Source organism: Carettochelys insculpta, chromosome 6, assembly GCF_033958435.1.
Source record: "Carettochelys insculpta isolate YL-2023 chromosome 6, ASM3395843v1, whole genome shotgun sequence".
Taxonomy (NCBI): Eukaryota; Metazoa; Chordata; order Testudines; family Carettochelyidae; genus Carettochelys; species Carettochelys insculpta.
The window spans coordinates 78951438-79012385 of record NC_134142.1 but is presented as its reverse complement, the minus strand read 5'-3'; the positions used below and the strand labels follow the sequence as shown (position 1 = coordinate 79012385).

Here is a 60948-nt window from a genome sequence, read left to right as displayed (position 1 = left end):
ACTGGAAAACTGACCAGCCCACAGAATGTTGCCTGTGCCTAGGGGCTGTCTCCCGGGCTGGGTCGCTCACACAATCATGTGCTGTGACTGCAGCTTGAAGTCCTGCCCAAGCTGTCTGAGCAATGCTTGAAGCATACCCCCATCTGCACCTGTTTCCCATGCCTGGGGGTGAGTGACACGAGGGGTACTTACCAGCGGGACCCTCGCCCAGCTGCTAGGGACCGGTTCCAGCACTGGGGTGAGGCTGCTAGCCTCAGAGTCTGGCTCCTGCAGGGGTTGGGCCTCAACTACCTCCTGCTCCTTCTTCTCTGGGGGCTCCTGCTGCACTGGGGAAACTCAAACCCCATGTCGAGGCTCAGGTGAGGTATCCCCCCCACCACAATATGTGGTGCAGCTCCCTGTAGTAGGGGCACTAGGGTGGTCTTGTCTCGGAGTGGTGCGCAGCATCCCAGGCCCACACATACCCTTGCCACAACTTCTTGACCATGGCCCTGACCTGCTCAAGGCTGCAGCAGGGATATCCCCATTTAGCCAGGGCAGTGGCCATAGATTTCGGAATTTTGCCACCTGGCCCAGGGGTCTTGGACAGTTTCCTCCTCAGCCCAGAGAGCCAGGAGGACCTGACTCTTTGGGCCAGACCAAGATGAGGCCTGCCTCTTGGAGCCCCAGAGAGGGTCCTGGGAGCCCCGAAGCTGCTCCCTCCTGCTCAGCCACGGGGACAACACTGTCAGAAAAGTGCCACTGGGAGGTCATTGGACACAGCAGATGGTAGCTTTGCTGCTCGCACATGCTCAGGTTCCTGCCACAGATTTCCTTGGCCCCCTGTAGTTTTAAGAAGGGCTAGAGGCAGGAACCATAGAGTGCTAATTGCTGTGGACAAGGTGTTCACCAGGGCATCTGCACAGCATTCCAGAGCCCTTTTCTGTTGACGGACGCCCCCCCCCCCCCCCCGCCCCCGAACATCCAGACCCACATTTTTTCAACATCTGTCAACAGCAGCATTCTTTCTTGTGCAAAGCAGGGTACAGCTGTCAACAAAAGTCCATTGACTTACTGTCAACAGAACACACTTTGCAATCTGGACTCTCTGTCAATTTGGTCAGCAAAACTCACCAATCTAGACATAGCTTCACGTTAGGAATTCCTTTCTATCATTCACTTAGGCCTTCAGGTATAACCTTTTCTTAGTGTCACATCACTTCTTTCTTCCCTTCTTTCTTTCTTTCTTCTAAGTGCTATTTGCAAATGTTCTTTTAGGGTCTAAACCTGCATCACTAGAGCATTGCAATTGATTTCACGGGGGGCGGGGAGGGAGGATCAAACCTTTAGTTTATATGTGTATATTCTAGATTAGCTTGTCCCAAGATATCATTAGACAGACAAGATATCCAATTCTTTCTGTTGCTTACCACTAGCTTTGCCTTGTCTTGATTGAGCCTACATCAACTAGAGTTTATCCAAATCCAGACATCTTGTAGATCCTGGGTCATTCCTTCTACTACACCAGCAACACCAGACCTACAACCAGGTATCCAGGTGCTGTATGCATCATGGCCCATATCTCCTTATCATTCCTACTAGCACAGACACATTGACTAAAACGGATTACAGGTCTGTGCTTGTGCCACTAGACCATTGTGTCTCATCTTATTTCTCACTCATTCTGACAGGACACCCTCCCATTCTGGCCCTAATAAACTTGAATTACTTTGTCCTTGAACTTGAACTACTGCTTTTCTTCTTGAGCCCTTATAGCCTGTGGGGTAGGAAAGGTGATTTGGGGCCCTAGTACAGTAAACACTCAAAATACGTGGCTTCAAGTTGCACGTAAGTGGCTTTAACGTGAATTAAGCACAACTTGAAACTGTTCTGTTCCCCCCGCCTCCCTCTGCCCTCCTCCAGCAGGGTGGCTGTCAGGTGGTGGCTGGGCCTGTCAGATGGTGGCTGTGCCCAGTTGCTCGTAGGCATGCCTCTCATGGCTGGCTGCCACTCCCTACCCTGGAAGGAAGGCCTCACCCTTTCCCTCCACAACATTGTACAGGGCACAACAAGCCTACACAACCTGGTGGATATTGTGTTCCCCCACATCGAGGCGGATGAGCAGGCACCTGAACAGTGCCCTTAGGTGGCCAAAGGTATACTTGGCCTGCATCCTGGTGTGGTTCAGGCAGACATTGAATAGTTCCTGGCTGGGGTCCAGCTGGCCGGTATAGGGCTTCATCAGCCACAGCATGAGTGGGGTAGGATGCATCCCCCACAATGCAGAATGGCAGCTGCATGTCCCCAACCTCCAACTCATGGTGGGGCAAAGAATGTGCCCATGTCCAGCCTTCAGCATAGGCTGGAGTTGTGGAATTGGGTATTGTGTGCCTGGCCTGCCCACCCAACATAAATGGCCGTGAACTGTCCACAGTGGTCAATCAAGGCCTGCAGCACCATGGAGTCCTTCTGGTTGATGTATTTGGCCACACAATGCTCCAGGGCACAGATAGGGATGTGGATCCCATTGGTGGCCCCAGTGCAGTGGTGGAACCCCAAGGTGGCAAATCCAGCCACAACCTCATCAAGGACTCCCAGATGGATGACCCTCCATAGCGGGATCATGTTGATGGCCCTCACAATCTGCAGAGAGAGGCAACTGAACACACATGACAGGGACTGAGGGAGAAAGTACCTGGGCCCTTTGGGGGTGGGGGTCTCCAGTCCCCTCCCATCTGCCTCCCCTAGCTCTCCAGCAGCCCTCCATGAGGCCACCCCCCAACAGCAGTCGAGCTCTGTGAAGGTGGGACAGAATGGTCCCCCAGTTGTGGGGCTTCTCCCCCACCCCAACTCCACTCCTCATGCTCCTGATCCCACTTCCTGATGGTCCCCCTTTAGCGGGCCACCAATCCCCCTCCAGGCAGAGACCACTGCCTGGGAGTGTATTACCTCCATGAGCAGAGCCCTGGTGGTGCACTTCCCCTAACCAAATTAGTTGCCCACCAACCAGTAGCTGTCAGGGGTAGTGAGCTTCCAGAGGGCAACTGCAACCCACTTCTCCACAGGGATGGCAGGCCACAGATGGATGGCATCTCCGGAAGGCGGTTGCAAGTGAGGCATAGAGATCCAAGAAGATGGCCTTCTGCATACAGAAGTTTTGGAGCCACTGCTGGTTGTCCCGCTGCTCCATGCCCAGCTGGTCTCACCAGTCCAAACTGGTGTGGTGCCTCCGGAGCTGCCTGTGCACTGGAGGGGAGCGGAATGGTGAAAATGTGCAAGTCCTGCAACCAGGGCACCATCCCCAAAGGTGCTCTCAGCCCCAGCCTTGGTGAGGAACAGGAAGTCAGCTACCAGAAAGTTCAGCACCAGCCACAACATGACTATGTGGGGCCATCACAAGCCCAGGGGCAGCTCCAGTGCCCATGCACCGGCTGTGTCACCCCCTAACACAGGGCAAGCACAGCAGGCACAGTGAGAGCGCTGCTGTCCCTCACACGGGTAGCTGAACCCGCAGCAGGCTCAGAGAACAGCTGTCCAGAAACAACAAGTCCTGTGGCACCTTATAGGCTGACAGATGTTTTGGAGCATAAGCTTTCGTGGTGTTTTTCTCTGTCTGAGAGATTGGAGCAAATGCGGTTGTAACTTAGTGCTTGGCTGTATACAGTGGATCATGTAGTGTGCCCTGGATGGAAGCTGGAGGCGTGTAGGTAAGCATAGCAGTCAATGGGTTTCCGGTATAGGGTGGTGTTTATGTGACTATCACTTATTTGCACAGTAGTGACCGGGAAGTGGATCTCTTGTGTGGACTGGTTCAGGCTGAGGTTGATGGTGGGGTGGAAACTTTTGAAATCACGGTGGAACTCTTCAAGAGCCTCCTTCCCACCGGTCCAGATGAAGATGTCATCAATGTAGTGCAAGTAGAGGAGGGGCGCTAGGGGACGAGAACTGAGGAAGCGTTGTTCCAGGTCAGCCATTAAAATATTGGCATGCTGTGGGGCCATGCGGGCGGCATATAGCAGTGCCACTGATTTGAAGGTACAAATTGTCCTCAAGTCCACACTGACTGCTGATAATGGGCCACATCCTCCATGACTGAACTGACCTTGTCAACTCTGGCACTCCTCTTGATTAGAAAACCCTCCTTTACATAAGCCCATATATTTAAACCCTCCCCTGGAACCCACCACTCATGCATCTGATGAAGTGGGTCTTTGCCCACAAAAGCTTATGCTGCAAAATATCTGTTAGTCTATAAAGTGCCACAGGACTGCTTATTTTTGAAGATACAGACTAACTCAGCTGCCCCTTTGATAGCTGTCCAGAAGGGTCCCTTTAAGTGACCATCTCCACAGAGCTCTGGCCCCAGCTCCTGAAGGAATGGGTGACTGGCAACCCTGGCTGATGGGTGGCAGTTTTGATGAGAGAGTGGCCAGGCTGTCTGTCCACTCTCTGTTGACAAAGCAGATTGTTCTTTCGATATTCCTTGATGTCTGGACACGCACTGCCAACAGAGGTTTTGTTGCAAGAGATCTTCCTACATGCACTTCTGCCAGTAAAACCTGCCAATCTAGACATGGCCCAAGCGAGGAACCTCAGCTCAGCTAAGCATTAGATTAGAGAAGCATAACAGTATGAAGGGAGGAGAGTGTGCTAGTAAACCCTATAAATATAAAGACAGCAACATCTCCTACTAACCATCTTCTGACACATCATGTTTGTCATGTTACTCTTACTCCTCAATGCAACAAACTGTTCAAATAAAAATTACAAGCTTGGGAAAAGCTTAGCTTCTGAGCTTTCTGCGATTTAATTGTTGATATGTTGCAGGCGATGTACCCACTAAACATGACCTTTCTATTTTATTCATGTAATTATTTTGCTTTCCAGGTTTCTAGGAGTATGATTATTGGAGTTGCTGAAAGTCACCAAGTCTCCTTGATATTATCTTAAACCTACCTATATTTGCCTCAGTGAGGTGGGGAAGCTTAAGAGAGCAGACAGCTCTTTTTTAAAAAAAATTAAAAATTGAAACAAAATTAATTTCAAACATCTGATTGCAGTCCAATATACAGTGAAATAAGATGACATATTCCAGCATTATTACTTTAGAACAAAGTGCTACATTCTATTCAGCATGAGTGGAAGCAAGTGATCAGAAAGGGACTTATTTGCTGATAATACGGTAAATGACTCATGTCACTACTGCAGAGAATAAATTCTAGGTAGAATTGCAAAACTACTTTATTGATTATTCAAGCTAAAGACCTAGATCATGTATTTTCAATGGCTACAAGGTTAAAGCTTGTACCAACGTATCACTGAAGTACTCAGGGCACAAACAAAATGTTATAGGAGCTTTAACTTTATTTAGACTTCAGTTTGACATTTGGCACAGTAACAAACACAGAATAAAATACGAAAATACAAAATTCATGACATATATGTTTCATCAAATATATTCTCTATTTAGTGAAAGATATTTGTACAACACATTGGCAGGAATATATTCTGCAGTCCAACCCCCTCATACATAGAGCTGTATTATATGAAATACTGTATGTAGAGGAGAGTACTGCACCATATCACTGAAATAGAAAATAGCCCAAAACACTAATAATACATATTGGACAGCAATATAAATACCCAAGACTACATACAACTGGATAGTTTTCAAATCCACTGCAAGAGACCAAGCTCTAAGTGGGTGAAATACAGGCATCCATTTGGAAAGGCTAGACCTGCAATGGTAATGCAGGGCAGCAATATATAGCTATCTGTTTTATTCTGAATAAATCAGCTAACCACAGAACAAACCTATACCCCAGGTCAACCTGTGCTGGCCATGCCTTCGTCCTGATCTAATTCCCGATGAAGTCAATGAGCGGCCTTAAGTCCTTATTCAGGCAAAATTCCCAATAGGCCAATTCTTAACAGGTGCTGAGTCCCACTGAGTTCAGTGGGTACTGCAGGAACTTGGTCTAGCAGGATTTTACCAGCTGAAGCCCTGAGCTAGCAAGAACTTAATAACACATTTATCTTTCAGTACATCAATAGGCTGACTGATTTCAGTAGAACTACACACATGCTTAAGTATAGTATATGCTTAGGTACCAATTCGGTAAGGTACTTAAGTGCTTTTGCTGGATTGGGGCCTGAGTGTAGGCTTAGTAATGGCTGCAGGGTTCAACCTCATGGTTACACAGCATAAGAAGGAATTTAAAGAAACTTTTGGAAAATATAGCTGCATTGACATCTGTTACGCCAAACACTCAGGCTCATTAAAATAAGAAGTATATTAGCTGACTTGATTGTCTAGCAAAGTTCCAAGAGGTGCAGTGAGTTTCTTTTGTTACACAGGTAAGCATCGTCATTAAAACAAGATAGCATAAGGGCCAAATTCTTTCAGGGGGACCAGGTTTGGTCTTCCACTTTAAGGCTGTGTCTATATTGCATGTTTTTGGTTGTTTTTTTTTTTTGACATCCCAAAGTTAATATAAGTAAAGTCGAAAAATTGTGCTCACACAGCCACAGCATTGTGAAATGGAGCGTTCACAATTACAGCCATAGTTCACAGCCACAGAATTGCAAAAGGAGCATTCACATAAGCCAACAGCTGTGCTTTGTTACACATATTCATTTTCAACCTTGAAAGGGGGGTGGAATTGATGAAAGTAGCTCACACAGCTTAAGTTATTATTTTGAGGAACAAACCCTCTTATCTTGACTTTTCGTGCTTGGCAGTGTGAACGCTCCTTGGTTGTTGTTGGGTTTTGTTGTTTTGTTTTGTTTTGTTGGGGAAAACTGCAAGTCTAGACAAGCTCTTAGACTTCCTGGGGAAGCTGTCTAGCTGTTGGTACTCCAAGAGCTGTTTTGGGCTCAGTCTGGAGCTGTGGTGCTGGTATGGGCTCAGAAAGCAGCATGGGGATAGAGAGAAGAGTAAAGGTGCTCAAAATGAATTTAGATCCCAATAACCTGCACAGCTAAGGCTTGATTCACAGGTGAATCAGTAGGCCAAAATATCGATCAGCAGCACTGCTGATTTTTTGGACAGTAAAACTTTGTACTTGTTTCTTTCTTTATGGCTTACCATGCAAATCTAGCAAGGTAAAGAATTTTCCAGAGTTGCTGTTTTTGAACTATGGCAGAGTTCTTCTGGTAACAGAGCTCCTGAAGACAAATTCAATCTGTGAATAATCATAGGGTTCTTCTTCTCACTGACTTCACAGTCACAGCCTTAAGAACATGGCAATAACATTGTGTCTGTTAGTATGATTTTTTACCCACTTGTGTGCAATATTTCTGTTGACATTTAATCTGAGTGGCTTCCTTTTATGGCTATTTGACCTGGTGTTGTCAATTTAGTATATGTAAATATTAGCTATTGAAAAAAATCATTACTAAAAGTCTAATTCCAGTAGCTTTTAATCAAAGAAAAATAGAATTGTGTCAACTGAGGCTACTATAAAAAGTTCCTTCATCATCACTAGTCTAAATTCATCAGGTTTGTCTAAACGTTCATAATTGGTGGGGCTACAGCAGAGTCTACAAAATAAGCATACATTTCTATCTCAAAACCATAGATAAACAAAACATCATGGCAAAGTTAAAGGCTACTGAATATGATTTAATTTTGTTTTACAGCTGTAGCCTAACAGGTGTTATCAATGTTATATGTTGCTATGTTTTCCTGGAACAGCTGCAGTGCTTTTCCTTTGATGACAGGGTCTCTCATTTGTGTGTGTTTCAATCTTTATTCCTCAGAAGAGCTGCAATGGGAAGAAAGAGACTGTAATACAATAGTTTTTGTAAAGTCTGGCTCCGTTTTCTGAAGCCACATTAGGAGAGCAGCTGCCATGAGCCAAGAAGCAGGAAATCAGTTCCTCACTTTCCTTCCAATTTATATCAAAACAAGGTCATATGGGCTGTTAAGGAGATGGCCTGTCTAACAGTACTCACCATCACTAGATAAGTGACAAATCTCGTAAGCTGTTTGAAGAATACTTTGATAGCATTGTGCCTGTCACTTATCAACAGTTATGATCATAAAATCTGTAGTATTTTTTTATGATCCCAGCTTCTCTGTTGTTCATCTGTATGGTCTCTGGGTTTTTTTGTTTGTTTTTTTTTACTGTTTCTGTCTGTTGCATAACTAATTTTGCAAGATTTAAATCAACTCAGGTGGTAAGTCTGATTGGTTAAAGAACTTATTTGCAATATTAGGATTGGTCACAGAATTATTTTGTGATATTATAGTAAAATGATTGTTTATGGTATAACTAAGCAGGACTCAAATTTCACTCTATAAACTGGGGTCCAAGAAGGAGACCAGTGGGGGAAAAAAAGGATAATAAGACGACGATGAGAAGGAAAAACCCACACACCCTCACTGCCTCCAAGACACACTCTACAATCAGACCTGCCAAGACTAGTCCACACAAGTCTAACGCGCAGCAACCAGAACGCAGACAAGACCAGCTTTGTGTGGCCAGCAGGGTAAGTCTGCCGGCATGATCAGGACTGTTGATCATAGCACTGTATGCTTAGCACGTGCATTTTGCTTGGTAATTGTTAACAAACAGAGGATATGGCTATTTCTGGGAAAGTTCATTCACTGGTAAGAAGACCCTGCAAACCTATGAGACAAGGGTGTCTTGAGCCTGTGGAAGGGTGAGGGTGGGTACTTAAATGAACCAGATTGTACCCTGAGCCTTTGGAAGTGGATTTGAGTGGCCCTAAACTCTGAGAACTGGGTAAGGATAGTGCATTTTACCCAGAGTCTAAGGAACTGGTGAAAAGGTGAGGGGGACCCCCTAAATCAACCAGGTTACACATTAGCCTTGAAATCTACACGTTACATTTTGGCTGGGTACAAATGGCATGAGTGGACTCTAGTCAATACTAAGGGATAACTATTTAACAATATTAGCACTTATTGTTACTAGTTCTAGCAAAATATAAAACTTTAGCTTCTGCTATATTCAAGTATGGCTTGAAGGTAAAGGGAAAAGCATGCTGGTTTTACCTTGTTGATTCATAATATCAGCTGAATGGTATTCCTAACCCCATAGGCAATGCATGACCAGTGCACAGGGGGCCCCATGCACCCTTTCCCCACATCCCCCATCAGTGCCACGCCGCTTCTGATGAGTGCACGGGCAGTCCCACTTCTCCCCTGAGTGGCACAGCCTGAAAGCAGCGGAAACTTCCTAGCTCTTACTACTCTCAGGTTGTGTGACTTCAGGGAGTGAGGGGTGGGGACTGACCTATACTTATTGGAAGTAGTGTGGCTGGTCCTTCCTCAGGAAGAGGTGGGCCATGGGTAGAGGACCGGGGGGAGGAAAGGGGCAGGGCAGGGGTGCATGGCCAGTACCCCTCCTGCAATCTCTGCACTGGTTGCCTCTACCTAACCCCAGATTTCCCAGGACACAGCTTGCCCAAATTTACATCTTAACCCAGGTAGCCAGTTGGCAGCATTCTTCACACTCGGCCAAGCTATGGGTGGTAAATTTGTTGGGAATCAACAGGAGTTTTGCATCTGCAAGGAGTACATCAGTGTCTGGGATCATCATGATAACGTGTATGTTATACCAAGGAAAGTAGTGGAAGGAGTATCAAAAACGCCAAAGACTTGCAAAGAAATGCCATCAAAAAAATAGGCATTGGACCATAATCACCATACAGTCAGATCTGAGATCCCTTGGTATTACCCTCTGCTTAGAATGGGAAATAGCAGTGGTATTTCAAATACAATTGTGTGTCAACTATTGGTAAACGCTGACTTTTAAATGGTGACCACTGTATATGTGTGTCCAGTCACTAATCTAGTTGTTAGTACATGTTGCCATATGAAAGCAAGCAGAAATAGCTGAAGTATTATTTATTTCCAAGGTTTCAGACAGTAAACCATTGCCACTAGGCTGTACTTACTGGGGTCATCTTTAGCACAACAGCACATTGAACTAGTGATGTCTGTAGGTATTACTGTAATACAAATAATTACTGATAATAATGGGCTGCAAAAAGACAGCTGAACAACACTATGAAAATTGACAATACTGTTATATCACAGGCCACAGGTGGTGTCCTTACACATCATCTTCCCAGTTCTTGTCCTTAGCAATGAGCAAATGTTCAGTTTTGGGAAGACATACTGTGTTGCTGTTAGTTTTTGTTGTAAAAAGTAGTGGTCCTGGGAGAAGAAGCTATGTGAGCTGCAGGAGAGTTTGGCCTTTGATCAGAGTCCTTATTTGAGGTAGGGTACCTTTTTCACAATCAGACATTGATGTAATACTCAGAGGCTGTGTCTACACTAGCCCAGAACTTCGAAATGGCCATGCAAATGGCCATTTCAAAGTTTACTAATGAAGTGCTGAAATATATATTCAGCGCCTCATTAGAATGCCGGCAGCCACGGCACTTGGAAATTGATGCGGCTAGCTGCCGCGCAGCTCGTCCAGATGGGGCTCCTTTTTGAAAAGTCCCTGTCAACTTCGAAATCCCTTTATTCCCATCTGCTGTTGCATGGCCATTTCAAAGTTTTGGGCTAGTATAGACTTAGCCAGAATGAGATACAGTTTGGTCTAACAGGCAGGGCACCAGCCTAGGATCCAGTAAAACAGGGTTCTAGGCCTAGCTCAGGTTATCTTAGGAAAGTTGATCTTTCTGTGTCTTGCTTCCCATCTGAAGAGAGAGAAGATGAGAGTGCTACTGATGGGAAGAACTGTGTATCAGCTAGGTTGTAGTATTATTATTCCTGGGAGACAGGATCACCCTATGTGCTCCTTGATTGCCTCAATTCAGGACTGGTATGTGTAAATAAAGCAAGTGATACTTAAAATATATCCAGGCTCCAAGTCACTGATTTCTCCTCCATTGAGAAGACGTCCTGCAAGGCCTTTGACCATCAGCATACTCATCCTGGTATCAAGATGTTATGGGGTTGAGGAGGAAGGAAGGGATAACACCTTTACCTTGAAGCGCTTCACAACATTTCTGCAGTGTGGGCATTGTGCATATTCATTTCCCTCATATTTAAAGTCCTTTCCAGAAAAATATTTCACAGGGAATGTTCTCAAAGCAGAGTGTTAAGAGTCAACCAGATGACCCTCATTAGTCAAGAGCCTAAGTCTATCCCCTCGAGGCATCTATTTGAAAATGACCCCTTTGTTGTTTAAGTGTAGTTTATATAAACATGACAGGAATTGACTGGAAAAAATCCAGTGGCTCAATGCAAAGGTCTCTGATATTGTTAAAGAAAGACTTCCTTTAATATCAGTGGTCTTTGGATCAGGTTCAGTTTGATGACTACCATGGCCAGACCTCCTCTATACCTGGCAAAAACACAAATACGTACATGAGATTCCACTATAACTTTAAAATTACACACTTACTTCTCTTCTTTTGTGGAGATGTTATTATCAACAAATGGGATTTCTTCTCTCTCTGTCTTCCCCAGTACAAGGTGATGCTTTTCCATATTTATGACACACTGAAGTAATAATAATAATAATAATCAGAGAGGTAGCCGTGTTAGTCTGTATCTTCAAAAACAACAAGTCATCCTGTAGCACCTTATAGACTAACAGATATTTTGGAGCATAAGCTTTTGTGGGCAAAGACCCACTTCATCATATTAATGTAAGAGATTAAATTAAAACAACATAATGCTCCCCTCAGGAATAGTAAAAGCACAAGAAGGTACACAGAGGGAAATCCTACCTTCAGAGATTTCAAGGTCTGGAGCCCAAGGGAGAAGTTTTTCTCTTTGTCTTCTGTTTAAAAACAAAAATTTTAATTAACAATTGCCTACTGTAATCTTTGCAAATATCTCCACTTTTTTTGGAGAGACATTCCCCAAAACACAGACTTGAGGGACTCACTGAGTCTAGAAAGAAGTAGATGCCAGAGTTTTCACCTCAAAGTCACTGACAGTAACCCAAACTGTAGTGACTTAACGGCTAAATGTAGTGGCTATGGTCTGAAGAAGTGGGTCTGTCCCACGAAAGCTCACCTAATAAACCATTTTGCTAGTCTTTAAAGTGCGACTTGACTGCTTTTTGTAGTGACTTAAATTTGCTATGGCCTGATCAGGCCCTAGTGTTTAATGAATTTGGTGGCTTCCCTCTAATTCCTAGTGATTGGATTTTCACAATACAGAAGAATCATTTTTTTGGTAGTCACAACACTGGCACCAGGTCAGTGACAAGGGATGCTATTGGCAAGGAAGTACAGGGAATCCTACATATTGCTGCTTTTGTTTTACACGTTCTGTGGATAGACAGATGTGAACAGTTGCTCCAGCAGTAAGTTCACTTTAAACATAAGAATGAGAGTTTGTTTTTTTCCCTTACTATTTTTAAAATGGTCAAACAGCTTCACATTTCTTTTATATGAGCCAAAATGAACACACAGCTACTTTGTAGTACACAAATAGACTGTGCCTTTTTTGTTTAAAAGAAAAGCGTGGCGGGTGCGGTACTCAGCCAGCTGCCTGCCCCCTCTCCTCAGCCAAGCTTATGGCTGGGGCTGCTGAAGTGCCGGTACTCTGTACCACCAAGTACCAGCACAAAAAAAGCACTGAAAATAGATATGGTATCAGCTTAGATCACATCTACCACACTGCAAAGATAATGCCCAACAACTTACCTGTGACAACCGCCGAACAGTCCACATGGAGCACTCCCAGTGTAACAGCTAAATGTTCTATCTGGCCAATCACTTTCATATTGCGCATTAACGAAATCTTCTCACCTTCAGCCTGGTAGGTTTTGATATGCTCCTTTAACCTGTACATTGAAACCAGTAACTGCATTTAAGAACGGGTGTTCAGTTGAGATGGCAGTAGAACTATGTTCTTTCAGCTTTCAAGTCATTCCTATTACGTGATCATCATCTGAAGCTGCTTTATGGGTAACCTGTGATGAAATTCTGTACTGATCCTGTTTAGGTCAATGGCAAAAGTGTCAGTGATTTCAACAGGGCAAGATCAGGCCTTATATTAAGAAATTATTTTGGGTTGTATTTCACAACTTTTTCCCAAAGGTATCTCTCTCTCTCTCTCTCTCTCTCTCATTTCCCCAGGACAGAAGAATCTGTTAATTTAAATCTCTCTTCTAGTACTAATGGTCCAAATTCAGTCCCAGAGTACGCATGTTCTGCTCCACTTTGAATCCATGTGGTAGCACCAATAACACCACATCATTATTTGGCTGATAATTTTTCCCTAGTATCTTTCCAGTGGAAGAGTGCGTGTGATTTTTTTTTTATTAGCATATGATGACAGATTATCTCACTGGAAATGGTGACATAGAAAATAAAATATCTAACAGAAGAGGAAAGGATTGTCAACAATGTGTTGTATTTTAACAGTATGTGTTATAGTTGACAGTATTTCCCTAGCCCACTACATTCCATAGGCTCAGAGGGGTGGCCATGTCAGACTGTAGCTCACAAATAACAAGCAGTCCTGTAGCACCTAAAACACTAACAAACTTATTTATTAGATAATGAGCTTTTGTGTGTAAGACCCACTTCCTCAGACCCATGAGAGCTCATTACCTAATAAATACATTTGTTAGCCTTTAAGATGCTACAAGACTGCTTGTTATTTACTTTCCATAAAGTGTTCTGATAACAGGTATTTAGATTCATTTTTTCATGTTTTATACTGAACTGAAATTATACAGAAATTCAAATACAAAGCGATGATTTCTGCCTGGGATAATCCATATTAATTTTTGATTATCCTAAAGTTCATCCCACACCCACTGCTGTCATCCTTAGAGGAACCAACTCTGAACAAGACATTTTGAGGTTATCTCGACTAAAAGAGCCATTTGCCTGCCCAATAGAACTATCTTGCTGAGCAAAGAACCAAAGAGTTTCAATTTATTAATTGTGTTGATTTCCATTTCTTTCGATCTGTCCATATGTCCTGGTTTACCAAGCGCATTAACTATAGAGAAGTAGAATACATTTCCCCTGGGGTTTCCTTCTAGAGCAGCTAAACTGAATAGAATGCAAAAACTCTTTTCACTGATTTCATTATCATTTGACATTCTGATTAACTAATCAGAGTGAAGCAGGTGATTATCAATAATATTTCTACCAGCAACACAGGACTAAGCATGACAAAATGATAACCTCACCATCTAAATTGATAATCAGCTTATGAGAAGGATAAATACAATATCAGGAAATCTGTTTTTCCACCAGCACTCACATGACATTACATAGCATTGTGCCTGGCTGCAGCAGGCATTATTAGAGAAGGGGACAGATTCAGCCACAAAGGAGCTCTTCAAAGAGGGCTATTGTCCAAAGTCTATATTAATTATGATATGAGATATGTTCAGGTCTGCATTGTATTCAGTTTCTTTCTGTCTGGGCTGTATTATAGGAGATACAGGTGTTCAGGTATATAGAGTGCAGTGTAAAATGCCAGCCAGCCAGACACAGCTTCTAGTAAAATATAAAGAAAACAAGTACACCGGCTCTTGCCTCCCCATGTCAATGGCAATCTGAGCTGGGATAGAAGCAGAGCTCTTTAATGGAGCCAGCAAATATCTCTCTTCTCTGCTACCTCCACATGTAGACATCATTGCTCCTGCTTCAGACTGACTTCATGCTGACCCTGGAAATGTAGGACGCAGACTGGGTGCTGCTGGGAACTCCATGGGCTTGTGAGAACAGCCAAGGAACTGTCTGCCAGCAGTGCAGCACTCTGACCCCAAACACTCCTTTCCCCTTCCTGTCCCTGAAGTACCACCAATCTTGAGGGCTGCCAGGTAGGAAGTCTGTCAGAGCCAGCTGTGCTGGCTCTACAACCACAGATGAGATGCCGCTGATTCCTGCCCACTTTGTGCCACGAGAGCACTATGCAGGAGGCAGAGAAGAAGCCAAGATCTCGCCTATTTTATCACACGTGCATTACTAAGATCCAGATCCCCTTCAACTCCCCTTGACTTCAAAGGGGTTACATATTTGTAACCAAGGCCTGGGTGCAGCCTGTTCTCCCCGGGTCAGGGAAAGAGAGAAAAATGACGTGGGTGAGGACACATGGATTTTTGCCTTTTCCAGATTGCTTCTGGTTGCAAGTCAGAGCCAGACTCAGTTAAGCAAAGCAGAGCAGTGGCAGCAGCATGCAATGCAGACTGAACCTCCATACAAGTTGGATGTATGGGGACAGCTCCCGGAAGGCATGTAATAAATGTGTTCATGGATGTTTCATCAGACAGAAAATCAGCTTGAGAGCAAGCTTGAAAAGTAAGAAGGCTCCAGACGTAATCAGCTAACAGAGATACTTAAACAATGGTGAATTGGTATCCTCGTCACTCTCTCTGCAGAGCGATCCCATTAATATCTCTAACTGCCAGACCCAAAGGATCAGATCATCACTTCAGGCTAATTAAATCAGTCTCTCCTGACATGTAAGGAGAGTATCTAAAGTGGCCCAAGGCCTAGGTTAAAATGGATGAAGGAAGAAAATGGGGTTAATAATGTTCTCTTCTATTTATTATTTTACACTTTAACTCCTTCAGGGCATGTGGGGCATGGAAAACAGCTGATGCCCTGAGGTGCTCCTGTAGTACAGGTTGAAGCTCTTTCATCCAACATCCTTGGGACCTGACCAGTGCCAAATGAGAGAATTTGCCAGACCACAGGAGGTCAATATTGTCTAACAGCATTACAAGCACTTCCACTGTTTACTGGGCTCTGAGAAGACATGTAGGAGTAAATTACAAGTAAATAACCCCACAGGATACTGAGAGCCAGGACTGGTGGCTGAAAATAAACTTTCATGTGGCTAACTAAAATCATGCTGGACTACAGATGTTGCCCAACCAGAGAGGTTCAACCTGCAGGAAGTTTCCTATTGACTTCAGCAGGAGCAGAAATCATCCCATGGATTGATGTACGCCAGCTTGTTCAAATACTGGAGCTGCTTTTTCCAACAAGATTGAATATAGCACAAGAACCAAGTCTGACAAGTAAATGGACAAGAACAAACACAGCAGTCGCCATTCTGGTCTGCTGTGCAAAGGCTCACTCTGGAGAGATGCTAAGCATTGTCAGCTTCCATTTGCTTCACTGGGAGTCGAGAGTTCTCCTCTCCTCTCAGGAGTGCTCATCACCTTCCAGGAGTGGGCAGCAAACGCATTAGCATCACCTGTCAGTGTCAAAGGCAGGTGGTGTAGTTCCTTGTTCAACGCAGGTACAGCTGTTTTACTGTCATTAGAAACTACTGTGCAAACAAACAGTCTTTTACAGAAAATGGGCAGTATTTACCTAATGGTGTGTAATGGTCCTTAGGGAACATATTGCAACTGTTTGTATAATCATGATAAGCTGATCTTGAAACCTCTGTGTTGCTGGCAGTGGGGGTAATCTATGGGTTTTAATGCATTATCCACCAATAGCTTGATCCTTTTCCACTGAAGTCAATGTGAGTTTTGCTATACATGATTATAAGTCAATCCCCTTATTAAACATATGCCCTCTCTTTTTAATGGGGAGAAATTTTGCCACTGATGCCAGTGGGAGCAAGAACAGACCCCTAATCACAGTTTTAGGGTGCAGCCTGCAAACACTTACTACGGACTACGAGGATGAGTCCTAGGAATAGTGGCCAGGGAGTACTCTCTCTTTAAAGACAATGGGACTAGGCGGGCAGTGAGTACTGTTTTAAGTATTTGCAGGGCCAAGCCCTCACTTTGAATGGTTTCTAAATCCCTCTGTAATATCTGGCATCACAGAACATTAAAGGCTACCAGACCCCTGAGAACAGACAACAGGCCAGAGAGAATTTCATTAAAATTTTGTTAAAGAGAAATAAAAATATAAATTAGAAAACAGCAAGCAGGAAAAAATATAAATAGGTCCATCCCTGAAAAATGACATATTCCGCAGCCAAACTGGTTTAGGTGGAAAATCCCTTTACTTCAGCTTCCCAAAAAGCTATTTCTTTCTAAATTCAGATCATTGCTGTGGTAGGTTTATTTCTGTGGAAGCTCTTTTACATTTGTGGTAAGTAGAGAAAAAAATCTCATGCTCTGCTAGGGAGCGATCGCTCCCCCAGAAAGACATGTGGCTGAGCCCTTAGGAGCCCTGAAGCAATGTCACTGCTACCTACACAGCCCAGGATGTCACTTGGTAAATCTTAAGGAACTCAGTGACACTTAGACAGCTATTTCTTATCTTGTGAGCACACCTCAACCACAGAGACGACAAAACAAAACAAAACCCCCAAATTTAATGGAGATTTGAAAAAAAAATTAAATCAACGTGCACCGTTAAAATCAGTTTTAACAAAACAAATCCATGGTCAGGTAGGAATTCATGTATGTCACTAGGCAACATATAATGGATTTACAGGATCATAGAATGATAGAACACTAGAATTGGAAGGGACCTCAAGAGGTCTTCAGGTCCAGTTCCCTGCCCTCTCAGCAGGACCAAGCACCATCTAGACCATCCCAGATATCTAACGTGCTCTTAAAAATCTCCAGTGATGGAGATTCCACAACCTCCCTCAGTAATTTATTCCAGTGTTTAACCACCCTGACACCTAGGAAGTTTTCCTTAATGTCCGACCTAAACCTCCCTTGCTGCAGTTTGAGCCCATTGCTTCTTGTCCTATCCTCAGAGGCCAAGGAGAACAAGTTTTGTCTCTCCTCCTTGTAAACCTCTTTAAGGTACTTGAAAACCACTATCACATCCCTTCTAAGTCTTCTCTTTTCTAAACTAAACAAGCCCAGTTCTTTCAGTCTTCCCTCAGAGCTCATGTTCTCTAGACCTTTAATCATTCTTGTTGCTCTTCTCCGGACCTTCTCCAATTTCTTCACATCTTTCTTGAAATGTGCTGCCTGGAACTGGACACAATACTCCAATTGAGGCCTAATCAGAGCAGAGTAAAGTGGGAGAATGACCTCTCATGTCCTGCTCACTACAGTCCTGTTAATGCATCCCGGAATCTTGTTTGCTCTTTTTTTTTTTTTTTTTGCAACAGCATCACACAGCTGACTCTCATTTACGTCACGATCCGCTATGACCCCTAAATCCCTCTCCGTTGTACTCCTTCCTAGACAGTCGTTTCCCATTCTGTATGTATGAAGCTCATCGTTCCTTCCTACATGGAGTACTTTGCAGTTGTCCTTTTTAACACCTTCCTGTTTACTTCAGACCATTTCTCCACTTTGTCCAGATCATTTTGAATTATGACCCTCTCCTCCAAAGCAGTTGCAGCCCCTCTCAGCAAGGATCCAGGCCCCTCCCAGCAAAGCAAAGATCATCACCACTAACTAGCCTAAACAAAAGGCAAGTTATGATGCACAATTACACAGTACTGATTCCATCAAGCAGAAGGAAGTGGCTTGCATACACACTAGCCAGTAAGGTGCAGTGCCCCAAACTGGCCTGTGGCCTTTATTTCCTCAAAATGAAGACTCTTATGTTACATCTCAGAATCACAAATTCTGGCTCCACAGACCATTTCAGAAATAACCCGGAAATTCTGAAAGCTTTCCTCATTTACACAGAAGCAGCGATACCCTGTCTCAGTACTCAACATGCTGCTTGGTATGGTGAGTTAGGCTTAAACAGGTCACTTACCCAAGTCTATCCACACATGCAGACGATATGAGATTATACTGACAACTGGTGTCAATTACAGCTCTCAAGTCCTTTCCAGCGCACTGCAAGGAGAAAACAGAGCATTTGAAAGGAACAGCAGAATACAACAAAGAAATGCAATGTTACTTGCGTCTGTGCAAGGATGCATGTACATGGAACAAAGCACTGCTATTACATTTGCTAGGTCACTGGTGAAGTTTCTATGTTTACACACTTTCTCTTCTACTTCCCAGAACTTCTAAGCTGCGGTTTAGTGCATGTGAGGATGTCAAATTAATGCTTAAGTCTGGGTGGACAATAAGTGGCCCATTGGCCAGGTGCAGTTCACCACGACTAGCCCCTGGAGGGCCACCAGCGCTATAGTTACCTGTATGTCCACAGGTGTGGGTGATTGCAGCTCCCATTGGCTACAGATTGTGTTCCTGGTGAATGAGAGTTGCAGGAAGTGGCACAAACCAGGACACTGCTTTCCACAGCTCCCATTGGCTGGGAATGGCGCTCTGCAACCTATTGGAGCTGCAAGCGGCAGTAGCTGCGGATGCACAAGTAACTATAGCATCAGCCGCCCACTAAGGCCTAACCGTGGCAAATCACGCCTGGACCTCAGGCTGTTTATCACACACACCTGTGATAAGTGAAACTGTTCTCTAGAATAATCCACATGTCGACTTTGATCCTATGAGGTTCTGAGCACCTGCAACTCCCACTGAACCTTTATCTGTAGCTCTTGGGCTAAGCAGATATAAATAGTCCTTGTTGTGGAGTCCTGGGACTGCCCTTTTCCCAAAGGCCTGAGAGCCCATTCCTTGGCTGGCAAAGCTTTGCAGTGGAGAGTGATAAGTCACTGTGCTGACCAGAGGCCACATCCTGACAAGCAAACCTTCCTGATCCTCTTCCAAAATTACAAGCCCAGTTCCTCAGCTGATGTTAATCAATGTCTCTATACTGACTTCTGTGGAGCTATGTCACATTACAGCATCTGAGGATCTGGACAGATAACCAGCACTAAGCATCATATTTGCTCTATATAAACAAACATCCTTTGCCAGATGTAACATTCAGAGATGTTGGGAAGGGGTTGCCTTATGAAAAGAGAGCTGGGACCTGAGGGCACTAAGAGAGGACACCAAGGCTAGAGGGATGTCTTTCACTCGATAAAATCACCTTTTAAAATAAACATTCCCCAGATCTGCTATCCTCTCTGCTCTGATGTCAAAGGGAATGGCAGGCAGGCCGCTCCACAAAGTTCAGCCCAGGTCTGCCTAGAGAGGAGAGCTTTAAGGTTTGAGTCATGCTGCTTAATCCCACTCTGGCTGCCTTTGCTGCAGGGAAACTAGTGATGATGATGATGATGACGACAACGACTGATTAAATGTACTGAGCGTCACAGGAGCACAGGAACTCCAAAGCCCCAGGAGACTTGTGTTTGCATCACCCATCAGGACAGTTAAGGCTACTGGAACCTCTGATTTGCAGAAATGCTGTTATAGCCATTGTGTTAGAGAGCACAGTTAACTGGAAAGTAACAAAGTATTTTTTTCAGAGATGTCAGCCAGGGGCACGGGAACCATTTTTCTAGTTGGGGTGCTGACAGCCACTGAGCCAAACCACTTCAAATCGGGTGGGGGGGAGAGGCTGCAGCACCCCCAACACACACCCATCTCTTGGACCAGCATCTCTGCTGTGAACATGGTCCATTTCCTTGTCTGAAGGAAAACCAGACACCTGTCAAAATAATATCCCGTCAACAAAAACATCGCACTTCCAAACACTAACCCTAGAATACAAGAGTGTTGCCTTTATTATATGGGTGGGTTCGATCCCTCCTGCACTGCTATTAAAGGATTTAGGAGAAGCTGGCAGAGAAGTGGAGGAAGGAATACCTGACAGCACACTGATATTAAGTCGTCTTCCTCCTTTTTCTTTTGGTTGTCTGGCTTGCTTTGATGCAGCTTATTGGTCTGTGCTGAGGGGTCATTCTTCGGCGTCCACGTCCCTCGGTTGTTTCGTAATTTTGATAAGTTTGTCTCCAGTAAGCGTTTTTGCAGAATGTTATGTGGTTGCTTTAAAACAAAACAAATAATAATAAAACAATAACACTGTTGAGCTCCGCTGGCCAGTGATGCAAGTCTCAACAAGTCTTTTAGGTTGGATATTAGTAAAAACTATTTCACTAGGAGGGTGGTGAAGCGCCAGAATGGACTACCGGGGTGGAATCTCCACCACTAGAGTTTTTAAGTCCTGGTTTGACAAAGGCCTGGCTGGGATGATTTAGTTGGGGTTGATCCTGCTTTAGGCAGCAGGCTGGACTCAGTGACCTCCTGAGGTCCCTTCCAGCCCTAGGATTCTATGATTCTCTGACCCTGTGGATAAGAATTTGGTCCGATTTAAACTGTTTGCCATATGGCTTTTTGCCCCTCACTCTTCATGCTATTCTTTGCTTCTCCATATTCTTTAAATTACTTCCCACTTCCTGTGCAACAAGCACCCTTGCCTGTGTAAATCCTTCCTGACAGCACACTGCATTGGCCTACACACACACACACACACAGAAGTTCAGAGGTGGAAGTGACCTGTTCAGTCTGCTAGTCCATGCTTCGGCCAGTAGAGAGTTGTGCCCTGTACATTTTTCTAATGAGCTTCTTCTCATCACCAGCAATATCATCACACCACCTTCGACCTGAACTTCTGCCTGTAGGCTGTGCCTATATATTTGCCTGCTAATTTGCAAAGGTTCATATCATGCCGAGGCACTTGAACTCCAGTGGAATTTTATTTCTGCATGGTGCCTAACTCCCTTAGCTGCCTTTGAAAACACCACATATTTTTTAAATCAGTTTGTGAACTCTTTGCAGTGAAGTCCTTCTATTTTAACATTTTTCAGTAGAGCATGTAAAAAAATAAAAGTTACAAGAGACTAATGTATCATGATGTACCAAACATCAGACAATGAGAAAATACTTTTCCTAAAACAAATACCTTATTAGCATTTCATGGTCTGCTGGATTCATAGCATTTACTGAAGACCTGAAACTATATTACATTGATAAGAACTGGACAGGTATGGTGAAATACCTGTTGTCATTGAAACTCGTCATTTCTCTTTCTGATTTTTGCATTGAAAGGAAAACAAAATGTCTTAAGCTGCTGATGTTTTGTTTGATCAGCATTCATAATGACACGTTCTGTACAATGAGATACCACGCTCAGTTATTCACCTGTCAGTCACTAAGAAATATTAGATTTCTAATTATGACACCAATTTTATCATCAAAAAAGTAATGGGGCCAGTTCTCCCACCCTTAGTGAGAACTATCTGATTCCCCATGAAATCAATGGGACTAATTTCACAGGAGGATATTACTTAATGTAAGTGAGGTAGGATTTGTTCAGCTTTTTTAATTGTGTGGCATGAAGAAATAACTTAAGAAAAGAGTCTTCCCATTTAAGGCAGAAGCATTAGATGCAGAACCAGCACTGTGCGCTCAGTGAAAGTAATTGAAATAGACCGAGCTGCCCAACACTCCATTCTGTGAACAGAAGAAGCAGAAAAACACAGCAGTGCAAGGGCTTCCAACAGATTGGAGTGGCTGCACGCCCTCATATCCTTTTGTTTTTCCTACAGCACAAGCACGCATTTTTATAAGCACTGACTCCACACATAAAATTCACCAACACAAGGATTAGATGGCTTTTGTCCCCATTCCCAGGACAGGGAGCCTTTTACTTGTAGGCCACTGGTTCACCTCCTGCCCAGGCCAGCAGTGTTAGTGATTAAAGTTTCCAAAGCTTCAGAGTTCAGTGTTAGTCTGGATGCTTTCTCAGACCATCAGTTTCCAGGCCAGACCACCAATTCCCTGTGAAAGAAGTTACTAAAGAAGCAATGGTCATTGCCACCTTGCCTGAGAATATCTCATTAATTTCCAGTGTATAGGGTCTTACAATGCACGTGACAAGATCCATCATAAGTCATCACTGGGCTTGGACCTCTGATTTCTCATGCTAAAAGCATGAGTTTTTACTGCTTGATCTAAAAAAGTGAGCTCCCCAGCCCACAGCTGTAGCATACGTATTGATCTTTACACGGATCAGCCACGTAAGAGACAAAAGACCCACACTATAGCAATATAGATTGCAAGTGCAACTAAAACATATTTATGCTAGTTCCTCTGAAGTCTGAGGATAATGCTCCCGTCAGTCAGACAAGCATAGCTGTATGGTCCTGTGCATTTGGTATCTAACAAGAAGAAAGTTACAAAAGTCTCCCCTTGGCAACATTCTGTCCACGGCTATTATTAATTAATTAGTTTACACTTTGATTTTCCTTGACTTTCTTGTCCAATGCAGAGTGAGGAACGTTAGTCAGAGATGCGTCAAATGCTGGAAACAGACCCTGAAAAATCAAACAACTGTCGCAAAGTTCCCGCTGACAATGGCAGCCTTACCATTTTAAGAAAGAAAAGGAGAAAAGATTTTTTTTCTAGCAGCTTTATCATGGTTAGTGGTGTCCTCCCCTCACTGCGTCTTGGCAGTGCACCCAGGAAATGGTGAAAACAACACGGAGAAGTGGTTTATTCTGTATTAGGGGGTCCCCTCTCCAGTCATCACACTGAACTTCTTCTGAAGAATGAAACGTTCCATTGTACTCAGTAAGTGACACAAGTAGGTTGTCATTTCAGTATGGATCTGGGGCAAAAGTGATTTTCCTAAAGCATCACTAGAAAGCTGCTGTTTGTTTTGCAAGACCAACCAGAAGTCACAAGAAACCAAAAGCACTACTGGGTCCTATTTTATCTCATTTCCTAAAGTTCAGAACTGTCACCAATTTTGGCCCCTCTTTAATTTATATACAGATAAATGGAATATAGTCATCTGTGTTTCTGGCAGGCCCTCCCCACTGGTTTGGCTTCTGGCTCCTAATTTGACAGCAAAACACACAAACCAATGTTGTCATTCAGGATACTGAAAAGAGGCCCACAAGGGAGAGTTTAAGGTCTGTCTAGTCTTAGATGGAACTTGCTGTGTTCTGCTTAGGTCATTTATGCCTGGATATTACAGCAAAGTGTTTCTGAGAGCTAGTCAGAATTCTTCCTATGTGACAAACAACTTTTCGCTCTTCCTGCAAACCACTCATCAAAACGCACTTCTCATACAGCTCACTTAAGAATCAGCTTTCTTTTTCTCTCACTGCTGTTACCTCCTATCTTCCAGTTTCTCTCACCCCTATGGGCCAATATTGCCTCTCATTTTTTTCCCCACCCGTGTGCAGAATAATTTTTGTTCTAGGCACCCAGGCATGCGTAGATGTGCCCCACCAATAGAAACACATGCTGCCAGCTGTGGGAGCTCTACTAATCAGGTGTGCAGCATTTGAGTCTCGCCCGGGCAGCCGCCAAGCACTCAGCATACAGGGAACACTGCTATGGGCAGCTGATTTCTTCTGTTAGCTGTTTTAAGTTTGTCTGTAAGCTCCTGGGAATGGAGCTCTTCTTGTGTTTTGGTGTTTCTAATAAGGCGCAGGAACACACTTAAGGTAGTAAGATAGTAATAATGCAGACTCCCTCTTTCTAGCCACCTTTAAAACCTGAGGGTACATGCATAAAGAACTTGATACAATGGCACTGACTACTGCTATTGTTTAGAAAGCTTTGCACTGTCAGATGACACTGGCAACAGGCTAGCTGCCGTGGCAGGTAGACAGCTCCATCTCCATGGAAAAGGATAAGAACAAAAGTCACTGGAGCGGTTAGAAAAGCTGCTTTTGTTCTTCTAAATGTCCAGAATATGTCAGGCAACAGCTGAGTAGTACAGCTGGTCCCCGCATCTGGCCAATATACCAAAGCTTACTAGCTAAGATAACTGGCAAAAATAACAGGAAATCACAAGCTGTATTTTGGTGCTAACAAGAATATTTGAAGCTGTATAATAATCAGGATTATAAAAGGTCTAGATATCCTCATGCTTCTGGGCATAAACCAATATCTTAACTAATGGTGATTAGGAAGAAACTGGGCTTGGGTATAGGATATCTCAGAGACTTGCACCAAGGCTTCTTTTACCTTCCCGTGAAACAGCTGGTAATAGCCACTGTCAGAGCATCAGCTGGACCAGATCATATCACAGGTCTGATCCAATATGTTCCTATTGTCCAGTTATACTCTCAAAAACAAAACAAAATGTCTTCTGATTTCAAAAACTTGATGCATACCTAATGCTTGTACAGAAAAAATACAAGATCGTATTTTCACAGAGCTAGCGTATGAAACAAACTAAACGCTTTCATATCCAGCAACCCCGGGCCCAAGATGTTGCCAGATATGAAAATATGCCAGTTAATGGAGAACAGCTGGGGAGGCACAGACAGGGCTCAGGAGAGGCAAAGCCGTGGGATCCCCGAATGGGGCTGGGGGAACACTGGCAGCCTCGGGACCAGGAAGAAGCTGGCAGTGCCAAAGCTGGGAAGCTGGCTGGGGCCAGGAAGAAGCCAGCTGGGAGTGGGAAGCCAAGTGGGCTGGGAAGAAGCTGGAAGAGCCAGGGCTGAGCTAATGTTGGCTGGGGTTGGGGCTGGGGCTGGAACCAGGAAGAAGCTGGCAGCGCCAGGGCCAGAAAGCTGGCTGGGGTGAGGGGGAATGCTGGCAGCTCTATGAAGCCACCTGGGACTGGGGGAACTCTGGCAGTGATGGGGCCAGGGGAATGTGGCATGTTTATGCTGGTTATACGAGAGTTCCAGTTGAATAAATACCAGCTACAAGAGTGTTTAATGTTGTCTGCTACAACCAATGTATTCTAAATGTTTTGGGCCAGGTCCTCATGAATTGGTGTAGCTGGCATGAATTGGTGTAGCTTGATTCCGGTCAATGAAGCTATGCCTGTTTACACCAAAGAAGCAGCTGTCTACGCACAGCAACAGGAACAGGAAGTCAATATTGTTATGTTCTAGATATTTTTAATGAGAACCATTATATGTCATGCCTCATCCCTTTGAGAGCTCCAGTATATGCAGAACTGAGGAAGGATGACTCACACATGACAGATGATAGCTATTTGTACTGCTGCAGCCAGGTTAGTCCCAGGATAGGAGAGAAGCAAAGAGAGTGAGGTAATATATTGTATTGGATTCACATCTTCATGTCCCAAAGAAGAGCTCTGTAGAGCTCACGGCTTGTGTCTTTCACCAACAGAAGTTGGTCCAAGAAAAGCTTTTATCTCACCCACCTCATCTAAGTGCTCGTATACTACCCTCTTCAAAGAAGCATAAGAACCTGTATAGAATGGAATAGGCACCTCTCCAGCAGTTTCCTCTGTGTACACACACACACACACACACACACACACACACAAAACTGTGGTTCCCTGTCATGCCTGATACATGTGTGATTCTCTGAGGTAGCTGCCCTCCCCCTCTCCCCATCCTCTCCTTCCATGGCCCCTTTTCCCGAGCCAGGCCAGGAAGTTATTGAGCTCCTACGAAATGGAGCACAGAAGTCATGATGTAGCCTATTGCTTCAAGGGACTGGGAGTGAACTACCAGCAGGTGCAGGCCCTGGGACTCTTTTCTCCAGGACAGTGAGAGGCAGTCATTCTCTGTTTGCGTTCTTGGCCCATTCAAGCTCTTCCTCAGGCACTAGCTTCAGCGTCTCCTTCTGCAAGGCTAGAGCTGAAGGAGTTTGGGGAGACAGGGAGGGCAAGAAGGATTCAGCTCCAATGACAGAGGAAACTGAGTGCTGGGAAGACAATGAGCTGAACACATGAAAGCCAAGACAGGAGACAACTCCCCTTCCTGGCTACGCCAACAGCATTTGATCTTCTTCCATTTTCATGCTCTCATGTACCAGAAATGTGTCCTCACATGCAGGGCCAAATCCTTTGAGAGTTAAGATGGGAAGGAGTTCAGGGAGGGGCGCTTACCATCTGTGGCAATATGTGGACAATAAAGAAGCTTTGAGGCAAAGCTCCCGACATTTCAGTGTTGACATGCTTAGCATTCTGCCTAGCAATTTCCTTTACATTAACATGTACCCCCACCATTTAATTACAAATTATTCCACAGCAATTCTATGACATATGGACTTTTTTCCTCTGAAAAATACTTACTTGTAACCCTACGGGGTGTTTCACTGAAGAGATTTCTATGGGCTTGAGATACGAGATACTCTGTTCTATGAGATACTCTGTATTACACTGGTCACTATAACCCTCTAACTAAGCCAAAAGAGAAACATACCAGCAAATGCTCAGAAGCACTCAGAATTGGGCCATCAGCAGAAAGGAAGGATGGTTTTCTGGTTACAGCACAAGACAGGGATGACAGTAAATGTGGGTTCAATCCCTGGCTTTGCCACAGACTGCCTTCTGTGCCCTTGACCAAGGCATTTAATGTCTCCGTTTTCCTTCTGTCAAATGGAGATAACAGCACTTGCTATGTCTATGTTGTCCCTATAGAATGTAAATCGCTTAGGGTAGGAGCAATGACCAGCACAATGATACCCCATAGCTTGGGCATCTACTAGCCATGTCTATAACAAACATGATCAGAGGGAAGCACCTGATAAGTTGGCTCCTCTTGGAGAGATCACAAAGTAGCTCCTCTTTCTTCTTCCACCTGAGGCTCTGCTAACAAGTCACAGATAGCCTCCAATAGACATACTTGGCCTATTAACCCCAAGCAGAACAGATCAAGTCCTGTTATTTATAGTTCTGACACTGTACAAGCCTGAAAGCCGTAGCTTCCATGTTAACGGAGAGGCAGCCGTGTTCGTCTGTACGCCAACAAAACAAAACAGCAGAAATGCAGCACTGTGAAGATGAACAAAATGATTTATTTGGTGATGAGCTTTTGTGGGACAGACCCACCTCATCAGATCAATCTCATTTCCAATACAGCCCGACATTTATAAGTACACACAGCCAATCAAAGGGTGACAGCGTCTTGGAGCTTGAGGAAGGAAAGCTTATTACAGAACAAGAAAATAAAAATATGACAAAATAAGTGAATTTGCGAAATGTTGTCTTTAGTCAGGGATGTGAAGCTACAACAGAACAACAGAGAACCTAACTATAAATACGCCCAACCCTTGGATCCAAGCACTGAAAAAAGCAAATAGAAAAATTATAAACAGGGCTCTACATGAGACTCTTAAGCCTCTAAAGTAGTTTATGCAACAAAATCGTCCTAGCCCACATTTCTGTCTGCCTTTCACCTCTCGCTGTCTGGAGGGAGTCCAGTAAAGCAAGAAGGTCTACTATCCAAAAGCCCAGATGTCCCTTCCAGGAGGGACAGGCAGAGGCTAGCTCTGCAGCATGCTCTCTACTTCCTCCAGTCCGGGGGATACACACACATCTCCTAGAGCCAGAAGGGACCTTGGGATGTCATCTAGTCCAGTCCCCTGCCCTTTTGGCAGGAGCCAGCACTAGCCCTGACGTCCATTTGCTCCAATCCCTAAACGGGCTCCACAAGGATTAAACTCACAACCCCAGGTTTAGGAGGCCAATGCTCAAACCACTGAGCTATCCCCCCTCTGAGTAGGGAAGACTCAGCAGGGATTGGGCTCTGTGGTTGGCAGAGGGGCTGGCCAAGCGGGGAGTAGCTTAACTTGGGGAGCTCATACCCTAGAAGCCAATGGGGAGGGCTTTCTTTCTGCTGGAATGCCACAGAATGGCGTTCCAGCACCTCTTCTGCTTGGGTGGGGCAGGGCGCCACACCAGGGGCTACTCCGGGTGGTTTGCACAAGGCCACGCTGGGCCGGAAGCCACTCTGGGTGGCTCGCACATGGCTGCACCGCGCTGGGAGCCGCTCTGGGCGGGAGAGTGGAGGATCCACCAGCTGCTCCTATGTGAGGTATGTGGGGGGGCGGCTTGAGGCTGCGATGGAGGTGGGGGGGATTAAGCCTGGTGGGGGGTTGGGGCCACAGAGGATCAGGGGGCATTAAGGCTGCAGTGGGTTTGGACTATGGGGGGCGTGGATGGGGTAAAGCAATGGATGAGAAGCACAGGGTGCCCCAGGGGCTGCTGGCTGCAGCAGGAGCCAGGGAGTGACTTGCCCTGGGGGTGGTGGGAAGGCAGCAGTGCCCCCCCCCACCCCCCCGCTGAGAAGGCAGCTGCCTGGGGATCACCATCTGCACTCTGCGCCTGTGGAACACCTGTGCCTAGCAGGGGGTGGTTGCACCCTTTTCACACCCTGCAGCACCCCAATCCCCACAGCCCATGGCCACAGCGCCCTCCTTGGCCCCAGTGCTGCCTGTCTCCAGCCCCCTGCCCGGTATCCTCCGTCCTGTTCTCCCAGCCCACCCTGCCCAGTGCCTTCCACCCTGCTCGGCACCCAGTGCCCTGTGCCCAGTTCTCCCTGTTCACAGCCACGTCACCCCGCCCCCATAGCCTACCCCAGTGCACAGGTTGCCCTGCCCTTTGCCTAGTGCCCTACACCCCGTTCTCTCTTTCCACAGCCCACCCTGTCCCCCTACCCCTCATCCCACTGCCTGCCCCTGCCCCTGCCTAGTGTCCTACACCCAGTTTTCCCTGTTCACAGCCCACCCTGTCCCTCACCTACCCTGTGCCCTACCCCCAGCCCCTCCACTCACTTCCCTGCCCCAGCCCCCACAGTTTGGTGCCCACAGCCTGCCCTGCCCCTGTCCTACCCAATTCCCCTCTGCCCCATGTCCACAGCCCATCCACCCTCCTTGCTCCATGCCAGCTCCCCTCTCCTCTCTCCTGTGCCCAGTGCCCCTGTCCTCTGGCCACCACTCCTGGGCCTCGCCTCCTTCTTCCCAGGAGCAGGTCCCCAGCTGGGCAGCTGCCCTTCCCCAGCACACCCGGTGGCTGCACGGAGTCAGTGCCCAGGCGCCCCACAGGGCTGGAGGCAGCGGAGCCCTAGTATGGTGTTGCAGGAGGTGTGGGGCAGGGACAATAGTCTGGGACTGTGGGTTTGTGCCCTGCTGTTTGCAGGGGCGGGGATGTGTGTGTTTGTGTTGCAGGGGTATTTGGGGCTGTGCTGTATGTGGATAGGTTGGAGGAGTGTGCATTTTGTCTGAGGCTTCTGGGTATTTTGTGTGTTGGGATTGTGTGTGTGTTGTGGTGAGCATTATGGACATTTTAGGTATTGGGATTATGTGTGTGTGTTTTGTGTCAGGCATTGTGGCTGTTTTATGAAGTGGGGGGTTTGCCCGTGTGTGGGTTGGGTTGGGTTGTGCTCTCTCTCTCTCTCTCTCTCCCCCCGCGTGTGTATGTAGCCTCGTGGCAGTTTGGGGCCATGTGAGGGACTTGAGTTCCAGCTCCCTTTTTCCTAGAAAGAAAGCACTGCCTCTGGGCAAGAGAACACGAAGCCGGCCAGCATTAACAGCTCCCTTCTCCCACTGAGCTCTGTGGCTTGAGGGCAGCAGATCAGAAATCTGAGAGTACAGTTCTGGTGAGAACCACACCCAAGTGGGGGACAGGATGCTGGGCGAAGACATTAGCTCTGTATGGGCATGGCCTTGGCTCCTGAGGCATGAGGGTGAAGACCCTATTTCTGGGGCTGGGTCAAACCCCATCCCCCAGCGAAACAATTCAGAAGTAATTGTGAGAAGCAAAATCCCCAGAATGCACTGATCCCTACACAGGGCAGAGACAGGCCTGAATACAGCTTAGCTCTAATGAGGAGCCAGAGGAATCAGTTATGTTTTTATTTCTTTGCTTTACTCCTCCCAATTCCCGCAGTTGTATTTGGCTTCTCACTGCCATCTTTATAGCTCTCTCGTCTATACATAGCCTCTACCTGAATCAACCCCCTTGGGAACAGCTACCCCTGCATCTGCTCCCTTTGGATATAGGTCTCACTTCACCAGTCCCTTTCACACACTGAAGCCCACCACTGCTGGTGTATCTGGAACTAAACGAGGCCCCTTCTGTATCTACATGTGTGCTCTCCTTGCCTCCAGCTCCTCCTAGGCCTCCCTTTAGCCAGCCCCTTTGTGCTCTTCTGGCATGCTCATCTTCACTGTATCCCCCTTCCCTTCTGTTTGGACTCTGCTACCTTTCCTTTGCATCGTACCGTGTCCCCTCCTCTTCAAATGCTTTTCTTCCTTGCAGGCTTTCAAGAGCAGCAACCGCAAGACTCTATGCTCCCGCACTGCAGCAAGCCTGTACCATCAGCTCTTGTATCTCCAGCTGAACTGTTCTGCCCTTCATTGAACGAGACTGTACTCTCCCGGAGGCAAGGCCTGGGTCTCCTTGCATACTTCCACAGGGTCAAACATACCAAAGCACTTGACAAATAATATGGACCAGGGAAATATTTTTAGGGCTGTTCTATCCCTGTGGCAAGAGGAGGGAAAAGCTAAGGAACTTAATTATAACAATGCTTCTTTCCACCCTGGCCCAGTATCTTATTTACTCAACAGAGACCGAATGTCACCTGACATAGCAGGGACTCCATTTCAGAAGCTGGGTATTAAAACAGTTCAGAGGCAGAGCAGTGGTAGGTACATGTCCTTAAGCACAGATTAAAAGGCTTAGGCTAGGGAGCACCACGTTCTCAGCCACCCTCAGAATCTCACATTCATCAACAATAAATGTGACACAAACCTGTTAAACTACCACTTGGCCTATGTCCACACTAGCCTGCCCTTTTGAAAGAGGGATGCTAATGAGGTGCTGCAATGAATATGCAGTGCCTCATTAGCATAATGGCAGCAGCAGCACTTCAAAAGTGCCATGTTTCGATCACATGTGGTTTGTCTACACGGGGTCTTTTCAAAAGGACCCCGCATACTTCAAAATCCACTTATTCCCATCACCTTATTCCAGTGCCTCATTAGCATATCCCAAAGTATCTCATTAGCATCTCCCTTTTGAAAGGGGCAGGGGCTAGTGTAGACATAGCTCGGGTGACTTATGCTTGTGCTCAAAGTTTTCTGACAGGCACCTTGCACGTCAAAAGGCTTTCTAATGGCCACATGAGCTTCCCTCTTTGAATAGCCATGAGAGAGCTCCTGGCCTTTTACTGAATAATGTAATAATACTGAAGTGACATGGCAGAACAGGCACCTGAGTAGCACATCAACTCACTCGAATAAGAAATTTTGTTTTTCTTCTCACCTATGGAAATTAGATTTACACAGAAACAACCAACTTCTAAGTCTAATAAAGTAGGAATGTTATCAAACTCCCCTCCATTATTTAAGCACACAGTTTTTAAAAGGGTTCCCCCCAAAAATATTTACCTACATTCTCTCTTCTACTGCTTCCACTGGGCTAAGTGGCTGGGCCCGCATGCAGCTGGTTATAGCTACTTGATTCTTGGCTTAGCTATGTCCCACCCTACAGCTCTAACCTGCACACCTGCTACAGTCAGCTGAACACAGTACACTTTGGTCATGCTGAACAACAAGAAGTTCCGTGGCACCTTATAGAAAATATCTGTTAGCCTCTAAGGTGCCACAGAGCTTCTTGTGATTCTCGAAGATACAGACTAATATGGCTCTCTCGCTGATATTTGTTCATGCTGTCTCCCAGGAAGAACAGCAGGAGTACAGCTATTCGGGGGAGCTGGAGGAATGCTCTGCTGGTCTAGTCTGTGCCTGCCTGCCAGTCCCTTTGCTCTGTTCGAGTGCACATAGGAGACTTTGCCTGATGCTGCCCTCTGGTATTTGCAAGTGACGGCTCTCCTGCCAGAACGGCCTTCACTTCTGCTGTGCAACCTTCTGTAATTCAAAGAGGACCTCAGGAGAGAAGGGGTGACCAATAAAGCCAATCCCTGACAGAGTGTGTTGTTACCAGCACACATTTATTTATCCCTTCCACACTTCAGGGACACAGATACCTTTACCCAATCCATAGGGCTCAAGGCATGACCCTGTTAATTTAAACTCCCACCATTATCCCATTCCTAGGGCTGAGGATGTAATTCCCTGCAGGATCTGTGCCACTGAAAAAGCCTTACACGGTAATATTCTTATTCTCTATTTATTTACAAATTCCAAGAAAGCAGAATACCTGCTAAGCACAGAAGTCTCACGCTCACCAATCCTGATAAGGCAGGCAGACTTCCGCTGTTAGGACAGACAAAGTCACTCTCCGGATGCTGGTTTTTGCATCTCAGGGTTTGGCAGTCTTGGTCTGGGGGTGAGTCTGCCCAGGTTCTTCCCTTAAGGTGTTCCTCCTTCCATCCTTCCTGCTTTCCTGTCCTGCTGTCTTCCTTCTTGGATTCCAGTTTAAGCAGTGAAACTTGAGCCCTGCTTAGCTCATCCTTGACCAATTATTTTAGTATAATTTTACTAACCATCCATACCCTACTGTAACAGAATTACCAAACCAATCATATCCCACCACCTTAACTGATTTACACCTAGCAAAATTAATTATACAGCAGATGGGAGCAATTACAAACAAGACAGAGATCAGAAGATAATCATCATAGAATGTTTCAATCAAATCTCTCGAGAAATTCAGGGTCCCCAACAGGGCTCTTAAGGATGCCACATCAGTAGGGGCAGGAAGTTTTCCAATCAATTCCACCCACTGTGCATCCGGGGTACGTCCCTCTTTTCCCAATATGACCCCTAAATACTTTACCTCCTGCTGTACCAACTATGCCTTGGCTCTGCTAACCTTGAATCCGGTGTCTTGGATGATCTGTAACACGCTCTGTTATTCTACCAACTTCTTCCTCGTTGTCCCCATGCAGTGGTATATCATCAACATAGGAAATGACTCTCTTTTGGGCTTCAGGTGTCAATTTTCCTACATCTTAACCACAAGAGAGTGACAAATTGCAGGGGCATTATGAAAACCTTGCAGGACTCTTGTGAAACAGAACTGCTGTCCCCTGTAAGTGCATCCAATGGTGACTCCACAGCCTGAGCTATTGGTAAGTCATTGCTTGCCAGGTGAAATGCTTTTAACTAAAGATGTTCCGTCACCCATCTTGAGACCTGCTTTCTTTATCTGGTGACAGTGGGAGGCACTTCAGGATATGGTCTCCCTCCAGCAGCCTAATGTGATGCTATTGTAATGAGATGTTAGAAGGAATGTGAGTATGTGACTTGTAGCTCTCCATTTAATGGCTGCTGCTCCTCATTCTGGCTGTACAGGAAGGGCTTTCAATATGGCTATAGAAAAAGCATATTGGCTATACTGTTACAGTGTGGCCCAACAGAAGGTAAAAGGCTCCTACATGCAACCTGTCTGTCTTGCAGGTTATGTAAATCAATGCATCCAGTTGTGATTTAGAACCTAAACACCCCCATTAAAAGATGATTTTCAACCAGAATGACCAGTCAAAAAGGGACCCAGTCAGCTCCTCTCAGCACTGCAGACCGGGCCATTAAAAGTCCCATCAGCAGCACAGTAAAGCTAAGGCAGATTCCCTCAGCGTGGCTCCCAGAAGCAGTGGTACGTCTCCCTTCCTGCTACTATGCTAAGGGACAGCTAGGGGGCTCTGCATGCTTCTCCGCTGCAAGCACTGGCACTGCAGCTCCCGTTGGCTGAGAACCACAACCAATGGGAGCTGGCGGATAGGTGGCACCTGCAGATGGGACAGCATTCAGAGCTGCCTGGCTGTGTCTCCACATAAGGGCCAGAAGGGGGATGTGCCACTGCTTCTGGGAGCTGCAGAAGGTTAATGCTGCCCAGAGCATCTGCATCCCCAACACCCTCCTCCACCACACTGCAACCACCTGCCCCAGCCCTGATCCCCATCCTGCCCACCAAACTCTTCAATCCCAGCCCAGTGCCTCCTCCTGAATGTCAAACCCCTTATCATCCTCAAACCCAGCCAGAGCCTGCACCCCCTCGCACATCCCAGCCATCAGCCCCTTTCTGCCCTCTGAACCACTCAGCACAATCCTGAAGCACCCTCAAACACCCCAAACCTCTCCCACCTAGCTCCACCACAGTTTACACCCCCCCAGCCAGAGCCTCACCCCCCACACACACCACAATCCCTGCCCCCGCTCAGTTTCCTCCCACACTCTGCACCCTAAACCCCACCCACAGCCCATTCCTGCACCCCAAAACCCTCATCTCCGGCCTCAGCCCAGAGCCCCCTGCCAGATCCTTACTGCCACCCACCCAGCACATACACCGCGGTCCAGTGAAAATGAGCAGCTGCATGCGGGTGGGGAGAGCAAGCAACAGAGAGAGGCGGGGTGGCGCCTTGAAGAAGAGAGGCAGAGATGTGGCAAGAGTGTTCTGTTTTATGTGAGCAGAGAGCTAGTGAGCCTAACCACAGTGGGCCCTAGGGAGTTTCTAGACTGGTGGTGTGGCCTAAGATGAATGCACACTTCCATCAGCCGAGTTCAGAGGGGAAGCAGGGGCTGGGGATAAAGAGGCACTAAACAACAAGTCCACGCCATGTTCACCCCATAGTGGCAGATCCTGGCCAGCAGAGCTGCACCCGTCTCCCTGCTCCAGGTGTTGCAACCTAGCACACAGGGTCAAAGTGCCATTCAGGTTCACCCAGCAGCCCCTCGTTCATAGTAGAGGTGCAGCTGGGCCAGACCTGAGTGGCTCTGTGACCCCTTCACAAAGTCACAATGCCTGATGCAGGAGCCATTGCTGCAAGATGGGAGCAGGATGGGCTCATTCTCCAACAAATGCAGCCTCCCATCTGTGCCAGGTAGGACTAGGATGAGGTGGTGGAGGGGACGTATAGCTAGTGCTTTTTCTGTGCTGGTAGCGAGTACCAGCACCTCCACAGCCCCAGCCATGGGGGTGACTAGAGGTTGGGAAGGGGGAACCTTTTTCACAAAAAAAGGCACAGCATATAGCTCATGGTGGGTCACAAAGAAAGAAAATACAACTGCTGAGTCATTTAATAAAAAGTTTTGGAACCACTGTTTCCTCTCCACACACCGTTTTCAGGACTGTGCATGGTCAGGTGTGTGAATGGTCAAGAGAGTAGCGTGTTGGTAGCTGGACATCTGGTGCTAAAGAAGATTCTTGCTGTATGGTTGCCAAGAGTAGGAGAAAAGTGCAAAAGTCAGCGAGTAAAACTGAGCAGGCAGTGTATTATGGCTATTGTAATATGAGTCACAGTGCAGCTGGTTTGGAAGAAAACCACCCAATTCATGGAGATTTCCCATCAGTCTCCAGGCCTTCAATCAAAATGATGCATCGGAGACAACATATCACCGGTAAATTAAACAATACTTAAACACTATAGTTAAATATACCTGCCAAAATCCACTGTGTGCAACCTTCTGTTGTACATGTGAAACGGAGGATACAAACATTTGGATTTATTGGCAAGCAGATGTCAGTAAATGATCATTTTCCAATGCATCAGATGCATGCTATTGAATAGCTAAGATCCAGATAAAGGACATCTGATTGCATGTGAAGGGCAAAACACAGTGAAGAAATCCATATTGTAACATACTTGCAGATGTCATATTAAAATTAAATTAAATTAAATTAAAATTAAAATTAAAATTAGATTAAATTAAAATCACTGCCACCATCACAGTGCTTTTCTGGAGGTGACAGTACCACGTATTAGAAGCAGACCCATTTTAAACTCATGAGCCGCATCTACTCTAGCCGGCTATTTCAAAATAGCCGGGACAACTTCGAAATAGCGTGCAGCACGTCTACCCGTGCCATGCGCTATTTCTAAGTTGAAATCGACGTAAGGCGGCGAGACATCGAAATCGCTATCCCCATCAGAAGATGGGAATAGCCCCCTACGTCAACGTCCAGCATCGAAGTAGGACATGTATAGATGATCCGCGTCCCACTACTTCAACATAGTGGGGTCCTCCATGGCGGCCGTTAGCTGAGGGGTTCAGACGTTCTACCCAGCCCTTGCGGGGCTCTATGGTTGCCGTGTGCAGCAGCCCTTAAAGCTCCCCGCCCCCAGATTTCCTGTGGCAGGAAGCTGTGTGCAGGCAGCAGCACAGACACATGCATATCCTGCACTCCCTCCAGATGCTCTGATCCCCCATCCATCCAGCTAGCCCCCTGAAAGCCCCCAGGGCACACCCCCGCAGGGGGACCCATGGCTCCCAGCTGTCCAGCTGGGGGGCGGGGGAGGCAGCAGGGCCCCTCCTGGTCGAATGCTGAGATCCGGGACCTACTGGGGCTTTGGGGTGAGGAGGAGGTGCCCCAGGTAATGCGGCGGAAGGGTCTGGCCACCAGGAGTCACCCTGTACGCACCCCTGACCACATCAGTAGTAAAGTCAAGGAGCTGCGGCAGGGTTACACCCAAGCCCGGGACACAGCCAGCCGGTCAGGGGCCGCTCCCGCCGCTTGCCCCTTTTACAGGGAGCTCAGAGAGATCCTGGGCCCCTGGTATACCTCCTCCCCCCCCAGCCACCCTTGACACCTCATCTGAGGAGCCCCAGCAGGCCCCGGATCCAGAGTCTGGCCTGGAGGCCAGCCCTGCACCCCAGGGGCTCCCAGAGGAGCCCCCCTGGGACAGCGAAGGAGGAGGAGGGCTCCAGCAATGGGGGACTCCTGACTGACCTCCCCTCCCACAGCTCCAGCAGGGCATCCAGCCTACATGTGTCTCCCAACCGTGGGAGCAGACCGTCAGGTATGTACCTCAGGCGCACACCCCCAGGTTAAGGGGCAGGGGCAACGGACATGACCAGGCCCCCCCCCACAGCCAGCTGACCCCGGCCCACCACAGCCCAGCCAGACCACAGCCCCAGGACAGCAGCAGCACGGCCCCCAGAGCCCATCAGCACCTGTCCCCCCATGAGAGTGCCATGCCCCATCCCTGAGGGTAGGGGAGAGAAGAATCCCCAAAGGGGGTCACCCACGGGGACACCACACCCATCATCCCTGGGGAACAGGGGATGGGGACCCTGCAGCGGAGGGGTGGAGGGCATGGGCCATGGGTCAGGGCCCAGACTAACAGCTGTCTTCGCTCTTCCCCACTCTTTTCCGCAGCCGCACCATCTGAGGGCCATGACAGCCTGGGTGCCGCGTCCATCATGCCGGACAGCCCACCCGGGAAATCGCGCCGTGGCAGCCAGGTGATGGAGCAGGGACCAGCCCCTGGACAAGCCCGCCACTGCTGGAGCCAGCCGTGGGCGGCTGCTGACCCCCAGCTCCTCGCCAACCCTCTGGCACCAGGTGGAGGTGTCAGAACGCCGCCTGCAAGTGGAGAAGTGCCGGCTCCCCTTACAGGAGCGAGCGCTGGCCTGGCACCAGGAAGCCTGGGGGTCCTTCATGAGGACCTTTGAGCAAATCACCGGGACCTTGAAGTAGGTCGCCGAGCAGATGCCAACCCCCGCTGCTCCAGCCGCCATCCCTCCCAGCTGCCCTCCACCTGCCCTGGCGCCCGCTGAGGAGGGGGACCGCAGGGCTCAGGAACCAGCCCAGCCATACCTGCCGGTCCTCCCAGCCCCAACCCAGCCTTGATGGGGCCTCCGGCCCAGGTGTGGGTCACGCCCCCCCAACGCCAGGTGCTGGACAGTAGGGGAAAAGGGGCCAATGACTGGGCCACCCAGGCTCCCCTCCTTTGTACATAGTCCCCCCCCATTGTAAATAGTTGTCATGTCCCACCCCACCCCTTTAGCAGCTGCCCCGCCCTGATGTACATAGTTCCCCCATTCCTGTTTAAAAATATTCATCATTGTTGGTTTCAATAATGTTCAGATTTATTTAAAACAAAAACGTGTCTCGTGTGCTCTCAGAGTGCAGTAGCGTGGGTGTGGGGGCAGTAGTGTGTTGTGGGTGGGGGGGCAGTGAGCGGCCCACAAGGATGGCCCCACCAGCACTCGCCCCACAGCCTGGTCGAAATGGGCCTGCAGGGCCTCCCGGACCTGGATCCCCCCGTGGTCGGCTTGGCATCTCGGGGCGGCGGCTGGCTGGGGGTAGGCTGTGCCAGCCTCCACAGGCCAGCCCTGCACGAAGGCCTCCCCCTTGCTCTCCACCAGGATGTGGAGTGCACAGCATGCGCCCACAACCTGGGGGATGTTGGGGAGCCCCAAGACAAGATGGGTGAGGAGGCACCTCCAGCGGCCTTTGATGCGGCCGAAAGTCCACTTAACCACCTGGTGTACATGGTTCAGGCGAGTGTTGAACCCCTCCCTGGCTGGCGCTGAGGTGGCCTGTGTAGGGGTGCACAAGCCAGGGCTGAAGGGGGTAGGCCACATCCACCACGAGGCAGAGGGGCACAGTGGTGTCCCCCAAAGGGATCCCCCTCTGTGGGATGTAGGTCCCTACCTCCAGCCGGCAACACGGGCCCGAGTTCCTAAAAACACGGGTGTCATGGGTGCTGCCAAGCCAGCCGACATATATGTCCTGGAAGCGGCCCCAGCTGTCCACCATGGTCTGTTCAGGAAGCGTCCTCGGCTGTGCTCCGGGGAAGGGATGGGAATGTGGGTCCTGTCCAGTGCCCCGAAGCAGTTGGGGAACCCCATGCTGGCAAACTCCGCGATGGCCGCATTCAGGTCCCCAAGCCGCACGAGCCTGTGGAGCAGAAGAGTGTTCAGCACGCGGATCACCTGCGAGGGGAGGACGTGAGCACCCATGAGGGGTGTGCCTGCCCCCCCCTTGAGCTTCCCCCCACCCCCGGGCTCTCCCCAGCCCCCTCCAGGGCTATCCCCTCCCCCAGGCCCCCCCCTTCCTCCGCCAGCCCCCTACCTCCCAGGGTGCCCTCCCGGGCCTCCTTACCTCCATGATGACAGCCCCGATGGTGGCCTTGCCCACACCGAACTGCTGTCCTATGGATCAGTAGCTGTCTCAAGTGGCCAGCTTCCAGACAGCGATGCCGACCCGTTTCTCGACAGTGAGGGCACGCCGCATAGGGGCATCCTGGTGCTGCAGGGCAGGGGTGAGCCACTGGCAGAGCTCGAGGAATGTCGGCTCGCTCATCCGGAAATTCCAGAGCCAGTGGTCATCGTCCCACTCCTCGAGGACCAGGCGCTCCCACAACTCTGTGCTGATGGGGTACCTCCATAGCCGGCAGCACGCCAGCAAGGGCGGTGCTGGGAGGGTCCCATGATGGTCTGGGGTGGCTCTTTCATCCCCCAAGGAGGACAGCTCATCTTCCAGGAGGTGCTGGGCGGCCTCCTGCGTGGCACCAAGCAGGGTGGACCTGCCTCAGAGATGGCTCTGAGGGCTTCTGGCTGCTGTTGCTGCTGCTGGGGGCCCATGCTGCATGCACGGGGTCTGGAACTTGTTGTCGGCTCTGCGGGCCTCGTGCTGTGCAGGCCGAGTGTGTCTGGGAGGGGCCCTTTAAGGGAGCAGCTTGCTGTTGCCCTGGAAGGGCTAATCCACCCTGTGACCCTGTCCACAGACTTTGCTGGCCCCTTATTCTGACTGGGGCTGCTTTTGTGTGTAGACGTTCCCCTGCGGGACCTGTTTCGATGCAGCAGTTTCCTACGTTGACATTCAATGTTGCTGGCACCAGCCCTGGAGGATGTCTGGATGCTACGCATTAAAATAGCTTATTTCAATTTCGCTACATCGAAATAAGCTATTTCGACATAGCGTCGCAATGTAGACGTAGCTATGTAGATCACAGGTATTGTTGCACTTAAAGCATCTTAATAAGGGAGTGGAGGGGGGAGCCTTAGAAGTTGACAGCTCTGCAATACTTCAGGGTGCTACTAGTTTATTAAATACACTAAAGAAGAGTGCTCACGTACCCTAAAAGGGGCAACTTGGGGCAAAAGGAGTCAACTCCAACAAAAGAATAACTGAAAAATGTTTGAGGAAGACTATCACAAATTAAACCAGTTATTTGTGCATATCAAACTTAATCGTAAGGAAGAAAGAGGCTGTCAAATTGTCAATGTAAGTGTTGCAAAACAGTGTTATGTAATGAAGAGGGCTGGAAAAGCCTTCTGACAGCAAACAAAATTAGGGTGGCAATGCCTTGTTGGCTGACTTTCACATGTATTCCACACCTCTGAAAAACCAGGCTCTATACTACCAAATCTAGAGTGGCAGTGAACAACAGCATAATGTCATCAGACAACGTTTTGAGCAAATTTGATCTGAACACTAAAGAAAAACATTCTGAGCTGTCACTGAAAATGTTCCCTAGTCTGTATTACGACAGCGGGTAAGATCAAGTGCCGCTCCACACTCAGTCACCTTTTTTTCTCTTAGGTTGTAGTTGTCCCTTTGTTTTTTGTTACCAAGGCCAGTGAAAGCTCTCACAAGCAACTTGAAATTAATATGGCCAGCCAGTTACATGAAAAGTTATGTTCTACTCCCTATGTTTGGCCACTACCACTGTTCTCTTTCAAATCTGAAATGAGAATATTCTATTTTATTACAGAATTTATAACAATTTAACCTCTAGAGTTTTCAGCTACTTGTATAAATCCCCTGGGCAAATATTCCACATCGCACTCCTGCTTCTGACTGGTGGGCTTTGAAAGCCTTCTCCCGAGCCCCTTGGTTTGGGAAGGTATCAAGGCGACGACCCACTTTCTCAAACCGGGGCAAATGCCAAAGTGGGTCTAATTTCACAGGCTGTCTGGATTTCTTCAGCAGAGTGGAATAGGTTTCGTATATTTTCCCCCGCTTTCTGATCTTCTGTTTTGTCTCATGACGAGCCTGAGTTGCTGCTCGTTGTTCTTCCATCCAAAGCTCCTTGTACTTGTGCTGTAAAACATCTACGATGGGGGTGGATGGGCGAGGGGGCCTTCCATAGCTCATGGCATCGGGGAGACGCGGCGGGTCCCTTTTAAAATGACGCTCATCATCTTCTGGACAGCGGATGTCATGGGTTTGGCGGTACAGGGCATGTTCCTTTGTTGTGACAAGACCAGCTAAGACTGCTCCACGGTTCATGGCAATAAAATCTCGTGGCAGCTGCTTTGGGGCCTTGTTAATGCATTTAACTGAGTTCCAATGCCCTATTGCTTCAGGAACTCCCCCATCAGCCCCACGGAGTGTTAGTCCATACATGAAATCAGATCCAGGCAGCCATGTGCACCTGGGGCGAGACTGTCCCAGCTCTGGCTTGAGGATCAGGTGGTTCTGGAGCATGGTGTCTCTCACCACCCCAGCTCTCTCATTTTCCATCCCAGGCTGGAGCTCATCCAGTCTCATAGGCAGCAGTAGAGGGGGACAGAGGGCAGTAGCAATGGGACTCTTTTTCAGTCTCTTTGATGTGTCCATTGCTTATCACCAAGAAACAAGCAGAGAGAGTCGCTCCCAGTTCTCTCGTCTGGAGAGGACAACTCAGCTTGTTAGTCCTGCAATGTCACTTCAGGCTCTGGTGACATCACAAAGACACGACCTGTATCGCTATGATTTAATAGGTCATCGGACCCATGCATTTATTTCTTGCCATTCTGTCACCCTTACAGCAGTCAGCTGCAGATGGCTGTGTAGGTGAATTATTGGTGCTGCTCACTGAGGAGGAGGAGGAGGAGGAGGAGTGAAAGTCCCTGCTGGAGCCAGCATGACAGACATAATGATGGTTTAGAATGAAGGGAGGGAACTTCTGTGTGTCTGGAGGAGTCCACTCCCACCTTTGGGATGTTGCTAATCCTGCCTTGACAATGATTTACTAGACAAGAACATGTCTGAAGAGCAATACTGACGGACAGGGCACTAGACACACAAGTAAGCAGACCTGGGTTCTATCCTTGACTCTGCTACTAACCTGCTCATTTAGAGCGACAGCAAATCACTTCATCTCCTAATGGTCCTATCTCCTCTCCCACCCATTGTCCCTCTAATCTGTTTAGACCATAAACTTTTCGGAGCAGAGACTGTCTCTAAGTATCTAATGTTAAAGGGATCTAATCTCAGGGGGTGTTTCCAGACTCTACTGTACCACAGTGCTAGGATCTTTATAAATGTCTGAAATAAATAATACCACAATTCAGCATTGACTTAGAAAGTAGTTTCCACCTCTGAACCCAGGTGACCCTTTTAGCAGAAATTTCTAGCTTCCCTGAATTGCACCAAACTGTGAATTCTATGATGTTAAACAAGTCTATTGTGCTATGCCCAATGCAGAGAACATCAAACTCATTCCATGTGTATCTAGGTACAGATCTAAACCAAAGCTTCTAAGCAGAAAGACTAGGTTAGAACATGATTAATTTGCCAAAATAATATGGAAGTTCAGCCTCTTCAGTTAACCCTGCATTAGATATTACAAAAATCAGACATACTCTGTATACTTTAAGAGCTAGACTCAATAGTGGAGTGATATGAAGCTTTTACATGACATGGTGGAATTTTGTCAATCTACACTAGGACTTGAAATTATCTTTACTCCTAGTCAAAGATAGCTGGAAGTGTTTATTTATTAGTTTTTAAAAGGAAATCTGTTGTTCTGGATATGGGAGGTAATATTCTGTATTGTACACATTCATCCAATAATAAGGAGTATTACAAAGATGTATTTATAGAGTGAATATGAAATCTCAGAGCGAAGACATTAAACTGCATAGACAGAAAACACTGACTAAAGTTTAATCTCAACAATTTTATAATTTTAAAATAGCAATGCGATTCTATGTTTTACCGATTTGTACAACATATATAAAAATGTGAGGCCATTTTGATGTACTCCAATACAAATAAAACGTTCTGTACTGGTCAATTTTTATCTAGTTTGTTAATTTTTTTTAATCTGAAATACAGACCCATAAAGAGGTTAGTAGAGAAAAAGCACCAGAAGCAACTAAAATCATATCTCCAATTCCATTTGCTATGTACAGGAGCCTCACAGTCATGCTAATTTACCTCTGCTTCCCCTGGCAACCAACTTCATTGTCCTCTTAACATAAAAACATATCTAAGAACAGCAAAAAAATAAATAAAAAAGGCAGAGGGGGGAGGGGAAGGAGAGCATTCCCTGCTAAGCACCTAAATATGATTGTTTCCATCATTAATTTAAAAAAAATCTTACAGTGTCTTTGGAAGTTCCCAGTCTCTTCAATCCATCCAGAGGTAGCAGATCAGCTGAATCCTTGTGAATAAACTGCACTGCCTGCTTCATTCTCCTCTGTTGCCGGAGAGATGCAGCTTCTCTCATCTCCACTTCCTTCCGACTCGGCTCTGTGAGGATGCCTGAATAAAACATCTTTCTGTCTGTGCACTTCTCACTCTCTCTCTCTCTCTGACAACGTTACGCTCCTGGTTAGAAATGAGCAATGAAACAATCTATCGTCTACGCTTATAACCGAAGCCTCGTGACGTGTGGAGACCAGCAGGTGCTCCGACCAGTGCGGTTTAGTAAAGGAGGGGTTAGGCACATGGCAATCCACTGCACAGACAACACGGGTTAGCTCAGACTCAGTCTAGAGAAATAATCAGCACGCTCACTCCTCATTGGTTCCTCTGCAAGGAAGAGAGCTGGAATGACAGAGGAACGTGAGCCCCAGGCTACCTGCCTTTCACGCTGCTGGGTGACTACCAGAAGGATGTTAAAAAAAAGACATGCCCAAAATGAGAATTTGCAAGTGGAACCAGTTTGTCTCCTAGTAAAACTGCTGAAGAGCTTTGAACACAAATAAAGCAGAGGTGTGCAATGTCCTGGAGGGCTGGGGAAGGGGGCTCCTAAGAGCTTTACAGGAGCCTTTGCTCATGAAGGGTGTGGGGGGGAATAGCTCAGTGGTTTGAGCATTAGCCTGCTAAACCCAGGGTTGTGATTTCATTCCTTGAGGAGGCCATTTAAGGTCTGGGGCAAACAGATTGAAAAGAAAAAACCTGCCAGGGATGGTGCTTGGTCCTGCCAAGAGGGCAAGGGACTGGACTCAATGACCTCCCCAGGTCCCTTCCAGCTCTATGAGATGTGTATCTGCATATTATGCATACGGGCACTGCCCAGCGCAAGGGATAATTTGCAAATGGCACATTCCCAGAAGTAGCACTAGGAGGCACACTGATTCAGCGACACCTGTGAGGCACAGCCCTTTCCTACGCTGCAAGGAGTAACCTGTTACAGCCCTTTATAAGTGACTGCTGGTTATCAGACACCATGTGGGCAGAGCCTCCCCCTGCCAGGGTAGTGGAAGCGTTGGAGGGGAAATACAGGCACACAGCTCTCTGCATCTGAAGTTGGGACCTGTGCAGGTCTCACAAAGCCATGCTGGGGTGTGTAGCCTGGACTTAATCCCTGTGCAGCCATATTATTTACTCTGAGCCTGACTCTAGTTGCAGTCCGATTTGCTAAATATCTGCAGCTCTGGAATCGTGGCATGATATCTGTATCCCCTCATTCACATATTCATCCTATGTGAAACTGGCAAGATGTGAAGTCCTATCAGTATATGTGGATTCGCTTCAGTTTTACCAAGGGGTTTCACATGCGATTTTTTTTCCTGGAGAAAGACTGTGTTTATTACTGTCAAAAGAGCCCAATCATTTGAATGTGACAGCTTAGCCAGCCACACTGTTAGGATGCACAGAGGAGGATGAAGACAAGAGTTATTTTACAATTAAATATTTTGTGTTTGAAAACCTGGGTAGGTTTTCTGGTTGGATTGTACACAAGGACGAAAAAGAGAGAGATTTGCATTGTTTTGACCAAGGTTATTTTTTACTCTAATAAAAATAATGCCTGTGCACATACAGAAAGCATGAGGCAGGGGCTGGCGTTTAGGGTACACATGTCTAAATAGATAGAACAGTCTCGGCTCCACCCACGGGAGGCAAGGATCTGACTGGTTCATCATCTTCTACCTAACCAGAGCCTTAACTGCTTTGGGTCACACATAGGACTTCATTCTCTCACCAGGTACACAGCTCACAACTCAGGGCTTGGTGTAATACACACAATATCGGTAGGCCTCAGAGGAGCTTCACAATTTTCATAAAAATAGTTCTCTCTCTCATAACTTAGCAGTGAAAAAGAATAGGGGAGGCAGGGAGAAATACCCCAGAAAGCAACCAACTATTGCGGAGACGGGGTTAAGATGAAAAAACTGACCAAGAAGGGAACAGCAAGTTTATCTCCTGTTGAATAAACTGAGCTAATTTTTTTAAGGGGAAAAAAAAAGCGTGGGGGAAGTTAGGTAAACTGTCTCCAAGCCACATAGCTCCAGAGTCTCCTTCCAGTATTCCCACTGAATAGTACTTCACTCTACACGTAGTCTTATTAAAGTGTAACCCTTCTGCCGGAAGCAATTGGCAGCAACCAGGGCCGGGTTTAATATCTAGGGTTTCCTTTTCATCCATCTCACACGGAACCAGCTCGAGCCCCGACCCAGTAGCCTGGGAAATTCACACCCCTGGGTGGCTTGGAGAGGCAGTGCTTCCCCACTCGCAAGCACAGAGTCAGAGTTTAGAAAATAAACTTTTAATGAAAGAGGCAGAGAAGTCACATGGCATTAGCTTGGGAAAATACCACACCCAGAGTGCATAACCAACCCCCAAGTAACTATCCCAGCTCAAATGGATTGAGCAGTGTCCTTTGCCTCTCAGGCTCACCAGTCCAGTACTGTAAGGGTCCCTTCACATGCACAAACTTCCTCTATACCTGCCTTTAGGTGCCCACTTCCAGCTCTGTCCAGTCTGTACAGGCCCTGACACATCATCATCCTGATGCATTCCCCCACTGAGCTTGAGGCAATGCCACCTTTGGGCTGGTCTTGTGGTCTGCTTGCTCCTGCCAGCTGCCCCTGGCCACCTGCCACTTCTCCTACCAGCCACTTGCCAGTCATTCCTGTCAGCTGCCTGGCAGTTTGTGGCTTTGACTAGACACAAAACCCTGAGATTTCAGCTCTTAGTGGTATCAGCTGCCGCCCTGTGATTTCAGCTCTCAATCTCAGTATCCACCATCGTGGATTCACACACAAACAGAACAGACTCCAGCATCCAGTTCTATCTTAAAACAGTAGGTGGAAGGAATAATGAAATCAATCTTACAGCTGTGAGGCCAAGGTACAGTTTAGCCTAAGGCACCCAAACAGCTGGTTCAAAGAGTAATCCCTCCATCCTGCTGCTTTACAATGCTCAGATGAGGGGAGCCCTGTGCAATCCATATCTTATGCATCGATCATGACTGCTCTGTACCCCACAACTTCAAGCACTGGTGAGACTCCACAGTTCTTACACTGGGTGATAGCATGAATTGTGACTTTGCAATAACAGACAAAACCGCATTGCTTCATCTGCTACCCATCAGGCTTTGTGTGCAAGGCATTACACATGCAAATGATCTCTTAAGTACACAGTCCTCAAATCGTTCAGCAGTATTGAGCTCCTACTGGTACATTCCTTATGAAAGTAAATGCAGTGCAGTGTTATGTAAAGAACAGAAAGGAATCAGAATAAGGCTCGCAAAGAGTGGGAGCAGTGGTCACCCAGCCCCTCTCGTCTTACACTCCTCTCCCCTTACAATCAGTCTGGTTGCAGCAAAGCAGCATTCATTTATATTAGCACATTGAACTCTTAATGCAGGTTCCCTGCTGGGAAGATGCTGAAGTGGAACAGAACAGGATAGCTGCTGGCCGATGATGACAGGAAGAACAACTGTGATTTACGTTTCAGTGAGAAATTATCCCAATATTTTACATCAACCAACCCCTCTCACCCCGGGCCCACTGACATGCCATAAGCCACGTGATTCAGACAGTGCACAGACATGGATTCCTAAGACATCATTTCGTTTCCAAGACAAAGAGTTACGCTGATTTTTGAGAGCCTCCTGGAGGCATGCTGCCGACGTCAGCAAACACGACTGCTCTGTGCTCACTGTACGAGGAGCCCCTTGGATATGTTCATACCTCTAAGATCTGTGACCTATTTAGTACAGCATGTGACTGTACAGTCAGCTACCTAAGCCATTTGATAACGTAACTACATGTTCCCAAAGAAGGGAAATAGAAAGCAGAATGCTGTGACATACAAGATGGTTTTTCCCCAGTCTTGCCGAAAAAGGGCCATCAACGTGACCTTAGCATTCAGCAATTCTGTGTCTGTGCTGAAAGATAACGACCAAAACACTCCCACAGGACAAGATAGCTTAAACATGGATGTGAGGTCTTTTATGGCCTATCACATAATTAAATAGGCCATGGAAAATAAAAGCACCTTCTGTTTCATGTTAAGAACTATTTGGCATGCAGCCAATTGATTAAAGAAAGATATTTAACAATCTCAATGCCAGCCCTAAGGCAAGAGAGGGTACAGTAAAGCAAAGGCTCATGTAAAAACAGTGTCCGAAATGTATATAAAAAGGAGCCACACAGAGCCATTCTGTGTCTAGCTGCATTACTGAATGCCCAGTTAGCTCTGACTCATCATGGCGAGAAAAGCACTGGCAGCAAAGCTGAAGTACCAGGTGGAGCGCCAAAATAAAATCTCATATTTCATTTCCCACAAACAAACAAGACTCCCAAATTCACTTACACCATCCACCTGCGACAAATATACCTTATACCAATAGCTGAGCAGAAAATGTGCCCAATAGGGTTAAATATTTGTGTTTTAAGGCAATTGATAGAGTTAAAAAGATCTTTGGGTTGACCCCCATCCTATAAATTACCTATGTAAACAAAATATCCTGTATCCACTGCAGTACATCAGTTTTCCCCAGTGCTTTTAACACACTGGTTAGCTTTTGTTACAAACAATCAACCAAATTTATTATTAGCCAGATTTATTCCTTCCTCCACATTTGGTATGTTTAAATCAGAAAAGACTTTAGCAAAGTCTTGGCTACACATGCTGAAGCCTTAGAGCTACCTCTTATTTCAAAGTAAATTTCTTGATGTTCTCAGGGTGTTTGCAGGATCTGCAAAGCTACGTGTGGTGATCCACAGGTTTCTTGTTCCTGGCTGTTTGTAGGTTTCCATTGGTGAAGCTGATTGTTTGGGAAGCCTATGACAGCATGAGAATGTTCCACAGAGACTTTAATGGATAGTGGTGGTTGTTGAAGGTGTAGTGGAAATCTATGAGGGAGTCTGAACAGACAGCTTAGAGGAAGACAGTATTATTAAGGTATCTCAGATATATCATTGTTTTTCTAATTTATTTATCCTCTGGAATTTACAGCCAGACACTGGCTACCACAGAATACTCTCATAGGAGAAAGTCTGGGATACACACCAGCTACCTCTCCACTGCAGCACAATTTCGAAAGGCGACTTTTTGAAAGCTACTTTTCAAAAGATCGGCTTTTGAAAGCACACATCTACACACACAAAGTGGATCAAGACCTCAATCCGTTCTTCCGAAAGACCGGTCCAGTCTTTTGAAAAAGAGCATTCACACAGGCCAGGGCAGTCTTTCAAAAGAACAGGCCAGGAAATGCCGCAGATGGAGTCACATGGCTGACAAGCCCTTCTAGGGGCTGCAGCCAGGCAGTCTCTTGAAGGGCCTCTCCTGACACCTGCGCCCTGAACACACTGAGGGCTGACAGGCCGTCCACAACACAGCAGACCCCATGTAGGGACTGGACTCATAGCAGAGATCCCAAAGATCCCATGCATCCCGAAGATCCCATGCATCCCAGAGATCCCATGGATCCCAAGGTGCCATCCAGGCAGCAGGTGGGAGGGCGTGCAGAACCAGGGCACCAAGGTCTGTGGCTGCAGGGAGCACTCCAGGGGGATCTGCAGGGGAAGCTGCAAGGGGGTGATGAGGGAGCAGGAGGCTGGGTCAGGCAGGCAAGCCATGGCCTGAATGAGGGTGTCCAGGCCGGCCACCACCAGATACCAGACCTCCCACTCCTTGCCGCTCCATTGGTCATGTCCCGCAGTGTGGCAGTATGGGTGGCCACCTCCTACACCCCTCAGTGATGCCAGCACACGACCTGGCAGTGGCTTTGCATAGGCGCAGGATGTGGTGGGGTCCCAGCATCCTGGCCCTCAACTCCCATGCTTCTCCTCTGCCCTTGGACAGGGCTCAGCCAGCCTCCAGATGGTGGAACTGTGAAGACAGGAAAGGACAGAGGGACAGCCCATCAGTCCTGCCTCCAGGCCTGGGAGCCATGACCCCTGCCTGCCATCGTCCCCACCCTGCCTCCCCATCCAATGGCCCAGGGGCCCTGTGGAATCCTAGGTGTAGAGGGGTCCCCACATGTGGGGGCTCAGGCTGGATTCAGTCAGGCCCCCTCACATTCCCTCCACATGCGTGAGGACTGTGGGGCTGTGCAGGGGGCGGGTGCCAAGCGCTGCATGTGAGCGGCTCCCTGCGGCAGGGGTGGGACCCCCCTTCCCCACACCCTGAGGCATCCCGAACAGTCGGTACCTACCTGCTGGTCCCTCCAGAAACTCAGGGGAAGCCCAAATGGAGAAGTCCTGGCTCAAAGATCTGGAGGGGATGGCAACGACAAGGATCCCATTACTGCATCCTTCACCATCACTGCCAGCCTCAGTCTCCAGCTCCCTTGGCTTGGGGTGGTGCCTCTCAAAGGTCCTGGCTGGTCCTCGGTGTGGTTGGGGGGGGCTCTGACTCCTGCTCCAGCTCCAACTGTGGCCTGACAGTCTCCAGGGGCGCACCTGGGGGGACTGCCTGCCTGCCTCGGCCTGAGGAGAAGTCCAGCTCCTCGTAGTGGGGGCAGGTGGTGAGTGCTGCCCCCCAGGTGGCTGGCTGCATCCCTGGCCCAGCTGGATGCCTGCCAGAGCTCCTTCACCTTTGACCTTACTTGATCAGGCATGTGGCTGGGGTGCTCCCAGGATGTGAGCCCATTCGACAGGCAGACAAATGCCATGGCATTTATGCACCAGCCAACTGTATGGAGAAGGACCCCCTCACCCCCCACAGCCTGAGATGGTCCTTCAGTTCATCCTCTGTCCATGACGGGGCTCTTTTTTTAGAGCCCAAGCTGAACTCCTGCAAGCGCTTGGGGTGGCCAGTGGCGGGGGTGGGGGGTGCCTTGTGGGCGCAGGGCTCTTGCCTGCTGGAGATGCTGCCAGTGTGGGGGCTGCTGGTGTTCTGCAGTCACTGCAAGGGCATGCTTCATGGGGCGCATGCTCTCCCTGCAGCAAGCACACACTTGGATTCCTGCCAGGGCATTTCTGGGTCCATGCATCTTTGAACACAGATGAAGGCAGAGACCATAGAGCCCTGCTTGTGCTGGCAAGGGTGTCTCCACATGCCAGCTGGCTGGCACCATTGGAGGACCGCTCTTCTGAAAGAGCGGCCTGAGAAGCATCAACACATGCTTTCTTTTGAAAGAGTCTTTCAAAGAGGGGGCTCTTCCTGAAATGGGGCTGGAGGAGCAACTTTGAAAGGCAGGCCACAGTCTTTTGAAAATACTTTCGAAGAAGGTGTTTCGTGTGTAGACGCTCCACGGTATCTTCCAAAAAAGGCCCTTCTTTCGAAAATAATTTCAAATGAACGTACTTGTTGACACAGCCACTGTAACACACACAAAACTTTCTTCACCAAACAAGAACTCTGCACCAGAGAAGTAAATGACATCATGGAATGGACCATCCAAATATCCTGACAGAACATGCTTTAATACAAAAATAAAGCCCCTCCAGCTGTACACGCTTTGTCGTCACCTACCACCCTACGTTGGCATCCAAATGGGAGATCATTAAACAAACAACTCAGACACAAAGGGGGACCCCATCCTGAAAGAAATCTTTCCTGAACCCCCAATTCCAGCCTTCAAACAATCCCCCAACCTTTCCAAGCTCACCATCATCAGAAGAGAGCTCATCACAGACCAGGACACACCAGTTCCAAGCAGTGGCAGATAAAAAAAACCTTCAGACATTCTTCCAGAGCTCTGTGCATCATGGGACTGGGGCTGGAACTCCTCCTGCCCCCCGTCCCTCAGAGCTCCTGCCACTACCACACAGGCCTCTGCTGCACAAGCCTGGGAGCCCTGCACGGTGCAGAGTTGGGGATGAGGGAGCAGGAGGGTGGGTCAGGCAGGCAAGCCATGGCCTGGATGAGGGTGTTCAGGCCAGCCACCACCAGATACCAGACCTGCTACTCCTTGCCACTTCATTGGTCATGTCCCTCAGTGTAGCAGTATGGGTGGCCACCTCCTACTCCCCTCAGTGGCGCCAGCATTTCTGATTTCTGCCTGCCTCAGAGCCCTGAAGAACCTGCAACAAGCTAGTTTCTCTTTCCCTCCCCCATGGGTGTGTGGGTTCTGGCTGAAAGGGAGGGTGCAGGAGTGATCTATGGTGGGTGTTTGGGATTGGGGCTGAAGGAAGGGTGCAGGAGTGGGGTGGGATTTGAGTGGGAGGTAAGGTGCAGCAGTGGGTGGGAGGTTCGGGAGCAGGCTGGAGGCAAGATGTCTGGGTGGGAGGGTGGTGCAGACACAGGCTGAGGGTGAGGGTCTGCGGAGGAGGGTATCTGGCCAGGAGAGGATGTAGGGGTAGAGTGGGGCGGTCTGGGCAAGAGCAGGCTGGCTGAAGGGGAGGGTGCTTATCTTCCCGCAGTGTTGTCTCTGCCCCGTCCCCCAGCAGGGGGAACATCAGTGGGGAGAAAAGTGCCCTGGAGAAACTTTTCTTCCATGCTCCCAGACACTGCACCCCCCAACCCCCACTGCTCTGACTGGCAGAAATTCCAGGCAGTTAGAGACGTGGGGGAAGCCTCTCTCCAGGCAGTGTTACGCTCCCATTCCCCCAGCAGCTGGGGCAGAGGGGAATAGGAGGAGTGGCGGCTGTAGAGGCACAGGCAGTGGCAGTGGCAGCAAAGCTGCTTCCTGCCCCCCGTGCCCCCAGGCAAAGCCCATGGTCCAGATCTGACGCCAGCTTGCCTAGATCTGGCCCATGAAGCTCGCAGCACCATACCTCTGACTCGCCACGGACTGAACCCTGGGAAGGGGAGCCTCCGGGTCCGGATCCCGGCAAGCTGTGGGCTGGGGGTTCCCCACCCCTGCTGTAATGATACTTGAAGCAAGGTGAGTCTGGGATGGGATGCAGGGGGGTGGCATAGTGAGACGCGGGCCTGGTGAGACATGCCTGCCCACCCCCTGGACACTCCTGCGCCTGGAGGGCTTCCAACTGCACCTATCCCAGTTTATTCTTCTGAACTCCTCCTTTCCCTTCGCCTGAGCGTAGGCACCATCCTCACATCTCCAGCTCACTGAAGTGACTGGCTGCCTTGGCTCTCCACGCGTCACTGAGATTTGCTTCATCAATGTTGGTGCCATATGACCAGCTCTCTTGCAGGCTGCTGTGTCACACATCCACTGCCCTTGAGTCCAGGGTTACCCCAGACCCGTTCTGATAGGACAAGAGTCTAGTGACCAGTGGGAACGTGACTAGCTGGGAGCTGCAAACAAAGGGCTGCTAACAGGGGAGTTTGCCTTGGGTGGAGCCCATATTCTTATTATGTGGTTTCTTTTTTTATAGTTTTGTTTCTCTTCTGCCCTCCAGGGCAGCTCTAATATCATCTGAGGGAATTCTCTGAAGAAAGGGAAAAATGGATAGTGACAAGTCTACTGCCAAGTCAGCTGTTGTGACCTGCACCTCATGTGCTATGTTTGTTTTCCTCCCAGGAGAGAGAAGGGATTTCATACGTACCAAGTGCAAGCTGGTCGCCATGCTGGAAGAAAAGGTTAGAGGCGTGAGATGCAAATATCAGCCCTTCAGTCCATCAGAGAAGGTGAATACTTCCTCGATAGAAAGCAGCATTTAGTACTGCAGGCACGGCAGGCTGAGCAACCAATGAGGGCAGTACAAACCGAGGAAGAAAACTGGAAGCAGGTAGCCTCCCGGAGAAGAAGGTTGTCTCCAATTCCTGTAGAGGTAAGCAACCACTTTCAAGCTCTCTGAACAGGAGAGACGGTGGAGAACACTGCGGCAGAGACCTCTCAGAGAAGGGAGAAAATGACCCCACTGAATTAAAGACATGGGCTGCATAGTCCTAAGGATGGCAGTTCTATGACCACCACTCCCAAGAGAAGACAATGAGTGGTGGTGGTGGTCAGGGACTGTCTCCTAAGAGGGATGGAGTCATCCATTTGCCGTCCAGACCTGGAATCTTGGGAAGTTTGCTGCTTACCGGGAGCTAGAATCCAGGATGTGACAGAGACTTCCAGAAATCATCAAACCTGCAGATTATTACCTCTTCCTACTTCTCAATGTAGGAATCAATGACACAGCACAGAACGACCCGGAGCGGATCACTGCAGATTATGTAACTCTCGGAAGGAAGATCAAGGAATATGGACTGCAAGTGGTGTTGAAGGAAAGGGTCCAGGTAGAGGTCAAATCATGGAAGTAAATGCCTGGTTGCGCAGATGAGAGAGGGATTTCATTTCTTCGACCATGGGATTCTGCTTCGAGAACAAGGATTGCTAGGAAGTGATGGGATCCAGATAATGAAGAAAGGAAAGAGCATCTTTGCAGGCAGGCTTGCAAACCTAGTGAGGAGGGCTTTAAACTAGGTTCATTGGGGGATGGTGACACAAACCCCGAGGTAAGTAACAGAGAGATAGCCATGTTAGTCTATATTCTATCGAAGCAAAAAGGCAGTCCAGTAGCATTTTAAAGAGTAACAAAATAATTTATTAGGTGGTGAGCTTTTGTGAGACAGACCCGCTTCTTCAGACCATAGCCATACCAGAACAGACTATACTGTACTATTTCATTAGTCTTTAAAGTGCTCCCGAGGGAAATGGGGAAGAAGGAAGGTACAGCAAAGGAGGACCACTCGTCTGAAAGGAGAAAGTAGGCCCATCAGCTTATTATCTAAGGTGTTTGCACACAAATGCAAGAAGCCTGGGAAACAAACAGGAGGAATTAGAGGCCCTGGCACAGTCAAAGAAGTATGAGGTGATTGGAATAAAGGAGAGTTGGTGGGATGACTCGCATAAAGGGAGCACCGTCATGGAAGGGTATAAACTGCTCAGGAAGGACAGCCCGGGGAGAAAAGGAGGAGGAGTTCCACTGTATGTGAGAGAGCAGTATGATTGCTCAGAGCTCCTGTATATGGAGGGAGAAAAGACAGTTGAGTATCTTTGGGTTAACCATAGAAGCGGAAGCAACAGAGGCAATGTAGTGTTTAGTGTCTGCTATAGGCCACCAGATCACATAGATGAGGATTTCTTCAGACAACTAAGAGAAGCTTCCAAATCACAGGCCCTGCTTCTTATGGGAGACTTTAACCACCCAGACATTTGTGGAAAACCAATACAGCAGCACACAGACAATCCAGGAAGTTTTTGGAGAATGCTGGAGATAACTTCCTGGTACAAGTGCCGAAGGAACCAACCAGGGGCCATGCACAGCTTGACCTGCTGCTCACAAACAGGAAAGAAACAGTTGGAGAAATAGAAATGGGTGGCTGCAGTGATCATGAAAAGGAAGATTTTAGGATTCTGACAAAAGGAAGAAGGGTGAGCTGTAAAATACAGACCCTTCATTTCAGAAGAGCAGACTTCGACTCCCTGAGAGAGCTGATGGACAAGATTCCCTGGGAAGCTAATATGAAGGGGAAAGGAGTTCAGGAGAACTGGCAGTATTTTCAAGACATCTTATTGAAGGCACAGGAACAAACCATCCCGATGTGCAGTAAGAAAAAACAAACATGGCAGGCAATCAGCTTGGCTTACGCGAGAAATCTTTGGGCAAGCTTAAACTCAAAAAGGATGCATATAAGAAGTGAAAACTTGGACAGACGACTAAAAAGGAGTATGAACATATTGTTGGAGAATGCTGGGGAATAAACAGGAAAGCAAAAGCACAATTGGAACTGCAGCTAGCAAGGAATGTGAAGGGCAACAAGAAGGGTTCCTACAGGCATGTTAACAATAAGAGTGTGATCAAGGAGGATGTGGGGCCCTTACTGAATAAGCGAGGTAACCTGGTGACAGAGGATGTGGGAAAGGCTGAAGTACTCAATGCTGTTTTTGCCTCAGTCTTCACAGATAAGATCACTTCCCCAACTACGGCACTAGGCAATGCAGTTTGGGAAGGAGGTGGGCAGCCCTCAGTGGAGAAAGAACAAGTTAAGAGCTATTTAGAAAAGCCAGACACACGCAAATCCCTGGGTCCAGATTTAATGCATCCAAGGGTACTGAGGAAATTGGCCGATGTCATTGCAGAGCCTTTGGCTATTACCTTTTGAAAACTAGTGGAGATTGGGAGAGGTCCCGGATGATTGGAAAAAGGCAAACGTAGTGCCCATACTTAAAAAAGGAAAGAAGGACAATCCAGGGAACTATAGAGCAGTCAGCCTTACCTCAGTCCCTGGAAAAATCATGGAGGGAATCCTCAAGGAATCCATTTTGGAGCACTTGGAAGAGGGGAAAGTGAGCGAGAGTAGTCAACATGGATTCACCCAGGGCAAGTCCTGCCTGACCAATCTGATTAGCTCCTATGCAGACGTAAGTGGCTCTGTGGACAAGGGGAAGTCAGTGGATGTGATATACCTTGACTTCAGCAACCTTTTGATACAGTCTCCCACAACATTCATGCCTGTAAATTAAGAAAGTTAGATGGACAGAAAACTGACTTGATGGACAGGCCCACGCGTAGTGGTCAATGGCTCAGCGTCTGGCTGGCAGTCAACTTCAAGTGCAGTGCCCCAAGGATCAGGTCTAGCACCAGTACTGTTCAACATCTTTATGAATGGCGTGGATGGATTGCATCCTCAGCAAATGTGCAGATGACACTAAGCTACAGGGTCAGAAAGATACAGTGGAGGGTAGGGATAGGGTCCAGAGTGAACTAGACAAATTGAAGGACTGAGCCAAAAGAAATCTGATGAGGTTCAACAAGGAGAAGTGCAGAGTCCTGCACTTGGGATGGAAGAATCCCAAGTACTGTTACAGGCTGGGGACTGACTGGCTAAGTAGCCGTGTAGCAGAAAAGGACCTGGGAAATTATAGAGAGGAAGCCGTGCTAGTCTATACACTATCAAAACAAAAAGCAGTCAAGTAGCACTTTAAAGACTAGCAAAATAGTTTATTAGGTGAGCTTTCGTGGGACAGACCCACTTCTTCAGACCATAGCCAGACCAGAACAGACTCAGTATTTAAGACACAGAGAACCAAAAACGGTAAGCAAGGAGGACAAATCAGAAAAATCAGGGAGTTAGAAGTCTGCCCAATATAAGATATGTGGACAAAGCTGGCAGTGGGCTTTGTTGCAGGGAAAGGTTCCAGGACTGGTATTCCTGGGGTATAGACTGTGGCTGTTAGTAAGGATCCTCATGAGGTTGGGAGGTTGTCTGTAGGAGAGAACAGGCATGTCACCCAGGGCCTTCTGGAGTGTGGCATCCTGATTAAGAATAGGTTGTAAGTCTTTAATAATTCATTGCAGTGGTCTGAGTTGGGGGCTGTAGGTGATGACCAGTGGTGTTCTGTTCTTGGCTTTTTTGGGCCGATTTTGGAGTAGCTGGTTTCTGGGTATGCGTCTGGCCCTGTCAATTTGTTTTTTTACTTCTCCTGGTGGGTAATTCAGGTTTATGAATATTTGGTAAAGTTCTTGTAGTTTTTGGTCTCTGTCAGTTGGATCAGAGCAAATGTGATTATACCTAAGAGCTTGACTGTAAACAATGGATCTAGTCACATGTGCAGGATGGAAACTAGAAGGGTGTAGATAAGTATAGCAGACCAGTCCTGGAACCTTTCCCTGCAACAAAGCCCGCTGCCAGCTTTGTCCACATATCTTCTCTGGAAATACCATCACGGGACCTAACCAGGTTACTCACAGAATCACAGGCACTTTCTCATGCTCCTCTACTAACATCATATATGCCATCATGTGCCAACAATGCCCAGATGCTTTGTATATTGGACAGACTTCTAACTCCCTTAGACAAAGGGCCAATGGGCACAAAACAAACATCAAAACACTCCAGATCCACAAACCAGTTAGTCAACATTCTAATGGAATGGGGCATTCTGTCAATGACCTCAAGGTATGTGCGTTACTGAAGAGAGATTATCGCTCTGTTTTAGAAAGAGAAGTGGACGAACTGACATTTATATTCAAATTCGGAACATTAACATTAAATCACATGGTTTTAATCGTGATGTGAACTTTCTGAGTCACTATAGGGGCTCGTCTGCATACTTGACTCAACCTAATTCTTGATCTTCACCCTCATCCCTCCACTCTCTGATTTGCTCACCTTGATTATATTTTTCTGATTTGTCCTCCTTGCTTACTGTTTTTGGTTCTCTGTGTCTTAAATATTGAGTCTGTTCTGGTCTGGCTATGGTCTGAAGAAGTGGGTCTGTCCCACGAAAGCTCACCTAATAAACTATTTTGCTAGTCTTTAAAGTGCTACTTGACTGCTTTTTGTTTTGGGAAATTATAGTGAATGAGAGGCTGGATATGAGTCAAAAGTATGCCATTGTAGCCAAGAAGGCTCACAGCATATTGGGGTGCATTAGGAGAAGTATTTCCATCAGATCTAGAGACGTTATTATTCCCTTCTACTCAGCACTGGTGAGGCAACATCTAGAGTATTGTGTCCAGTTTTGGGGCCCCCTCCCCAAGCATAGAGAGGATGTGGACACATTGGAGAGGGTTCAGTGAAGGGCAGCGGAAATGATTAAGGAGCTGGAGCACATGACCTATAACAAGAAGCTGAGAGATTTGCGCTCATTTAGTTTGCAGAAGAGAAGACCGAGTGGCCATTTGAGAGCACCCTTTGGCTTCCTGAAAAGGGGTTCTAAAGAGGATGGAGAGAGGCTGTTCTCAGTGGTGACAGATGGCAGAATAAGGACCAATGGTCTGAAGTTACAGGGGAAAAGGTGTAGGTTGAATATTAGGAAAAACTGTTTCACCAGGAGAGTGGTGAAGCACTGGAATGGGTTACCAAGAGAGGTGGCGGAATCTCCATCCCTAGACGTTTTTAAGACCCAGCCTGATACAGTCATGGCTGGGGTGATTTAGTTAGGGTTGATCTTGCATTAGGCAGGGGGCTGGACTAGATGGCCTCCTGAGGTCCCTTCCATCCCTAGTATTCTATAATTCTATGACTAGCCCTTCTCCAGATTAGGTTAACATAGGGTCCATCTCACAGGCTATGTCTACACATGCCCCTCCCTTTCAGAAGGGGCATGTTAATGAGGCACTTCAGAACAGGTTAATGAGGCACTGACATGCATATTCAGCACCTCATTAGCATAATGGCAGCCAGTCACGCTTTCCAAGTGCTGCTTTCAAAATGCAGACTGGCTGTATAGACATGGGAACTTTGAAATAAACCACAGACTTTGAAATTCCCTTATTCCCAAAAGGGAAGGGTAGTGTAGGCATGGCCATAAAGTGGGAGGGTCCCCCCCCAGGTGACAGAGGCTGGGCTGGATCCCGTAGGACAGCAAGCACCCCCTCCCCCTTCTATGGTAGATTCTAGGAACAGAGTGTATTAAATCTGGAATGGGCAAGGTAACATAAGGGAGTTCTGAATGACAGTGGCAAATGCCCCTTGCTATCTGCATATGTGGATGCGGAAGGAATCAGGGCCAGCAGTGGCCCTCTGCCTGGGATCAGCTCTGGACCCCTGGCCAATGAGGCTCTCCACCCAGGGCTGCTGGCAGCTTCTGTGGCTGGGGCTCCCCAGTTCAGCAACATCTGTGATCCTGTCAGATCAGAGAATCCGGGATAAGAGACATTTAACCTGTATTAAAATCCTGGACATATTTAGGTATTTAAAAACCGCTCAGATGGAGATTTAAAGACAAAGCTCTGCATCTTAGTTTATTAATAAAGCTGTTGTAAGTAGGACTATTAGTGATTTAAAAGTATCACTGACACTCGGACCATATATAGAGATCAAAAGGTCATATTTCAGTACTCCACCTTGCAAAGGTTGCTGACCTGGGGAAGGGATAGCTCAATGGTTTGAGCATTGACCTGTTAAACCCAGCATTGTGAGCTCAGTCCTTGAGGAGGCCATTTAGGGATCTGGTGCAAATAGGTTTAAAAAAAAAAAAGCCCATCAGGAATAGGCCCTGCTGTGAGGACAGGGGACGGGACTTGATGACCTCTGAAGGTCCCTTCCAGTTCTTCAAAAAATTAATGTCCCCATGAACTACTAACACTGCACACAATGATCCAAGATGTTACATCAGGCTGTTTAGATGACTGAGCACAGGCCACAATGATCCCTAACTATGCTGCAGTTAACACCAAGTTTACTTCCCTAGTACAGCAGGCGGTAGGGAAAGCCTCTTTCACGTGCGTCCTCAGCCATGTAGTTAGGGACCTGGACCATGGAGTCTCCATAAAATACAGACTTGATGGGTCACTTTTCGACCTTCGTCATCTGAATGCTAAAACCAAGATGCTTGAGAGGCTCATCCTTGAAGCCCTCTTTGCTGACAACTGTGCACTTACGGCACACAAGGAATCTGACCTCCAGCACATCGTCAACAAGTTTGCTGATGCCACTCGCCTCTTTGGTTTGATCATCAGCCTAGGAAAGACCAAGGTACTGTTTCAGCTGGCTCCAGGATCTGCTGCTGTCCCTGCTTCAATATTTATTGAAGGAACAGAGTTAAAAACAGTAGAGCAGTTAAGTACCTTGGCAGTGTGATAGCCAATGATGGCTCCCTTGACAAAGAAATCAATGCCAGAATCTGCCAGACCAGCCGGGCACTAGGACATCTGAGAGCGCAAGTGTTGAATCAGCACAATACCCGACAGTCCACTAAACTGAAAGTGTACAAGGCTGTAGTGCTGACCAGTCTCCTGTATGGCTGTGAAACCTGGATCTTGTACAGAAAACATATAAAACTGCTGGAGCACTTCCACACACGCAGCCTGAGGTCAATACTGCACATTCGATGGCAGGACAGTGTTACTAATCTGGAAGTCCTGGACAGAGCAGGAACCACGAGCATCGAAGCCATGATTCTGAAAACCCAGCTTTGCTGGACAGGGCACGTCATACGAATGGAGGAGTCAAGAATCCCTAAGCAACTCCTCTATGGTGAACTCTCCCAGGACAAAAGGAATCAAGGTAGGCCTCGCAAGAGGTGTATAGACTGCGTGCAGGCCAACATTGCTCAAGCTGGTTTAAAACCAGATCAGTTAGAGCAGTATGCAAAAGACCGAACAGGCTGGCGTGCTCTCGTACGACACGCGTATGACAACTTTGAAGAGCAGAGACGCGTACACCTCATTGATGCTCATGAGAGGAAGAAACCAATAGCAGCAGCTGCACCAACAGAGCCAGGACAATTGCCTTGCCCCCACCATGAACGCCCATGCCGTTCAAAGCTTGGACTCCACAGCCACATGCGAGTCCACAACCAATGAGCCTGTGCAACCTCAAGACATCGTCATCGGACAGGACAGACTACCTACAGTACAGTACAAAACTTCCCTAGTACAGCAGGGGGTAGGGAAAGCCAGATTCTCACAGATCATACCCCTGCTTGTGTGTTCTACGGTTGACTCATAGGCTGTCAGAGGAGTGAGTAGGTGAGAAACTGCCTTCAGCATCACTCCCAGCTGCAAATGGCAGAGACAGACACATTTATAAAAGGGTTCAAAGATAAGATCAATTAATACCCTGGGCTTCCATATCATAGCATCCTTCTGTCACCATAATGCT

The 60948-nt window shown here is 47.5% G+C and overlaps 2 protein-coding genes across 2 annotated transcripts; both read right to left on the bottom strand.

Moving 5' to 3' along the window:
- Nucleotides 1-5261: 5261 nt before the first annotated feature.
- NRIP3 (nuclear receptor interacting protein 3) lies at nt 5262-43756 on the bottom strand. The gene is made up of 7 exons (XM_074998926.1): nt 43421-43756; nt 20493-20672; nt 18589-18671; nt 12625-12764; nt 11698-11750; nt 11370-11467; nt 5262-7745 (listed from the first exon to the last, which is right to left on the bottom strand). The coding sequence occupies exons 1-7, from the start codon at nt 43592-43594 to the stop codon at nt 7730-7732; spliced, it is 744 nt and encodes a 247-aa protein (XP_074855027.1). The 5' UTR covers nt 43595-43756; the 3' UTR covers nt 5262-7729.
- Nucleotides 40852-41670, bottom strand: LOC142014512 (cilia- and flagella-associated protein 77-like). Its single transcript, XM_074997175.1, has one exon. It carries the CDS (start codon nt 41668-41670, stop codon nt 40852-40854), a length of 819 nt encoding a protein of 272 aa, XP_074853276.1.
- Nucleotides 43757-60948: the final 17192 nt, after the last annotated feature.

Coding starts and splice junctions, on each gene's coding strand:
- LOC142014512 (XM_074997175.1), bottom strand. CDS start 41,670: ATGGACACATCAAAGAGACTGAAAAAGAGTCCCATTGCTACTGCCCTC.
- NRIP3 (XM_074998926.1), bottom strand. CDS start 43,594: ATGTTTTATTCAGGCATCCTCACAGAGCCGAGTCGGAAGGAAGTGGAG. Junction 20,673..43,420: donor TGGGAACTTCCAAAGACACT/GTAAGATTTTTT, acceptor TTTGTTTTAAAG/CAACCACATAACATTCTGCA. Junction 12,765..18,588: donor GCATGTGTGGATAGACTTGG/GTAAGTGACCTG, acceptor TTCAATGTACAG/GTTAAAGGAGCATATCAAAA.